The 72,089-nt window shown below is 37.3% G+C and overlaps 3 protein-coding genes across 3 annotated transcripts in view; all 3 read right to left on the bottom strand.

Annotated features, from left to right (window-relative positions):
- The window catches only part of CCT8 (chaperonin containing TCP1 subunit 8), a 26,212-nt gene extending 3,853 nt beyond the window's left edge, over positions 1 to 22,359 (bottom strand). The window contains exons 1-13 of the mRNA XM_089244898.1: positions 22,124 to 22,359; positions 18,590 to 18,680; positions 18,304 to 18,383; positions 12,387 to 12,518; positions 9,832 to 9,901; positions 8,193 to 8,321; positions 8,003 to 8,064; positions 6,160 to 6,297; positions 5,983 to 6,054; positions 5,037 to 5,210; positions 2,820 to 2,907; positions 989 to 1,104; positions 596 to 667 (exon numbers count right to left, since the gene is read on the bottom strand). Of these exons, the coding sequence (XP_089101024.1) occupies positions 596 to 667; positions 989 to 1,104; positions 2,820 to 2,907; positions 5,037 to 5,210; positions 5,983 to 6,054; positions 6,160 to 6,297; positions 8,003 to 8,064; positions 8,193 to 8,321; positions 9,832 to 9,901; positions 12,387 to 12,518; positions 18,304 to 18,383; positions 18,590 to 18,680; positions 22,124 to 22,183 (1,284 nt within the window). The 5' untranslated portion in view covers positions 22,184 to 22,359. The remainder of the gene's footprint in view (positions 1 to 595; positions 668 to 988; positions 1,105 to 2,819; positions 2,908 to 5,036; positions 5,211 to 5,982; positions 6,055 to 6,159; positions 6,298 to 8,002; positions 8,065 to 8,192; positions 8,322 to 9,831; positions 9,902 to 12,386; positions 12,519 to 18,303; positions 18,384 to 18,589; positions 18,681 to 22,123) is intronic.
- Positions 22,360 to 29,030: 6,671 nt separating this feature from the next.
- Positions 29,031 to 55,904, bottom strand: LOC149077165 (uncharacterized). Its single transcript, XM_089244897.1, has 3 exons — positions 55,745 to 55,904; positions 31,080 to 31,172; positions 29,031 to 30,968 (listed from the first exon to the last, which is right to left on the bottom strand). Exons 1-3 carry the CDS (start codon positions 55,772 to 55,774, stop codon positions 29,190 to 29,192), a joined length of 1,902 nt encoding a protein of 633 aa, XP_089101023.1. The 5' UTR covers positions 55,775 to 55,904; the 3' UTR covers positions 29,031 to 29,189.
- A 14,641-nt stretch (positions 55,905 to 70,545) lies between these two features.
- On the bottom strand, positions 70,546 to 71,474 carry LOC149077164 (pantetheinase-like). Its single transcript, XM_089242351.1, has 2 exons — positions 70,819 to 71,474; positions 70,546 to 70,780 (listed from the first exon to the last, which is right to left on the bottom strand). The coding sequence occupies exons 1-2, from the start codon at positions 71,472 to 71,474 to the stop codon at positions 70,546 to 70,548; spliced, it is 891 nt and encodes a 296-aa protein (XP_089098477.1).
- Positions 71,475 to 72,089: the final 615 nt, after the last annotated feature.

Genomic DNA, 72,089 nt, shown 5'->3' with positions numbered 1-72,089 from the left:
TAAAAGTAAGTGTTTTGTTATTTAACATATCTATCAGGTTAAAACCTAGTTGACAACATGACAATATGTTCTTGACTGTTATAATACTGATTTAGTTTCTGAAATCAAAAACCTAACCCTGATTCCCTATCATACACATTTTGAATAAGCAGCTCTATTCCGTTTACCAAATTAAAAACAGGTAATGAGTAGCTTAGATAAATAAACCATAAAATTATATTTTATATGTTCTAAACTCTTATGTTGAAAAATTCAAAATTGCAAATTATAATTAATATTGTTTTAATTATTGTAATAAATTAATGTTTAAAAATAAAACATTGTAATATACAAAAAAAGTATGTATTTCATCATGTTATATACCTATTGTGTTAAAAACATTATCCAAGAGCAATCATTTAGGTTTTCGAATGTGCTGAGTCAATTTAGTGATTTTTGCACTTAAGCAATATACCCCCCCCCCATGAAAAAAATTGTATGCAATTAAAATTTTCTCATTGGAGTATTTACCCATTTCATTGTAAAAAAAAAAAAAAAAATTCAATTTGAAACTATTTTAAATGCTCACATGTCAATGAACAAAAATGTGACATACTTCACCATATTTGGCAACTTGTTTAGCCAATTCTATCTCTGTTGCCCCAGCTCCTGGAACCAAACGTCCATCCTGTGATACAAAAGAAAAATATTATACCATCAATATTATTTCATAAATTTTGTCTATAAAAACTTATATTTATCTTTGATGCAAAGTCATTGATAGATAAAAATAGAAACTTTTGACTTTTCATAAATGTTGTCAATTACATTGAATATAAATATTTTTCTGACATTTGCACTAAATTTTACAACACTATAATGTGAACAATTTCTATACATGAAAGGTTACAAAAACCCAATAATTTCCAGTTATGCAACATCTTGTACAAAAGAAAACAAAAAATTTCTATTAAAATTACACTATGAAACAGAACAAAAAAAAAATTACTTGAGTCAATGCTTTGTAAGTATTAACGCCACCATCAATCGCCCTTGATATATCATCCATGATGTTATCAGTGGAACCCCGAATAACAATAGTAGAAATACGGGATGTTGAATTCGCTATAAAAAAACATGAGAACTGGAAGTGAATGGAACAAATTTGACTAAATTCTTATATTTAGCTGAATATCGTTTAAATGAAAATGACTGGCATTTATCAAACACACAAATATTTAGATTTTAAACAAGCCATGCCTAACTTCTAGCATTTATAAGCAATGTTCCTAGCAAGCTGATAGTTTGCGCAACTGCCTACAAAGAAAGTGCTTAAATGCTATGCCAAAAATCACTAACCATACCATTGGTATAGATGTGCATGCTGGTCTACTGGTACACAGAAAACATGGGTAATAAAACCATAATAAGTGACAAATTTTAAAAAAAAGGAAAACATTCATAAGCCACCAAGCTGTTTCAATGAAACATGCTTTAATATTTATTGAAGAAGAAAGCAAATTACACTAAAAAATGTGTAACACTTGCTCAACAAATATTTTTTTTTGTCCTCAAGCAAATTTTAACAATTTTAGGGGGATATTGGGGCTGCTGATTTTGAAATTGGCATTGGTTTTTCCGGATTGACTCTAGTTTTTGAGATAATACATACTCACAACATTTTCAATATAGTCTGCAGCCACTAATTTTCGCAACAAATTTTTACTTTTAATTTTTTATTAATCTTTGTATACAAACATATTACATTTATATCATGATCAGAGATCAGTGATCTTTATTTATTGACATTAAGTTTGTTAATGATTTACATTCTGCACACTTTGAATGTGATTTGTATGTCACTTATATATTATTGAAATTTAATTTTCACTATCTCAAAAACTAGAGCCAATGTGACAAAACTAACTAAATTCGAAATCAACACCCCAAAATCTCTGAATGAATGAATGCCAGGACTCTGCCGCCAGACTTATATTGTTGCAGAGATCTCTTCCAGCAAAGATTTGTGCAGAGTCTGAAACAAAGTGTGTGTACCAAACAGTCCGAGTGAATTTTTAGTGTTGCTAGCGCTACTACTACTTAACCGAATATGTACCTTGTCCACATTCCTTTTCAGAATTTCTAACAAATCAGCACATGCCGGAATGTGTGTTCTGAGTGTATGCTTAACGTATTTATGTTGTTGAGTTGCGCTTGTTTCGTGTTCATGCTGCCATCTGGCTTCCATTTTCTGAAGTAAGGATGGAAATGCTTGAATTTTCATTTTTTTTGAGTATTGTGTTGTAGGCCTGCCTGCTCTCTGCAGAGAGACTTTTTCAAATGGGAGATCGGCTCACATTCGTGTCTTGAAGCTGGAAAACCGCAGAAAACCAACTTCAGCCACTGTGCTGTTAACAGGGTTCGAACCTGGATCCTTGGAACGAGAGTCCAGCACGATGCCCAGATTTTTCAGTGCTGTCATCTATATTTCAAATTGTGAATGAAGTGTAATGATTGAATATTTGTATCGTTGTAGGCCTGCTGCTCTCTGTGGCGAGACTCTTTAATAGGGAGATCGGCTTGCATTTGAAAACCCTAAAATATCTTTGCCAATGATTTACTTTATTTATTTATAATGCACACTTCGAATGTGAATTGTATGCTGCTTATAAAAAACCACTGAAATCCAACTTTCACTCTATCTCAAAAATTAGAACCAATCTGGCAGATCAAATGCATATTCAGAATCAGTCCCTCGAAATCACCGAAAAATCTTTGAGAACAAAATCAGTGTCAAGCAGTCCAATTAATAAAAAGGAAAACAAAAGCATGAGACCTACTTTGTTTGAAAACAACGACAGGTGTTTCTCCAATCTCATCAATATAAACGCTGTCACAAAAACCTAGCTCTTCTTTGGATGGAGCAGTCTGTGAAGAATATCAGTACCATTAAATTTTATTCAAAAACATAAATGTAAAATGTAAAAATGACTGAAGTTATTTAGTTAAATAATTTTTTTTTTTAGATTCAACTTGAATATCAAATCTACTTTTACTTCTGGCAAAATAGGCAATTCGTTTTTAACCTGCAACCCAATTTTTTTTATATTTTTTTACCATAATGCATTCCACTAATTGTAAAACATTTATCAATTTAATAAGTTTATCTAAACTTGTCTATGTATATTCGTAATCATCTCAACCCAATTTAACAAACTGTTTGTTCCAGGGTTAACTGTACATACAACAGCTTTCGAAATCATGGTGGTCGCTGGTCCGAGATCACTGATTAAACGATCGGACCACTGAGGAAAAAAAAGTAGTCAATCGGTGAGACCATTAGCTGCAAATCTTCCCCCCCCCCCCGTGATACATCGATCATGGGAAAATCCCTATTCCTTAGTCGTTTTATGGTATCTCAGCCATTTAAATGGTAATAGTTTATTTGCTGTAAAAAATACTTAGAAAACTGTCTGCCGAAATTCAAAAACTTATGAGCGAAACAGATTTTTTTATGCTGCATGTATAGACACATCTGGTACCTCAATCCTTTTGCATCAATTTGATTAATGAATATTTTTATGGCATTTGCATGCCATCCTAATCTTTTATGCTCTCATAAATTAAATTGAAATTTTATTGAATAATTTGTGTCCAAAAAATAGTATTGTACTAGAATATCACTCGGAGTTACGAATATCAGCTGATTCTCAATCCTTTAGGGTCCATCTAATAAACTTTTTTTTTGTGTAACAAAAATGTGGATGGCTCCTTTCCCCTTTATTCCTTAGGGCACATAGACAGCACATTCCAGAGTGCTTTTTTGTCTGTCTTGGCAGCCCTGACACATGAAAATGTCCAATTTTTTGCTGAACATATTAAAAAAAAAATGTACATTTAGTATAATATTTTATTTTAACCATTTCTTGGTTAATAATGGCTTTGAATTTTAGCACAAATCATTTAGTATATATCTTCTTAGAAGAGAACATCTTTTGCAGAATGTTTTCTGAAAATGTAATTTAAAAAAAAGCCTCTTTAAACTTCTTTCACACATATATTTCGATAAAGTCACAACACAAAATCCACAGTCATGGTTTATCGGACCACTAAGTTTTCGTATTCACTGGTCTATGGGACCAGTGACTTTAATTTCTTAATTTGTACAGGGTACAACATTAACTGAGTTTCAAAGCCCACCATTACAATGTTCACTGAAAGCGCTGTTATTCAAAATGAAAGTTGAGTAAAAAAAAAAAAGTGTCCTGTTATTGCTGCCAAAACTTTAATCGAAGGATGTCACTCTCTGCTGTCCATACAAAGGTTTCTAACAGCTGGCTGATGCAAAGATATACTTAAAAAAGAGAAAATTTAGCTGCACTTGCTTTGTGAGCATCCCAGACTACAAAGACAATGAATACCCCAATCTTTCCTTAGAGCTCCTGTGCACTGAGCAGGACTGTGCATGGACGGTCGAACCTAATTCAGGCCAAAGCTCACAACTGCTGACCCTACCACCACATGGCGACTTATACATGGATGACGTCATGCGCTGCTATCCATATAAAGGTTTTTAACAGCTGGCTGATGCAAAGATATATTTAGGAAAAGAAAATTCAGCTACCCTTGCGGAGTGGATTCGGTTGGTCGGTCAGCCCTGAAGTGAACATTTTTTTCCGCTGCACAAGTGAGAGTTGAGATTTAGCATCCAATCCAAGTGGGACTCTTGGTCAGTGTGATACAGCATGGCTGTGTTAACCACTTATATCCCTCTTTGGGACAGAGTGGGAGCCATGTTCTGGTTTGGTGGGCAACGTCATGTGGTAAAATATTTTTTCCTCTGAAAACACACATTGTTTGTCGAAATGCATTAGGAGTTCGTATATTTTTGTAGTATGTAGCTGCTTTATTCATTGGTGACTTCTTAATAAAATTTGTTAGCATTACAAGAAATAAAAACAATATTACAACGACTAAAATTACTGATTTAATTGTTTAATATAGGCTCTCATATTTCATGGAAAAAGTTTTTTTATGGTTAAAAAAAAAAACCTCACCATTTTGGGTAAGGGAGATGCTTTGATAGTCCTGCTTAACCTACGAACATCAAATTTGGAATTCAACCTAACAGCCATTATACCATATTTGTTGAGGTAATGGAGTGCCATATCACCAAACTTCCCACCAGCAACTACAACATTTGCTCCACTGTCAACAATGGCTTTGATTTGCTAGAATTTAGAGGGAAAAAACTTCAGTAAAACTGAGAAATGAAAATAAAGCATAAAAATCCAATCTATCACATTATAAATAAGAATTTTCAACTTATGACCAGACATGAACTGGGTGACTATAAAAAATATTGCTGGAAAAGAGGCTAGCTTTAGATATTGAATTCTGAAATTTCCTTTTCTGTGATGCACAGAAAAAAATGTACAACAATAATAGTAAAAATTGTTATAAACAGGCATTACGCTTATTTCAAATCGTTTATACACATACACTGCTCTCATAATCACCTATACACTGTACAGATTTGGGGAGAAGGGGGAAAAAACCAAGCATGAGAAGCACATGCAAGGGGCCTGTGCCCCTCCCCCCAGCCAACCAAAAATTCAATATTTTGATGAACAAAATTGAAATATTAAAACAAAATACCCTTTATATGCTATATTAACCAATTTCTGTTAACTGAAATACTTTTTCAAGGTCTGTAACTGAAAATCTCTCACAAATAAAATGAGAAATATATACAAAGCTAACAAAATACTAATATTTGACAAAATACTAATACTTTGCAAACAGAAAAGTCAAAGGAAATATTGCTAGGAAAATTGACACAAAAAACCTAAAACTAATATACAAAAAAAAAAAAAAAAAAATATTAAAAAAAAAAAAAATATATATATATATATATATATATATATACACTCATAAGGGTACAAAAAAGACACACACACAAGTACACATATTTCAAAACGCCACCAGGCTTAAATAACAAACCTGTTCAAGTAATCCTTCTTCACCCCGGCTGAAGCTCATTAGCTCTTCTGCATTTTTGATAAGTACAGTTCCCTGAAAATACATGAATATGCATCAAATTTATTGCTACAAGCAAGGAAGAACACTTTTACTAAAAATTATTAAACCTGACGATGGAATAAAGTTACTATACTGTACCTTGGTCTCTGTTTGCATCGCATCAAATGGGCATGAGAAAAGAGCTATCTTTGCATTATCGACCTTAGTTATATCCCCTTCAACCACCCTTTTGAAAACCATTCCATTAACTACACTGCAGCTGTCAACACCAGAACCCTAAAATAAATCCAAAGTATTTTTAAAACCTGGGAATGAAACTTAAAACTCATTTGATTAATTAATAAAAATAAAATATATACAAAATAAACTATGTTTCATTTTCAGCAGAGTACACCAATTTAAATCAAGTAAAAGTAACCTGGTATGGTATGCATATTAATGATGTAATGTGGTAAAGTTTGTGATTAAAAGAAGTATAGAAGGTCTTTGTGGTAAATATAGACTAGAACTTAATCCCTAATACAGTGCAAAAAGAAAACTGCTCTATTTCTAGATTTTGTGCATAGAAAAAATTACAGAAAAATATAGGGAGTCGAACTTGGCACTTGGCTTAACTGCACTAAATATTTTCAATACATTACAAAGTGGTACTAGGGTTCCCCTGATTAAAAAAAAAAGAAAAAAAAGCAGAGGAATTATTTTTTGTATAAATTGTTGTAGACACATATAGTTGAGTTGCATGAATGAATGGCAGAACTTTGCCACTGACTTATCCCATTGCAGAGATCTCTTCCAGCCCAGCTTCGTGGCAGAGTTCGGAACACTTTATTTTGAGTCAAAAAAAGAAAAAAAAAACATACACAACTTTTACAACATATTTTCCTTGGACAACTGGGTACTGTCAGGATTAACAAATTTTGAGGTGATTACAGACGAGATGGGGTTGGGAGTTGGAGAAAAGTTCCAGGGTTTCGTTAAGAAGGATCAATGTACATAAATTAGAATGAAGGTACATTTTAGAAGCAATTAGAGGGAGCTAATGCTCTCATCTGTTATCTTATACTTGTCATATTATATACATAAGATACAACAAACATGAAAATCTTATCGTATAATATAAAATATTCATCGGAGCGAGCTATCCCACTTAACACCTTGTTGGTGAGCAAATGGGTTTGATAACTTGTGAACAAGTATCAATTTTATTGAGTTGAGTTCACTCGCTCCGGTGGATAAGATGAAAATATACAAAACAAAAATATTGTGTGGGGGAATTTATATACAATTAGGGAATCACCCATGCCATCTCACTTAGCACCTTATTCAATGAGCAACATGAATATAGCAGTATGAGTATGCACATGTGTTGTGGAAATGAAATGCATGAACTTAAATAGAAGAGAAATACACACACATTGTTACAGAGAAATAGCTCATAATCGTTTTCCATGTTTTCACCGATGTTTTACCTAAGAAACTGAGCAGAATGCTCATTAAATACAAAATACTCCATATGCTTTACTCATTATGGAAGCTTTTATGCCCTTCACAACTCCATTCATGAGCATGACAAGTCCAGGCAAGCTTTTCATATGCTTACCCTAAGTAGTAGCAAAATAAATAAAAAAAGAAAGAAATAAAGCATGCAGTCACACATTCAGGGGGTTATTATCACATCAACAATGTTTAACTGACAGCCTTGGATTGACATATGAAAAGGGGGTTGGGGTTCTAATCCCCCCCTTGAGCCAAGATTACGGTGTTATTTTGCAGGAAAAAATTTAAACCTCCCCCCTCAGAAAAGAAGAAAATCTAAACCCCCCCCCTCGAGAAAATTCTGCATATGCCTATGCAGCCTTGTATTATATTTAATGATTATTCATAGAACAAAAATATAATTTCATGAAAATAATTTTATTTTAAAACTCTGATAAAGTTCATAAATATCACAACTAATTAGATAAATAAAATGAATACTTACAAGTATAGAAACCGTTCTCACATTATCAACATTAAAAGCCATCTTGTTGTTCATGATCGACACTGAAAGAGTAAAACAAAATATTAGAACTTCTTGAAACTTATTTAAAAAGAACTCCATAGAACTGTATGTATGACCATTCTACAGCCTCTGCCATGACAACTAGATTTGACAATGATATCAAACTTACTGCACGCTTTTGCAACAAGACGAGAGAGAATATCTTCATAACCATATGCTTTACTCATTATGGAAGCTTTTATGCCCTTCACAATTTCATCTTCATTCATGCAGTCTTTTACTTCAGTGCACATAAGATCTAAAAATAAAGGATTACCAATTATTTTCTGAATGCCAATAGGGAACCTACAATTACTAAAGTATGCATTTCTTTAGTAATTTCACCTTCCTTAACTTTTTGTATATAACCCCCAAAGCAGAATGCTTTGTGTTCTGCAACAAGCCCTCAGCTGACTAGAAATGTTCTGCGGTAAAAATCCCAATGATATAATAATATTTTCTGCACTTTTCTTAAAATTTTTCCAGATTGTTCCGCAATAGCACTGAATTCTGCAACATATGTCACAGATTTTGATATATTCTGCTTTGGGGGCATACAACCTGCATATGAAAATGCATATCCCCTTATTTTTACACAGTCACACAATCAATTGTCTTACAGTTTTGATAACAGAATTTTTTTTTTTTTTAATTATTCTGCAAAGAGTCTCCTGCCAGCTTTACAGCCTCTCCGAATTACAAGCCATAATTTTAAAGTGTTCCACAGTAGTGAGATGCTAAGCTTTTTCTAGGTTCATAAAGGTTACAAAAAGTACATCTTTTGGTCCCACAATGCAGTTGTAACAATCTTTGAGATTAGGTTGATTTACATATTTTTTTCAAGAAATTGGATTTCCAACTTCCAAATTAAAAGGAATATTTATACATCTCTGCGCTATATTACACAATAATTAATAATGTGGTACTCTGATAATTAGAATTACAACTACTACTTGCACCTTGTACACATTCCTATGCAGAATGTTTAAGAAATCAGTATGTACCAGAATGTGTCCTTAATGCATTTATGTTTGTTTTGTTTTATAGTCGTGTTGACATTTGTTGACCATAAAAATGGCTGATGCCTTAATTTTGATGTAATTTAAGTATCGTGTTGAAGGTCTGTCTGCTCTCTGCGGAGAGACTTTTTTAAATGAGAGACAGCTCACAATCACCCCCGTACAACTAATTAACAATATTTATAGGCCAAAAGATTGTCAAGTTACTATTCATGCATGACTTGAGCAAATTCAAAACTTGTTTTTTATAGCCAAACAGCTCTTACTTTTGAAACAATCCGCAGATAATAAATACAAAAATTATAATATGAATGTAGCTATATATATATGCAGGCCTACCTCGTTACTCACAATTCAGAACTTAAAACTAAGAAAGGATACACATATCTGTATGCCGGAAGTAAACACTGACCACGTCACAAAAGGAATATTTTACAGACAGAAGAGCTATTTACAGATTTTTTATATGGAGCTCACTTGTTTTATAAATTGAATATCTGTTATTTATTAGTGACTTATGTATTATGTGTGCAGTGTAATGAAGGTACTGCAAATTATAGCATTATCCTATTATTGACGAAAATCGACATAATGCCCTTTACCTGAAGCATACTGATTTATAATTACAACCAAAATGCATTTTAAAAAATTACTCGAACTGTTTCGAGAGAAATTAAGATTTTTCTATGCAATGAGAAACTTGTAGAATAAAATCTTTATCATTAAAAATGCGATAGAGAATCAACGTACTTGGGAGAATCTCCAAGGCTTTTGTTGCAGCCAGTTCATAACCTTCTATTATTTCTGATGGTGCCAAACCCTGAAAATAAAATAAATAGTAAACTTTAGCAAGAATGTACATATAAAACAAATTCAAATTATTAATTCAAGAGATGACACGAATAAATATAGTGCATATCAAACAAAAAATAACTCTTTGTCTGTATTTAGGTCACTTCAGACAGCTAAAAAAAAGAACGAGAAATAAATCTAGCACATATTAAAAAGTCCCAACCTTTTTTAGGCCATGCCCCTCAAAACATTTCTAAAATCTGGTTGCCCCCCCATGAAAATCCAGTTTCTTCTTTTATTTTATGTAAAAACAATTCTTTTTCGCTTTGCACCCTTAAATTTTACACCCCCACCCTAGTTCTGTCTCTTTTCCCCGTTACGTGTAGTTATTAAAAAATATATCCTCATCCATGTTGAGAGCCAAAAAAAGTAATTTAGTTAGTCAAAAGCAGTGGCTCTTAATCAGGGTTGTTCGAGAGACTTTCGAGGCTCTGAGCTAGAATGAGAAAACAATTAGCTCATTTTTTTTATATTGCTATATACAAAATATTATTTTATGAAGGGGTTTGTGGCCTTCATTTTTCTGCATTTTATAGGCACAGGGGATCCATGGACTTCATCTTTGCTGGCACAAATTGCCTGTGGAACACAAAAAATTAAAGCCCCTTCCACAGAAAACACTGAAATAGAAAAATAAAAGACAGACGTCATCAAGAAATCGTTTAAAAAGTATAAATTTGAACTGATATAAAAATAGTGGGAGTTCTGAAAAATTCTGAGCACCTTATAGAAAAACTCGATCTCAAATTGGTCTCCTTAAAAATCAAATTGACCCCTTGTGGGGCATGGGTCCATGTTGGGAATCACCAATTTACATGGATTGAATATCTACAATCGAATAACTAAATGTCAAAAGTTGTATAAGGGAATCGCATTCTCATGCAATTTGACTAAATTGTGTCCCCAGCAGTTTACATTAAATAAATTACATAGAACTTTTTTTTAATCATCACTTTCAATTTATATTCTTGTTTATAACAAGTCAGCATTCTATTTATAATTTCTGCATCAATAAATCAATTCAAAATTTGCTTGGACAAATTTTCACTTCTTATGAAAATGTCCTTCTCCTGGCTGTCCCCAGCCCAATTTTCGAATTTTAAAATAACTTTCTATCTTAAAACAAAAATGTTTTATTTTCCACAATATATATTTAGGATTGAACATACTTTACTTCCCTTACTTCATCTTTTTTTTGTAATTTTAAATATTTTTTATCAACAGTATGAAGCCAAATGAAAATTTTCCCCAGCTTTTTTTTCTCCAGTTGGAAAATGAGTTGGTTTGACAAATCCTACAGCACCAGTTGCCATCTATCCAATTGTGCATTAAGAAAAATGTATAGGGGCATCAGTTGAACATTTTAAATCAATTAGAATTGTAAATTCCCAAATTATATTTATTCAGGAAAAAGAGGCAAGTGTTTTTACTAAATGTCCTTCTAGCTGTTTTTTTTGTGAGAAATATATAACTGAAAACTATTTTCACTTTGCCACACACTCTTCAGTTCAGACACATCTATTATTTCTGAAAAGCACGTGTTTTTATAGCCTGCTTAGTTTTTGATCAGTGTTGCAAAACATGCAAAAAATTTTCTCTTGGTATTAGGTAACCAGAAGGGTAGTTTAATCATAAGTTAAGGAGCATGAAAATAAAAAAATCCAAATCTCTTGGTTGCAACATCAACTTGCAGTAACGTTTCATCTGAAGACTTAGCTTTGAGAGTGCCTTTCATCCTCTCGTAAAACAAAGACAAATTATAAATCTGTTTTTCCCCATGAAATTGATGAAAAAGAAACAAGAAACACAAATAAAGAAATAAAAATCCAATTGAAAAAAAAAAGAAAAAAAAACACCTATCGGTGCTTTTCCAAAATGAATACGAGTGAACAAAGTAGATGGAACGTGTAGTAAGTGTCAAGCATAAATATCAAATTAGTAGTGAAATAGACAAAATACCATCAGATTTGTCTATTTTTTAACATCGTTAAACTTAAATAAAATTTTTTCACTATGAATTTTGAATAAACTTTGCTGCTGACTATATTTCATTTATCAGCAGGTATAAAAGTGTCCATAAGATATTTATTTATTTATTTATTTTGGATACTTTTTTATTTTTTGTGAATTTTGTGAAAATGACCAATAAACAGGACTTGACAAATCGAGAAATAATCTAAACAACAATTAAATATTTTGGGAACCAAGCCCATTTCTTATGCCTGAGCTAGTAATCACACATAGAAAATTTAAGGCATGAATATCAATTTTTTAATTATTGTGGCAACCTGACTCCTGGGATTTGTCAAGCCTTATCATATGACAAAAATATTTATCATTTAACAAAGAATAACCTTCTATATATAATGTGGAGCAACAAAAACAAAGAAAAACAATTTGTAAGTCAAGAAAAAAATAATTATGAAATAACTAATAAACACAAGTGACCTTACCATTCTGATTAGCTCCTCAGCTTGCTCAAGCAAGGCTCCAGCAAAAACAATGACAAAGTTGGTGCCATCTCCGATCTCCCGTTCTTGATTTTCTGAGGCATATACCAACATTTTAGCAGCAGGATGTTGAATCTGAAATCAATAAATGATTATAAATAGAAAACAGACCCATAACCAGGGTTAGTAAGAACACTTAAAAAAAAGCGGAGTTATTTTTCTAAAAAACAAACTTTCTGAAAAATCCTTCAAACTTCTAATAATTAATTAAAATAACATATGTAACAGGAAAGCTGTTGAAAAGGACATTCAGTAGTACTTTTATTCACGAGACACGTGAGCTTTAAGTTGTATCGAGAGACGAAGACATTCTTGAGTTTGATTTTAACTTTTATGCCAAAGGGTTGTCAGTATCGCATGTTAACATAGAGTTGCTCTGTATTAATGTAGAATAAAGGAATTTTCCATGTTCGTCGCTCCGCATACACCTCACCGACCATCACATTGGCGCCCAATGTTTTAAAATAGAAGAGTGTGGTTTTTAGCTAAGCGGACATTCTAAATAGGTAATTAAGTGAGTGGGAAATTGTCGATTTGGCAAAATATCGAAAAGACGAACTCTAACGCCTTGCAAAGAGATGGGTGAACCTAACGAAACCGAGATGAAAGTGATAGAAATGAAGAAACTTATTATGTCCAGTGAAGAATATGACAAGGTCTTCGCAAAAGGACTACTACAGACCCTCGCAGAAATCATGTCATATTGAAAACTTCTCGAGAATGTCTTTGTCTTGATACAACTTAAACCTCACATGTGTTGTGAATAAAAGTACTACTGAATGTCCTTGCCAATAGCTTGCCTATTACACATGTTTATTAATGTAATTAATCCTATTGTCATAAATCTACAAATATTTTTACATTTTAACAAACCAAATTTTACATTTCAATTATTTTTTTACTTAACAATTATTTTGTATTTGAATATTATTAATGTTATATCAACCATATTATAAAGATGATTTCTCCAGTTACTTTCAGTATGCTTAATTAGGAAGCTATTTTGCAAAAAACTGAGATAAAAATTAGGTAAATAAAGTGTTTAATGAAGCATAATCAATGCTGATTAATTAGCATTGATCTACGATATGCTGGGTGATTATGATTAAGTTCCTACTGCAAAACCCTGTAAATTAAGAACCACTGGTCAGAATGACTTGAAAATTTGCATGAATATTCCTGAAATTATAATAGTTTTGTATGGCTAAGGGGGAGGGATATTTAAAAATTAAAGCATAGGAAATTTGCTCGCAGAATGGAAACAATAGTTAGGAAGGGCAAAATGATAATTTAATTAGCATTGCATGATTTCATAACTCATGGAAACATAACAAAAATAAAGTCATTAAACAAATAGCTACAACTTACACAAGAAATGTTATACATGTATATCTTGTCTACTGCGTTCTGACTATGAAGCAGGAGCGCAAAAATGCATGTTCAATAACAGATCAGAATATGACATGGTAATGATGTGGACGTACTTTCAATTCACCACAGTTTGTAATCTGACCACTATACATTATATATAAGATAACATCCAAAGTCAAAAGTTGCAAGAAGTTACGGTAGGCAGGCGTCGTGTCATCCTGTTATTGTCAAAATGGTTCTTCAGCAGCTGATTTGCTAGTGTTGCTATGTGCATCTTGATAAAAGTTGTGCTATCCACACACTGATGCTGTTGCAGCGCCAAAATGATGTGGTTGCACAAAATATACAGCATCATCTACTTCATTTTTAACTCAGGAGAACTCGCTAGGTTCACTAGTGCATAAGGACTTGCGTGTGAGATCCTTAACGTCACTTAAAGCGCACTGATTAACAAAATGGCGATGCTGTTTCCCCATCAGCTAGACAAGAGTGGAAACTCTGACCTTGAGCAGGAAGCGAAATATGCAGCGAGTCCTCAAGGTTAAGTATTTTTCCCCCCTTTCCCGAAGAAAATTCCATTGCTTTAGGACAGGGGTCGGTAACCTTTTGAGTCGGAAGAGTCAAAATTACAATTTACAAAATTTCAAAGTTTTTAAAGAGCCACATACGAGAAGCTGGGCATACTTAAATATAATTTATCAAAAAACATTTTACAACGATATTTCCCAATTAAAAATACTTACCTAAATAAAATAAATAATTCTCTAATAATTTAATTATTACAATAAATAATTTAGACACGAAACACTGTTTGTCTCACTCTCTCACGTACTGATTGACTATAAGTACATTTTTCGTCGCATCTGTGGTCGCCTCCTGTGCGCGGTGATCGCTGACTGGCACGAACAGACTTGTCAGAACGTGTTCATCACGGCGCAGTTTGCACATTTTTTTTTTTTTAATTTTGGCAAATATTAGATACTTAGTTTACGAGTAAAGGTGTTATGCCCAGCAATGCCGAAATCAATGAAAATTGCCAAACATATAAACAATCTAAAACTGCAAATACCTACCTACTTTGATCCTCAGAGTTCGAAAATAGGTTTATTAAATAACAATTTATAGGTACTTACACTTATAATTATTATTTTAACGCTAATTTTTAAATAATAAAAGCTATAAAATAGATAAATAAGAAAATAGGTAATTTATTAAATATATATTTTAATAAAAACACTTTCGCGGTAATATCCAACAGTAGTACTTTGTTTCTTTTTTGACAATTCTTATTGACTTCAAAAAAGTAGTTATCTTATTTGGAAAAAAATATGTATATGTATTTTAAAAATATAATACTTATTATGTTACCTACCTTTACTTCGGTTTTATTATTATTATTATTATTTTATATATATATATGTACATACATAACTTTGAGAAGATAATTCGCTTTTAACTCTTTTACTTGGAACAACAAACTATACGTCACAGCCAAAGCACTGGTGAAGGCGCCAAATTGTCTTGCATCGAAAGCGAATTAAAACCTACATAGAAACATCCGACGACGGCATCATTCGAGAGCTTCCGATGGACTGATGACAGTGACGACGCGTGTCACAGGGGAGGGGTGTGGTGAAAAGCGAGTACAAGTGGCTGAGAGATAGAATCGGTGCCTAATCCTCGTTAATCGATACAAGACATGCAACTTCTTATGGAAAGAAAATGAAAATGTGTATATAAGATAATCTAACTACTAGTGCACTTGTACTTTAGGAGTCAGCTGGTGTCTATTGGACGACCTGTCCCTAGCATAGCATGATGCTTCTTCATTATAGTGAAGTCACTACTGTTGCTGTTTCTTTGTGAAGGGCCCCAAAACAATGTTTTTCATTGTTCTGCAACGAGCCCTCAGCTGACTGGAAATGTTCTGCAGTAAAAATCCCCATAACAGTGTTCTCTGCCGTTTTTCTTTCAGATTGTTCTGCAGTAGCACTAATTGTTCTGCCACGCACAGCGCAGATTTTGGCACATTCTGCTTCGGGGGTGAAGGGAACAAAAAACAAAAGCTTGTGAGATAATATACCACTACATTTAGATGTGATACAATTCCCATTCACGGATTTGTTACAGATAGAGCATCTGAATGCAGACGTGTCAACTTTTGAAATCCAGAAATTCTCCTGAGGGGGGTACCCCCCCCCTTCCCGACACTCATAACTTAATCAAAAAAAAAATTCATAAAATTTTTTTTCGATCTATCAAAAAAAAGAGAAAAAGTTACACCCCCCCCCCCCAAGGCAGGTTCAGCATTGCCCCTGAGAAGAATATAATTCCATGCCAGTCTTTCCATGCAGAATAAAGAAATCACATCTACGTACTGTTCATAAAACAAGTTTTCCTTCGTGGATGCTATCAGTGATTGATAATCTTGGAACTGTATGAATTCTTAAAAGCTTTATATTTAGCTGTATATAGCTTAAAATTTTATATTTTCTTTCTGAAGATGTTTAATCGGAAGGAACGATTTAAAAAATTCAAATTACAAAGCTGCAGATAAAAAAACGTGTTTACAGCGCGGCTGTTAATGGAATACAATAACGATTATACAGGAATTTCGGCAACGAAGGATGATTGCCGATAAATGCTACGAAAACAAAGTCGCGCCTTTGCCAGTTGGTTAAATACGGTCATGGATGGAGACTTTTTTTTTACGGCTGCTCGATGAAAATGACTACGGCTGTCGTCTACGGGCGTTTTCCCTAACGACGACAGTAATTATTGACGCCACGACAACATGAAAGCTCGCGTAAAATCTAATTTTCTGCCAAAATCCGGAGAGCGGGAGGGAGGATGAAAAATCAGGAGTCTCCCGCCTAAATCGGGAGAGTTGGCAGGTCTGTGAATGTAATCCAAGGTTAGAAAATGTGGTAAGAATGAGAAATTTTATACACAATACTGTATATAGTTTTAAATAACTTAGATATATGTTATATGTAATATATGTATATAGGCGACTTTTTTTATGAGATTTTTGAAAAAAAACACCATCTAAAAATGTACTATCAGAATGCACCCCAAGAATAAAAAATGTGGCAAGAATGAAAAATTTTGGCTAATAATGAACCAATACAATAATTTTTCAAGAAAAAAAAAATTTCTGCCACTTGTAGAAAAAAAAATTATAGTTCGGTTAGGGTAAACAAAACAACCCTGCCCATAACACACAAGTAACAGTGTGCAACTGATTAAAAATCATAAAAATGGGAATATCAATTTAGAGGAAAGTTAATATTTAAACTATATCAAATGGAAGTGATTTTTAGGTTATGTGTAATATTTTGGATCCCACTTGAAACAGTGGTAAAGACCATACAATACAAACTTATTAAGTGGGAAGTATCATAAGTAGAAAATGTTTCAATATTAGAAAGAAATCTGGACTATGGAAACTAGACTTTGTTAACCCCTAGAACTGAAATGACAAGCTTGTCATGAATTTTCTTGAGCAAACTGACAATGACGAGCTGCACTCACCAGGAATTATTTTAGTGACTGTTGAAACTTTTTATGAGAGAAATATATGTAAGTCAAAGAGAGTCTATTGCTTTGGTACATTTGTGCATGCTTCTAGTAGCAGTTTGCATAAAAGATTCCAAGTAACACAGCATCTTCTGAAGCATTTTGAGAAGTATCATACACTTGAAGTTTATTAGTATTTTAAAATAAACCTGAATATAGGTGAGGATAAATGTATACATTTACATTGAATTTGTTACAAATACATTAGCATTATGTTGAAACACATACTTTTTTTCTTTAAAAGACTAGAACTGTTATATACATTTGTTAACCATTATTGAAGAATATTTCAACACTAATTATGTTTTATTAAATATATATATAACAAACATTCATATAAATGTATGATAAATGTTTATTCGGTGTATAGCAGAAGCAGATCTTATTAATATTATAGTGATTTCACTTTCATTTGACATGCCAGCTCATGTAGCAAGTGCATTATGACCCCTTGCCCCTGAATACATTTAAAAATTAATCAGTTGTCATGAAGGCTCACAACCCTCTAGGAATGACTGGATGCTTACTACCAGCTTTGAGTATAATGAAAAAACAAAAAATAAGTTGGTTATCACCCAGAAAATTGAAGATGTAAGTAAAATAGAGGAAAAGAGATTATGAGTGAGGGGGATCTGAACCATAGATCTTCATACTGCCACTACCATGCTCTATTAAGTGAGCTACCAGGCGATCCTAGCCAGAGTCCTAATTTTGAACAAAATTCAATTAAATTTTTTAACATTCACTTGTCACTAATGTGCATGTACTCTTAGAATGGACACACAGAAGTGATGTCGTTTCTTGTTCTGCTGTATACCAAATGAATGTCCGGCTCCATATTATGTATCTAAAGCTCGAGAAAAAATCATCAAAAACAAGATGAAGCTATGAAATTTAATATAATACCTACCTCCAGCTCTTTCAAAATGACAGCAGCATCACTTGTCACAAAAAGCTTTTCTAAATGATTGACTATGAGTTTGTTCATACCTAAGTAGAAAAGAAAAGTTTAACTAATGGGGGGTAAAAAAAAAACCAAATTGACAGCACTTTGCTAAGATAAAATATGACGCACAAAACATAAAATCAAATAAAACTTTATTCTATCATAAAAGAAAGCAAAAGAGAAATGCGTTTGCAAAACACAAAATTACGTCATTTATAATTAGTTACTACATGCCAGTGAATATCGTTACCATGAGGTCCATATGCCGTCTTCATAGTAGCAGCTAACTGATTGCATGCTTCGATATTCCTGCATATCGCTTCTTCAAGACCAGCAAAATGCTAAGGTAAAAAAACATATATACATTAAGTTAAATTAGAACTCTTTTTTTAATATTAACTTTGGTAATTTATTTCAATAAATATCAAGACATGGAGAAAAACCTGCTACACCAGAAATCTAGAGCAGTGCTGGACAGCAGCAGGTTTTCATGGCGACTAAAAAATTTGTATTGGTGCCTAAAATTTTCTTTATGCAGTAACTAAATTGTAGGCTAATAGCATATCTGCCATCATGAAAGGGGCCACTATGCCCTGAAAAAGTCAAAGAAAGCTTTATTTCGGACCTTTCCCCCCCCTTTTTTTGTTGCCTAGATATTTGTGATTTGTCCATTCCTAATCTTAGCGTATTTTAAAAAAAATTGTTTGGCAAAATAATGCAGGGCTTTATATATTTCAGGCACCAAGTCACCACGGCAACCAGAAAATAAGTATTGGCACCTTCATTTTTCTGTGTGAGCTTGCACGAATGAATGCCGCGACTCTGCTACCAGACATATCCCATTTTGTCAAGATCTTTTCCAGCACAGCTTGGTGGCAGAGTCTGGTATAGTGTGTGTACCCAACAATCTGAATGCATATCTAGTTGTGTTTGATTTTCAATGCCGCAATCTATATTTCAAATTCTAGGTCTGTTGCTTTCTGTGGTAAGACTTGATGGGAAAAAAACTGCTCATATTTGCTTCTTGAAGTTCAGAACCACTGAAAACGAACTTCAGATGACCACCATTGTGGCACCATTAGGATTTGACCTCTGCGCGTGCTTGCAAAAAAAAAAAAAAAAAAAGAGCTTAAGGATATAAGATCATAAAATTTTCTGACTTCATAATAATGTATCTTTCAACAATGAAAAAGGGGAGGTAGGGGTTCGTTAAAGCCCCCGAGAAGTCAACAAAACAAAAGCTTTTGTTGTCTCAATTTCTTCAGCCCTGTGTTTTGCTGTGAAAAATATTGGGAAGCGCCTCGCGCCATTTATGTCCAATGGGGAATCTATTGTTGGGCTGGAGGAGTGCCAGGTCACCAATGCAACTAGAAAATCAGTGTTGGTGACTAAAATTTCCTAAATATAATTACCACAATTGGAGTCTACAGCAAAGATTTTCTGATTTCAATATGCTACTTTTTTTAACATGCGAAAAGTAAAACAAAGCATAATTAAGGACAGTTTTTCTTGAGCAAAATACCATGCTTAGCTCCTAAAAAATTGGGATGGTGCCTAAATACCTTTTTTTTCAGCCGATTCATTGATCCATATAAGCAAAATGAACTTACAAAAATGAAAATTACAAATCTATTTTGCACAATTTTTACCAAGGCTCGACACATAAAAAAAAAATTTAGAGGCCAGCAGAATTTAAGGATTCCCCCACAAAATCTGTCCAAAATAGTGACTTCTTTCACTTGCTACAGACCCATGATAGCAGATATGTTGACACAATTTCCGATCAGCTTCGATACACGGTTCACGCCAAGTTCACAATTTTTTTTTACGATAATTCGCCAAGGCCATCGTAACGATGCTGGGTGCCATATTTTTTCTAGAACTTGCCTTTTCAGAATTCCAGGTGACGCTCTAGTTGTTTCTTCTTTTTTTGTCTTCTTTCTTTCTTTTTTACATTGTTCTCTGTCCCTTTTTTTTAAATGACGTCGCCTTAATTAATTATTGGATATCTCTCAGGTTACACCTTTAATATTTTCCAATATTTACCCCTTCTCTGCATACAGGATGCCCCGTATCCTTTTTATTTATTTAAAAATCCGGGTTTTAATTTATAATACATAGAATATATTTATTTATACAACATGCAGGGTCGTTGTTTATTTAGGAGTGGATACCTTATGTGGTTTTGATGTTGTCTTAGATAGTGATTTTTTTATTATTATAATTATGCTTGTTGGTTTTAGCATTTCTATGCTTGCCTGAGAGTCAATTAAGCTTTTATATTGTTTTCCATGCTGTGGCGCCGAAAAGAAAAGTCGCCAAAACGTCGCAAAGGTGGACCGTATATCGAAGCTGTTCCCCTATATGCATTTTTGCGAAAGTGGCTACTACGTTTGGAGCAGATGCAGTATGGTCCGCCACGAGTTTGGCGACTTTTTCCTCACGATAAGTCGCCAAGACCCGTCATAATGGGGCTCTGGGTTGCTGTATTTTATAACATCTTTTCAGTTTTCGCTGGGTGATACCAGATGGCACTGGCGTCTTCAAACAGGAATTTTTTTCTTTTGTTCACCGCGTTTTTTCAAAAATTCTAAGCAGCCGTTGTTCCATTTCCAGCGCATCTCTCTCTCTCTGATTATTATTCCTCCCTTCTGTAGCTTACGTCATTTGGATTATTATCTACTGCTCAGGTTATATCATACCGTTTTATTATTTCGTTGTATTTATTAGTTATTCATCCATTGCCATGCCTTCTGTTTTATCGGTTTATTATTTAAAATGAACCTACAGAATTTTTCATGCCCGGATCTGTTTATTAAAAAAAGGGTCCGGGTTTTAGTTTTAATGCATAGAATATTTATGCCCGGAATTCCTTATGCCCCGATCTTCTTATTATTAAAAAGATGGGCCAGGTGTAATTTTTTTTAACTGATACTTTTTTCTATTTTTATGCTTGGTGGTTTCTATTATGTTTTGCACGCTGATGTTTTTTTTTTCGGTGTCCGTAGTGTCTGACGGCCTTGGCGACTCTTCGTCAGGCCATCAGACATGTGTGGCGCCAAAAGGCGGACCATATGACAGCTGTTTCTACGAACATTCTGGAACAACGACAACCCAGAAGAACAACAACAAACCAGAGCACGCCAACAATGGAAACTTATCGCCGGTAAAAAGTCGCCAATTTGGCGTGTCCCTTATACCAAAGCTGTTCCGCTGTTTTGTGGCATTCTAAGATTTTCTTTCGGACTTTGGGAAAAATGCGACCATAGCTTAAACCCTGCTGGACACACCCGCCCACCCTCCCTCCAAGAACGCTCCAATAGCTCACCAATATGTGAAGTGGGGGGTGTCTGGTTGCCGAGGCGACTTAGGAGGCTTGGGATTCATTAACTGGATTTTTACAGAGCCTGCCCATCCGATGGGTAGGCCGTAAAGGCTCTAACCTAGAGGGCAAGAGATCAATCGTACATTTCATTGAAATATAATTTGCTGGAACTATATAAATATATATTACGGGTCCCACTCAAGTACGTAGGGGGGATGTTTATGGATATCACCTATAAATGTGAATGTTCATGAGAAAATAGCAATACAGAAGAGTAGGCCGAATCTACTTAGCTTGTGGTCAGCCCCTCCTCTAGTTGTGGGCGGTGGTCGAAATTTGTGATATTACTTACGAATCATGAGATCACTCATTTTATTGCCATTTAACATGAACATTCGTCCTTTTAACATACATAAACAGGAATGACAAGTATTTGGTATTAATGAATGCAATACTTGCCTTGGTGCCTTCCTTGAACATCTGCGATATGCCGGGCGCTCTAGGTACGTGAAGGGCCATCTTTAGATTCAGCCTTTATTGAATTTTACACAGAGATGAGATTGATAAACTGATCGTCTGCAACACCGATTTCTAATACTTTGGACAATTAAAGATAATCTGACAAACAATAAAACGCCTAATGAGCACGCTGCCGAAGAAATCGGGCACTGATGTAGCTGATGCTGATGATGATTGACAGAGAGGTTTTCTCATAAAAAAAAGGAGTTTTGGAAACCTAACACACAACAGAGATGAAAAAACGTGATGACCATATAGTCCATATTGCTCGGGACATTACTGTATTTTCACGTAATTTTGGCCATCCCGAATTTTTTTGTAAAAGTGTCCCGCTACTTTCCATATTTTGTGATTTTCAGCAATTATGCTAGTAGTTGGAAACTTTGCCTGCTTTTTTTTTTTCGATTTCTGCATATCTGGGATCCAAATGTCCCGTTTATTTGGTTGGGCAAATATGGTCAACTCAGCCATGGCGTTGGTACTCAGGAGCAGAGCTCTCTCTATGGTGTGAGGGAACACAAAAAGAAAATAAAAATAAACAAAAAAGGAAAAAAACTGACAAGTTCCTGGGTCTGGAACCAGTGTTCGCCAATACGCATCAAAATTCTATTTTACTCCCCCAGTGGAAATACTCCCTCAAATTTTAGATTTTTCTGTAGTAGTTATTTCTCTGATTTTCTCCAACCCTCTCAGCAACAATCCCGAGATATCTCGTCAAATTTGATCTGCTTTATCTCTGTCACCCCGAGATATTTCGCACATCTAAAAACGCAATGAAGCTGTTTTTAAAATAAAACATATTTTCCATCCCCCTCCAAATAATCAACTGTCAGTGGGCGGGGTCAGCTCTCGCTCAAAATTAGATAAGAAGGAGCGATAAAAATAGAGAAAGAAATATACGCTCAGATTCCCCCCCCCCCCCACAAATTTTTTATTTCTCTTCTTAGAAAGCCTCACATTTTATGGCCGGTGTTTTTGTATCATAGTGAGAAAAATAAAAGCGATGGGCGAACTAAATTTTCTTGTTGGGGAGGGAGGGAGGGAGGGGGGGGGGGAAACAGAGTTATCTGCTCGCAATCGGAATACAAATCGTAAAAAAACGTGGCAATTTCGGAAGGTTTCGCAATTTCAAATGTGGCAGTTATATAATGCGGATCAGGAAAGTTTTAAAAATCACTTAGAGGGTAAAAAATGCCCTTCTTTTTTTAGAAAACTACCGCCAAAAATTTTAGAAAGGAGTTAAATTAGTCCTTCAAAATTATTTTATCGGGCAACACTACAGTACAGTACTGTGAAATATTATTGAACGGGAGCTCCTTCTGCCACCTATCGTATAAAAAAACAGAACTATTATAATTCTTTGATTAAAATTGGTGACAGGTCTTGGATTTACGTGCCGCACGAAAAAAATATGGTGTGATATTATTAAATATTTTATGAGAAATAATATTAGTTTAGTTATCATGTTTGCTTCGAAATTTTAACAATTATTGTTGTTTGTATGTTATAAAATAACGTTAGTAAAGCAAAATGTAGCAATCTTTCGCTTTTTTGAAATTGTAATCGAAATAATATAGAGAATAAACAGATCGATTCTGGTTTTTCTTTTTGATTACAATATCAAAAATCGTAGGAGGGTTACATTTTTCTTTACTACACACAAACAACTGTTAAAATTTCGAAGCAAACTTTATAACTAAACTAATATACATACACATATATATATATATTATTGCTTATCAAATATTTAATAACACTACACCATATTTTTTTGTGCAACACATCAATCAGTAACCGGTCACCAATTTTAATCGAAGAATTATAACAGTTGTGGTTTTTTATATGATAGGTGATAGCAAGAGCTGCATTTCAATGATGTTTCTTACGTTTACTGTAGCGATGCAGTATTATTCGATAAAATAACTTTGAAGAGTAATTTCACACGTCTCTAAAATTTTAAGAGGCGGTTTTGTAAAAAGAAGGACTTTTTTTTAAAGGAAAACAGAAAAATAACTCTATCAAAAGAAAAATCCAAAATTTGTAGGGGTCACTCTTTAATGAAATTTGGAGGAGTAAAATCGAATTTTGATGTTTTATTATTTTCAATGTTTTCAAGAAGACATATTTTTGCTGATATAAAATTTTATTTTTACCCGTTTATTGGTTATGGTTAAAAGTAACTCTTCCAACAAATCTTTGCGGTTTGAAATTTGATAAATTATATTTTTGATTGAAAACGTTGGCAGAAAGTTAAAGCAATATTCTATTGACCTCGGTTGCCTATTCGTGAAACATCTGGAGTGTCCATGTTCGAATCGTGATGGGGACAACGCTCAAATTGGTCTGAAGTCTACGGTATCCTGGCATGAATGAATGAACGCCAGAACGTTGCCACTGGACTTATCCCGTTGCCGAGATGTCTTCCAGCCCATCTTCGTGACAGAGTCTGGAACATTTTATTTTGTGTAAAAAAAAAATAATAATTTACAACATATTTTCCCCGGACAATTGGGTACAGACGGTATTCTGGCAGTGTGATGATATAACATGTGCTTTGGAAGGCTTTTTCGATCACTCTTTTTGTTACTGTGTGGGCATTGCGATAGTTTCACGTCTTGAAAGCCCCTATCCGCCTTTCGCAGGCGCATTTGCCCTAGTTTTGCCGTCCACTCTTTCCCCTGGGTGAAGTTAACTGCTAAGCCGCTCCATACGGGCGTCAGTTAGATAAACGTTATTACATATGTTATTTATTTCTATTTATTTGAATTTGTATTAATACTAATAATTATAGAGACATGAATTTGGCAAAAAAACTTCCAAATCGAAAAATTTCGCATTTATTCGCAAAATTAAAAAAAATAAAAATATTGAATTAAAAATAATTTTGCATCCATTTAAAAAAAAAACTGAACAAAAATTTTCCGTTCATCCGTAAAAAAAATGCATTCACTCTCGCAAAAAAAATTTCAAATCAAAAAATTTGTATTCATCCTGAAAAATATTTCAAATGAAAAATTTTGCATTACCACATCCACAAAAATATTTTTCAAAGATAGAATTTTGCATTCATCCGCAAAAATATTTTTAAAATGAAAAATTTCACATTCATTCGCAAAAATGAACTAAACTAACGACAATTATTTTTAATAGTTTAATAGCGAGGCAAAGTATTAAAGTACTGTACTTATAGTTGAAAGTTCTAAAATTCAAGCGCTCAGTAAAATTACTAAACATTTTAACTTAAAAAGTGTAAATTATCACGATTTCACGGAGAAGTAATAAAAATCGAACTTTCGAATTCATTAATCAAAAAGAGCAAATTTCGCATTGTCTTGAAGCTGCGGTTCTTGCAATAATTTTATCTGTAACTGGAAGCGGATTAAAACCCTGTCGCTAACGTCTTAAACGAGAAAGAAATTAATTTATCCGGCAGGTGTAGGAGATGATATCAAAGCAAGAAAGATCGAAATCGTATCGTTTTACCCCATTAAGAAGTTTCCATAATGCTTTAGCGAGGTCATCACGAGTGTAATAAGCACCTGTTATGGAGGAAATAAAGAGCGCGCTATTATCTTATCCCCAATTACCATAAACTTGGTAGGATTACATGTAACGCGAATAACGAGATGTTGGTCTGGAAAAAATTATGATGTTTTCAAAGAGTAATTAGTATATTATGTGCTGTTATATGGAAAGATATCGAATCCGCATGGTTGGTAATAACCTCATTATTTGACTCATTTAAGGAAATATAGCGTGGTAAGCGTACAAACAAATACTCGTTTATGTTTTATACTTAAACGAGCATTCAACGGCCATGTATGGACATGGCCGTATTTACACATCTGCATGGCTAGTTTCTCCGATTTGAAGACAATCATCAATTCATCGAGAGGTTGGGGCGCTAACCCCTCGATGTGGGACTCCCTGCGGTGGCAATCTTTTCTGTGGTCATTCCACCGTTTCTGCTGTACCTTTGTGTCAGGAAAGTTTTCTGACAAAGACGAACCAGGTATCGAACTCGCGACACTTCTAAACATTCTTTGGTACTTCAGGCGTATATCTTATCGACCTAGGCTACCGCGCCCTCCTTTTTAGTGATCTCCCCCCCCCCCCCCCCGCATATAATGTATCTTTCTACTACAGGGTGGGCAAAAAATCCGTAGAAACTTTAAAAATTCATAAAAACCGGAAGAATAACCGAAATAAAAAACGGTTTGAAGGGTTAGCATCGCTAGATCACGGGAATTTTTTTAAGACAGAGGGAAAACTCGAAAAACATGATAGGTGGCGCTGACATACGCAAGTCAAAGAAAAGTGTATCGATCCGGTCCATCCAATCTGTCTGAACTGAAAGATACGATTCTCCGAGAGGTGTCATGCCGGACCTATTCCGGACCTATCGCACTCTGCCGTTGCTGGATTTGTGAGTCGCCTGGATATGTGTTATCCCCTATGGTGGTGGTTTTTGGAACATATACTGCTGTAATAAACGATTTGGAGGCATTCTGTTTGTTATTTGTGTATCTTTTCTTTGACTTGTGTACGTCAGCGCCACTTATCGGCTATCTTTTTAGTTATTTAGTTCCTGTCTTAAAAAAATTCCCGTGACCTAGCGATGGAAACCCTGCAAACCGTTTTTTATTTCGTTTATTTTTCCGGTTTTTATGAATTTTTAAAGTTCTTACGGACTTTTTGACCACCCTGTACATACACCGTATGTATAAGAGACAGAGAAAGAGAGAGGGAACACACATAGGGAGGGAGAGAAAGAGAGATTGAGGACGACAAAGAAGTCTCTATTGAATCAATCTTCTCCCACCCCCCCTTCTACTTCTAACATACGAACAAGGAAACCATTTTTTTAGATTTATCACTGATATTTCAAATTCAAATCATCCGAATTTGTTGCCAAAAGCCTGTACGTGAAGTGGGTTAAAGAGGGACTCGTAATAATCCTAATATTTTAGATCATAGTTTTCCCAAACTTTTTGTTAAATCGTCCACTTTTTCAATTTCCCCCCCCCCCCTACATTCAAGAAAACTCATAGGATCTTATATTATGCCCATAGCTTCTACCACCTAACGCCATATTGCTCATTGCGAGAGAAACACAGCTTTATATCATATTTCTCTGATTGGAAGTGGTACCAGGGTCTGAAATTCACTGGAGGCTTAAGGTACAATATGAGGATAATGCTCCGCCACGTAGAGCTGTACATGAATGGAGCGAGAAGTTTAAAAGTGGTCGGACATGCCTGGTGCACGAAGAGACGGATGCACCCGTCAACTACTATCACTGATTTAAAGATCCAGCACTGAGCATTGAAGGAGCGAAAAGCTTGCTCTCAGAGGAAAACGGAATGTCTGATCATGAAATGGGAGAAGAATTAAAAGATTCACGATTGTTGGTTTCAGTTCCTGAAATGGGTCCGAGAATTACGGACTGAATGATTGAACCTGAAGGCTTCTTTCTTCTATCATTCGTTAAAAAAAAAAGACGATTGTTCATAGTTTTTACGAGCAAAAAAAATTCTCTATGTAATTCGGAAGAAATACAACTTGCCTTGCACATGTCGAACAGTGCACAATGTGATAAAAAAAAATTTCAAATGTCTGGTATGCAAAAGCGAAAGACAACCTCTTAGAAAACGGCGCAGAGAAAAGCGATGCAAATTAGCCAAACAGCATGTATGCTTTTTCGTTGGCAAGTGGGATGAGGATGATGATTCTCTTTCATGAGAAGAAATTTAGATTGACTCGATAGTATTAAATATCACTGACCTATGCAATGACAAAGCCGTATTTTGGAAATATATGCATATCAAGACAGTGTTTCAGCAAAATTTCTATTCTCTGAGGCATCTCTCATAACTTTTAGACATTTTTTTGTTCCAACAGGAAAATGCTCCTGCGCATGTTTCAAAGTCTAAAAGGTGTTGGTTTGAAACCAGTTCAGGGGGTGGGACCTCTCGAGTGGCCATTGAGGTCTTTTTCTTAATTCCGTAGACAGAGCACTCGTGTTGCATTTCGACTCATGAAGAGTATAGACAGGGTAAACGCTGCACGAAAACAAACATGATCTTATTGCAGTCATCAAACAAGCTTGAAAGACAGTTGGCCAACTGCTAGTTATTTATGGCTTATCTCTATCAATGGCAACCCAAATTATAAGGATTATAAAGAGAAGAAAAAAAAAACCGTGTCTTACTCGATTAAAACAAAAATTTTGCGCATAATTTTCAATTGCCCTTATATTCTTTTCCAGGTTCCGGCCTTTACCATAATTTGAAATTTTTTTTTCTGGAGCTGTGCAGCACCCATCAAAACTATTTTCATTGAAAAACGTTAGTTTCATTTGTAACCATCCCTCTACAATTTTCATATGTTTACATCCATAGGTTTTCGGGTGTTATTTCGGTTGTCCTTAAACTTTTTACGATCATCTTATACACACCCACTCAATGTGTCTAAATAAATTGGAAAACGTGAAGCGCAAATAAATTTCGACTTTCCCTGATACGTAAATCGATTTCAAATTATGAACAAAAAAACTGTAGGTTGGCAACACATCCCGCTTTTGATTCTGAACAGTGACTATTTCCCTCACACGATTTTGTTTTAATGATAATGACTGAAAGTAATTTTACCCTTGTTGCGACCTAGTTAGCAATGATTGTCTAGGCGTCCTGCTTTCACCTCAAATTGATATGTTCAAACATGTGTATTCCGTATTACATGAATTCAAAATATAGCATCCCTGATAATTAGCTTGAATTTTTAGAAAACTCTTGAAGGGCGGAAAACCCTTTGGTGTATTATCAACTGAAACAACAAATGAACGATTGGAGAGAAAAAAAGAAACGTTTATTTCGTAGGTGATTCTACATAAAAATGATGATGAAACGAGACATTTTAAGCTCATGTGTGTGTGTGGGATGAGTTAACTAATTGTTCATATATGTTACAAACAAAGTACGATCGCTACTTCGCTACGCTTTACCCGTCATGTAGTAGGTGTGGATGCCCGTAAATCGTCATTTTCACGTTCTTCGGCAGGACCTCTGTTCCCGTTTTCATCTGAGTCCTCGGCACTTCGATATCCTCGACTGTTGATCGGTGGGCCCAACACATCCGGATCATATCTAGTACCCTTGGCAGTTCTGGGAAGTTGACCAGCGGAGCTGAACCTACCCGGCAAGGGAAAATCGTCGTCGAAATTCGTGCGGCTTCCTTCGAAGCCGTCGGCACCGGGCCTTGGGCCTAAAAATACTGGTCTCCTTCGTATAGTTCCCGGCAGCGGACGATCTCTATTAACGTCGTTTATATCGAAATTCGCTCTGGTGGTACCTTCGATGCTACCAGGCTCTCTGTCGAACGGTCTGAACGGCCTGCGAGACGCAGGACCGTCGAAATTCTCGAACTTGAATTCATAGTTCCTGTCTCTGTCAAGAATCGCTCTCTGTTCGCCATTCATGGGATCATAAAGTGGCACCAGGGGCACATTCTGAGGATGACCTGTTAAGGGATCTATTGGAACTACCTGGATGCCATTCTGTGCCGTGATAACTTTGAATACTAAGTGGGGATATCCTGGAACTCTCTGACCGTCTAGTGCCATCAACTCTCGTAGAACCAATTCTGGTGGGGCTAGGCCGATAATAGGATCTCTTACTATTCCGGGAGGGGGAGGGGGCGGTGGCAGTAACGGGAACATGTTACCCAATCCACCATGGATGTTGAACAACGACACGGCCGGATAAACCCCATCATCGGTTCTAGATCCACGTGGGAAATGATATACTCTGGGGATAGAGCTGTCGGTGCTGACGGAAAAAGGATTTCTGTTCTCGAAACCACCGTACGGGGGTGTCGAAGGCTGAGGCGTGAATATCGGCAATGGCCTGGCTATCGAAGTTGCTCTTGAGGTCACTAAAGGCCGTCTGGCACTAAAGGGGTTTAGAGGAGGCCGATACACTGGAGGAAGACCATCGCCTATCAGGGTATCTTCTACTTCAACTTTGGGTCCAAAAACGTCAGAATTTCGAGTCTGTGACGTTCGGCGTCGATTTGAGATGAATGGGCTATTGTAAGGAGCATCTTCATTTCTTGATCTGTCGTCGTTGCTACGCGAAGAACTAATCGGTAGTCTACGCCTATATTGCTCCTCTTCGAATGGCCTAGCGTACACAACTTTAGATGTCGTCTCCTTGATACGTTGCCCATAGTTAGATAATCTGCTGGATGATGGATCGCTTGCGGCGTATTCGAGAGGGGCGTTTCTTGTGTCCGAGGAAGAGTCGGAAGAGTCAGCGGCAGAGTACTTCAAGTGTGTAATCCGTCTTTCGACCCCTGGGTCACTGACAGCTCGGTTGTATTGACTGTTCTCATCTATAGGACTTTGGTTAACGGCAGCATATTTCAAGTGCGTCACCCTTCTTTCTAGTCCAGGGTCACTTACAGCAGTGTTCGATCGTACAACACTGCCTCCTGAAGGACCTTGATCACTTGCAGCGAAGTCTAGAGGGCCAGTAGCAACGGGAGAATCAGATTTTTCTACGCTTACAGCAGCGGACTGGCCACCCGCTAATCCCGGTTCATTGGACCGAATTCGAGCTCTGAATCCAGCGTGATCGGCAACGTAGTCGACGACCCTCTGTCTTCCGTCGGATTCCGTTAGACCGTACGAACCAACGATACGGCCTTCGGCGTCTTTATCGGACCTATGGAAATGTTCCCCGTCAATGCTGGACACGGTGTAGCCGAACTTGTAATTTCCCAGCTCCTGCAATGGTACGATTAAATACGCATATGAGACGCAAGCACAACAGTATTGGATTCAGCAACGTCGAAAAAGGGAGAGAGGATGAAAAAAAAAGTCTTTCGAGATACTTACATCTTGGAAGTGCGTCACTTGACTCACTCCATCAGGATGTACTACACTCAGCACTACATGTGCACAAGTTAGAAATATTGTATACAGTAGCATCTAGAAAAATAAGAAAATTTATAGGATTATATATATACTTCAGATACATATAAAAATCACTATACTAAACTATTATAATTTTTTGTAATTCGATTCCTAAAATATCAATAGGAGTATTATTATTGTATTAAAGAAACGCTTATCTGCCTTCGTCTTAAACCATTTAAGTCATGGCCACACTCGTGTCAAGGCTGGCCCAATACGTTACATGGGCAAGTAATGTGTCCGCTCCATCATTGGCAATGAGCATCAAATTCAGGAGGGTATTGGAAGGCTGGTCGAACATAACGACCAGTACCTTCCAGCCTGCAACCTAAGTCAAAGAATCCGCCTTTCTTCCCCATCTTCTGATCCGTCTGGCTACACATTGGTCGACTCCACCTTTGACGCTTGTGGGGGAGGGGGGGAAACAATGCCCCGCCTATGGCCAGCGTATAGCCAACATATGCCACTGCTGCTTGGGGGAAAGAAAATATTGGAAGCAAATATTTGCGAATTACTTTCGTATGGTTTCCAACTTCGAGGCGCAAATGCGAGCCGATCTCCCCTTTAAAAAGTCTCGCCACAGAGAGCAACAGACCTACCAGAGGTATAAATATTAAATCATTACACTTTACTCACTTCACTTCTGAAAAATAGATGGCGGCACTGAAAAATCAGACACAACACTAGATACGCACTCAGACTGTTAGGTACACACTTCCGGCACAACTCATTCGGTAGTAAATTTTCCATGGCGATAGACCGGAGTTGTGCTCGGTTTGAAAGAAAGAAAAAGAAAGAAAGAATTACCACATCTGGTCAGCCCTGACACGAGTGTGGCACTGGCTTTAAACTTAGAAATTCACTGAAAACTCTGCCAATGATGACATACTACCGCCGTCACTTATTGTGACTATAGTCATTAGATATATTCCAGTCGCCTTAATTAAGAGTAATCATGGGATACCGAATTTCCTTTTCACTCGTATCAATGTAAAGACTGCAAATATTCAACCCGGATGTAATTTAGATGATTCTGCAGCGACAAAAAGATTGGAAAACGATGCTCTATATACAGGGTGGAAACAAATCCGTTTCAGCTCAAATAACTCGTGAACCGTTAGTTTCTGATATACATACTTTCAATTACAAAAAATATTCAATTAACGTGCTCATCTTACGTAAATATGTAATTTATTTTTACTAGGGACCGTGCACAGATACAAACTTTAATTTCTTATTCGGTCCCCCTTCGGTATAACATTTGACTTAAAAATGCCCTGCCTCTCCAGAGCACAATATAAACTGAAGAGCCAAAAGAACTGGTACAGGCATGCGTATGCAAATAAAGAGATATGGAACCAATCAGAGTACGGCGCTGCGGTCGGCAACGCCTATATAACACAACAAGTATCTGGCATAGTTGTTAGATCGGTTACTGCTGCTACAATGGAAGGTTATCGAAATTTAAGTGAGTTTGAACGTGGTGTTATAGTCAGCACACGTTAGATGGGACATAGCATCTCCGAGGTAGCGATGAAATTTGGATTTTCACGTACGACCATTTCACGAGTGTACCGTGAATATCGGGAATCCGGTAAAAATTTAAATCTACGACATCGCTGCGGCCGGAAAAAGATCATGCAAGAACGGGACCAACGACGACTGACGAGAATCATTAAACGTGACAGACGTGCAACCCTTCCGCAAATTGCTGCATATTTCAATGATGGGCCATCAACAAGTGTCAGCGTGCGAACCATTCAACGAAACATCATCGATATGGGATTTCGGAGCCGAAGGCCCACTCGTGTACCCTTGATGACTGCACGACACAAAGCTTTACGCCTCGCCTGGGCCCGACAACACTGACATTGGACTGTTGAGGACTGGAAACACGTTGCCTGGTCTGACGAGTCTCGGTTCCAATTGCTTCGAGCTGATGGACGTGTACGGGTATGGAGACAACCTCATGAATCTATGGACCCTACATGTCAACAGGGGACTGTTCAAGCTGGTGGAGGCTCTGTGATGGTATGGGGCGTGTGCAGTTGGCGTGATATGGGACCCCTGATACGTCTAGATACGACTCTGACAGGTGACAGGTACGTAAGCAACCTGTCTGATCACCTGCACCCATTCATGTCCATTGTGCATTCCGACGGACTTGGACAATTTCAGCAAGACAATGCGACACCCCACACGTCCAGAATTGCTACAAAGTAGCTCCAGGAACACTCTTCTGACTTTAGACACTTCCGCTGGCCACCTAAATCCCCAGACATGAACATTATTGAACATATCTGGGATGCCTTGCAACGTGCTGTTCAGAAGAGATCTCCACCCCTTCTTCCTCCTACGGATTTATGGACAGCCCTGCAGGATTCATGGTGTCAATTACCTCCAGCACTACTTCAGACATTACTCGAGTCCATGCCACGGCGTGTTGCGGCACTTCTGCGTGATCGCGGGGGCCCTACACGATATTAGGCAGGTGTACCAGTTTTTTTGGCTCTTCAGTGTATATATATTCATGTTTCCAAGTGCTTTTTAGTTTAGTTTCCAATTAGTTTAGCTGCTGAAGTGTTTGAATTGAAAAACCGCTGAGAGAGAGAGAGAGAGAGAAAGAAAATATGCCGTTCTTTTCTCACTTTGAGAAATTTTTGTGAATTGCAATATCTCGGCTAATATTAAACTTAGAAACACCAGAATTTTTTTTTTTCTACTGCTCAGCAAGACCGGGAAACAACTTTTTAATCAAAAGTTATAGCAAACGGGGGAATTGAATAAGGAAACTAAGTCCCTAGTAAAATAAATGATATCTAAAATGGACACGTTATGTAAATATTTTTTGTAATTAAAAATGTGTTTCTATATTCGTTTCAGACCCGAGCATTTGTTTTTTGGAATTTTCAAAATGTTTTTTCACTTCTGATACTCAAAAAATGCATTAAAAACATAAATGTTAGCAAATCTTTATTTTTTTTTTTTGTTTTCTTCATATTTTCAATTTTTTTTTTCTGTGAGGAATTAATTCACTTTGTTGAAATTTTTTCCAGCCAAGATGATGGAGGGTATTTTCATCTTCATATACAATTTTTTTTAAAGAATTTTATTGCTAAATTTTATGCAGTAACTCACACTTTTCCCCGGAGGTACTTTCCATTTGGAAGCCATCTTAAAAACCCTCTGGAAGTTCAACCCTCCGATCAAAGCTCTCCAAAGTTTATATTCACCGTGTTTCTAACTCAAAACTTACGCAATCCTTCAAGTTAGAACTTAACTCCCTGAGGTCAAAAGAGGGTCTCTGGTGTATTAGGTCTCTGGTGGTTAGCGCACTTGCCCGGTATGCAAAGGGACCCGTGTTCAATTCCCAGAGGAGATAAATCACTTGGTTCTGGTGCAATCAATAGAGCGTAGGACTCGCCATCCAGAGATTACGGGTTTGATTCCAGATCGTCATATCTGTTCCAATTTACGTTAGGTCTTTTCCAACGGCCCGCTGATAAGACCGGTAGAACGGCCGTAAAACAGTGCCGCGGAACCGGCGTAAAATGCACCATTCAGCTCAGCTGAGGTTAAGAGAAAAAATTCTACAGTGAGAAAAATCCTCCCACACATTTGTGACACCAGGGTCTGAAAGGGTTATAAGCAACGATCCACGAGTTGAGCCACCCGGTAGATACTGTGTGAAAAATTGAGGACAGCGAATGCTGTATCGAAATTTCATTCCGGCTGATAAATACAAGTACTACTTGAATAATATTTTATTTAACTTCCGCAGTTTTAAACTAGAAATTAGAAAAATACAATATTCCATTAACAATTTAAATAATTATAAGTTATATTTTATTATTCTTTCTTATAACAACCATTGTGAAACACAGTATTTATATATCATTTTTAAATGAGGCGTAAAATAGTTTCGTATATTTTTTATCAGAGACTACAGGAGACTTTCCTATGATAATATCTGCCTCAAATCATAACTGCGACTTTTACAAAAATTATGTTCGTGTAATGATGAGATATTTTTAATACTGAATATATATTCATTTCGGAAAAAAGGGGCATTTCGCGGCTGCAAGTCACGAAGGCAACGATTTTCACATGAAGACCCCGATTCAAATCACGGCCGATCCTCAAATTCTTATTAAGGTGTGGCTCCTATAAGGTTACTCGAAAGAAAACGCGTATCTCAGCATGTCATATACATCCTTATTTACGTATTATTACTTATTGCCTAAGAAAGTACCGGTAATTTCTTTCTTTATTATTATTATTTTCTTTTTTATCTATTACTAGTATTCAATGCGGCAAGTGTTGTGGTGGGAGACATCTGATTAAAGAATAAAAAGAAAATTAAAAAAAAGTAACAAAGACCATATTTCCGGGATGTCAAGGCCGTCCTTTCTGAGCAATTCCTTATGTGTTGATAAACACACACAATTCGTCAACAGTAATCCTCGACAATATTCTTTTTGCTTTATTTTAATTCTTGCATTGTTGTCACTAATTCGTGTTTTGTTTTCACTTTTCCGCGGAAATAACAATAATGAATTGGAAAATAAACAAAAACAAAAATTGTCTTCATATGAATGAGATTAGATCTTGAAAAAGCAGCTTCTGCCAATTATTATTTATTTCGTAACCTTGGTCGAAAGTGAAAGGAGATAGCAAAACCAAAAAAAAAAAAAAAATGAAAATGCGTTGGAATTGGAAAAATTATACACAAAAAAAACCGTGTTAAGCCACGCCTAACAAACTTCTCGATACGCCCGCGTGTTTTCAAGGCAGCTTGTCTCTCTCTCCCTCTCTCTATATATTCTTATAAGAGAGAGAAATTTCCATATAATTTTTTTTCTAATCCCTTCCTTTGTATTATATATATTTTTTCATTTCGCCATACACGTCCTGATAAATAATAAACTGTTGATTTGTTAAGACGGCAAGAAAACAAAGCTAGGATTTTGTATAGAAATTCCCTAAAAGTCTCTAAAAATTAAGAGTCGAACAAAGAGCTATTGAGCAATGTTTGTTTAGTAATAGATTTCAGAGATTAGGGAATTGATTTTGAAAAGCGTATTAAGTGTGTAGACAAATATGTGTACTGTATATATCTCTGTACATTTGATGACTTTCTTATTGTTCAAGTCGGGGGTCCAGCATTTTCGCGAAGTGACCAGCAACTTCACACATTGCCAAAAGACCAGGGGTTTACAACGTTTTAGTTCACTCGGAACCCTTGATGGTTATGAAAAATGTTCCACGGAAACCAAACAAACATGAATATTTCTCGAATATAGATATTGTAACATGAATGAAAACTTTTACAGCTTTTGAAACCGAAGAACCCCTGAAAATTTCTTATTGAACCACCCAGGGTTTTACGGAACACCATTTAGAAACATATATCCTATATTCAGGCACAGGCCACAAAGAGACGCTAGAATTCAGTCAATGATAACTTCTCAAAGACGCTAGGATTCAGACACTTATTATTTCGTAAAGACGCTAGATTTCAGGTACGTTTCACTTCGCAAAGACCCTAGAGAGAGAGAGAACTTCGACATTAATTATTTTGCAAAGACACTAGATTTCAGACACCCGTCACGTCTTAGAGCCGTTATATTTCAAACATAGGTCATTACGCTAGACTAGTCATTGATCATTTTTGTCGCACCACGGTTATTTTCTGCACACGAGGGCTAATTATACCGGGACTTACAATTTATTGCTGATTCCGAACGGCAGCATTTTTTAATATACTCACCGAGAGGTTGGTGCGCTAACCCCTCTATGTGGGACTCTCTGCGGTAGCAATCTTTTTCTGTGGTCATGCCACCGTTCTGTTGTACCTCTGCATCAGGAAAGTTTCTGACTACAGTCATTAGTTACTTTGCAAAGACGTTAGATCCCGAATACCGATCACTTCGCACAGACGCTATTCTATCGACACGTATCCCAACGTCCGTAACAAATGTACAGGGCATGGAAACCAATGTCTCACACATGGTTATTATTATTATTTTGACAACTATTTTCGTTCATCCAATGTCCACTTGGATTCATGACCATTATTCATCAACTACGGCCAGAATTATTCAGTTGTGAAGGGTGCATCCCCTTCAGTCTGTAAAACGGATTGAAATACGTATATCCCGTATTTTCACTTGCCTTTCCCTCATTTATGCTGTCCTTTTAAAGCCCTTGCTCGAAATTCTATTAGTTTGAACGCATTGTATGGAAAATTACACATGGACAGATAGATAAGGCTCTCCAGAGAGAACTTTCGGTGGGCCCCTCTAAATAGATTTTCTTATAAAACCTTAAAGCAAAATGTTAAGAAATGTTTACGGTTGACTTCTCGTCTTGTGAGCTTCTTCTTAAAAGAACCGCGCGAGTCAATCACCTCGTCAAAAAGTCTCACCGCAGAGAGCAGGGGGCCAACAAACGGTTCTATTATTCAATCATTACACGTCACCCGTAGTTAGAAAAATTGATGCCAGGTGGCAGCACTATAACAAGCATTACACAGAAACAAAAAATATACTTCACGTTAGGTTCACAACACAATATACGCACAGCTTCCAGCATGGCCCAGGTCTTCTTCGACCACCTGCTTACATATGTCTTCACTGAGACAGAGCGGTTGACCATGATCTGGATAGAAATATTGTAGAGGGCCACAAAATGACTACACTTTCCCTGGCAATTCCATTTCACGTCATTAACCCCTTCACGATCACGGACGAAATATTTCGTCCAAACGCCAGAGGAATAAATTCAATCCAGTTCCCTGTTTTCTTTCCTCTCTCTTGCCACAATCACCAAGCTTAATTGAAACCCTATGAACCCCGAAGTTGTCCCCACCCCCCGTTTTTCCTATACTCCTGTTAGTGATTCTTCCCTCACATATAATGTAGCTTTCCACTATATACATATGTAAGGGCGAAAGAGAAAACGTAGGGTGAGGATCAAAAGAGAACTATACTACATACTCTCTTACCCGTTTTTTCTATACTCCTATATATACACGCATATCTAGTGTACTATTTTTCCTTTCAATTTGTTTGTTTTTTTCTTCTCTATTTTTTTCTTTGCCCCTCCTTCCTTTTTCTAACGTCCGGTTAGGCTGGGACAAGGTTACCAGATCTATAGCCGATTTGCCAAATGTAGAGATCATCGAAACTTGTTGTCAAAAGCTTGTATGTGAAGGGGCTAAACGCACGAGGCCCTGCTTGTGATCAAAACCCAGCAGGTTTGCTAAATACTTGACTTCGTATTTCCACCGATAGATGGCAGCAAAACTTTCGTAATGTGTGGGAAAAATTTATTCAAAAGGAAAATTTTTTCGAGGGAAATTTCGCTTTTGGCGGGGTTATCATCACTGTCTCAGTAGCTTGAAGAATGAGAATTACTACCGAGATTTGTCAGCAAGCATTTACATTAATTTCTCTCTCTCTCTCTCTCAGTAATGACTATGAATATTCAAAACTTATAATACTCTACTACGAAATCATATATAGTCTTATGAGGTAGCAATTGTCTTCCATAATAATCATCAGTCAACACGAGAATGATTTTCAGATAATTATTTCTTTTGATTCTCCGAAAAATACGTAATTTGGAGATCAGTATATCGTTAGCGCGTTCTAATAATACGTTACGCCATAGAGAAATATGTCTCTCGAAACCTTTTTTTTTCTCCTAATTTTTCAATGGGCTGTTTTATTACATTGGGGAAAGGAAGAAAAAATGTCTAACCCAATAATTGAACATGACAGACGTGCGCGGAGGATGCATCTGAGAAAAAGCTTTCTCTCAAAAAAGAAAAACCTTCCAAAAAGAAGATGCGCTGAAGTAAGTATTATGTTGCTGTCAATGGCATTGAAGCCCGGCACGTGAGCAGTCTTTATGCTGTATTGTAATATTACGGATTCAATGGCTATTCTCATCTTATCGACTTTGATGAGATCAAGGCCATTTTTCTACCTCCCTTTTGTTGATTACAGTGTCCATGGTTCTTGGAGAAAAAAAAACCAATATAATTTGTTGGCGCATTAAATGGTTATTGTGTTGATGAGAGAACAAAGAAAGAGATGTCTCCGGCCAATTAACAGGCATTCCTTGTAGAGGCATCTTTTACTGAAAGAATTTTTTATATACGTACGCGAATATAACTATGGGGATGTTATAATAATTTTCATGTGACTCGTCATGAAATCATTAAGATGTTTTTCAGATCCGGATCCGTCCCTTATGATACAATGCCTTTTACTGTACTGCAATTTTCATAGGTACAGTGAAACCTCGTTAGAACGACATTCGCTCGATATAATGGTAAATCCCTCTCCAACGATATTTTTTGAGGGGATTTTGAAACTGCTACAACGATATTTTTCATTTTTCACTCGAAATCCCCCTTCAGTATATTTGCAAATTCTTCACCAGTTTTTGTTCTTTCAAGGATGTTTAACAACGTCGGTATTTATTATACTATATTTTGCACATTCAAGTTGACGTGAAACTAATTGTTGTGTAGTACACAAAAGTGCTATGAAGAAAACTACTTTACAAGGGGAAACAACTAACTAAATTTTATTCATCAACTATTCAATAGATTTGTTTGGTCGAGAATAAATACTTTAAAGGCATTTTATGGTATACAATGCCAGTTCAGAAGAAATGCCAGTAACAACATAAATTTGGCGATTTACTTTCAAGCAAAAAAAATTCCAATTACGAATGAATGTCTGAATATGTCCAGCCTGCCAAAATTTTTTCTTTTTCTTTTTTTGGTCCTCTCGTAAAAAATTTTTCCCATCACTGGTTTAGAATATCTGCTAGATTTCACGTGACTCGTTTTAGTTAGGATGTCATCATCCGCAGCAATTCTCATTTCTTGGATTGAAAAATTTTCGGATCAAAACCATCGAAAGCATCCTCAACATTCAATTATTGCTTTCTGATACTTATGAAGTTTGAACAGCATTAACTTCATTTTTGCAAAATATTGTATCATCAAGGCCCTACCTAAAACGAAACTCTACATCAGTTATATTATTAAACACACAATTATAAATATACCTGTGGCCGCTGTGGTGGTCGAGTGGTTATAGTGACGGACTCGCGATGCGAGGATCCGGGTTCGAACCCCACAGTGGTGGTCGGCTGAAGTTGGTTTTCTGTGGTTCCCAACTTCAAGGCGCAAATGCGAGCCGATCTCCCCGTTAAAAAGTCTCGCCACAGAGAGCAACAGTCCTACAACGATAAATCATTCAATCATAACACTTCACTCATAGTTAGAAAAACTGGGGCAGATGGCAGCACTACACATAACAAGCATTACAGAGAAACAAGAAACTTCACGTCAGGTTTCACTACACGCACATTCCCGCATGTACCGATTCGTTGGGGGGAGGGGGGTGTGGCGCGGGAAGGGGGTGTTGTGTAGTAGTAGTAGGTAGGGCCTCCAAAAAATGGCTCGGGGATCCATGATGTTCTTAAGTCGGCCACCTCGTTGGGCAATTTGCCTGTTGTGGCGTTGTATTTGTATTAATAACTGAGGCCAAACATAAACGTTTGTATTAATACGGAATACACCGATTGCGATAGAAGCAAGTTTGGAAATCTCGGTGTAGACTCGATTTCCCCCATATCGCCTCAAAATTTTCATTTTAACATGATAAAAAAACACACAGCAGTGGCTTGTGAACACATACGCCTATAAAACACGCCCAGAACTTTCATCCAATACTACAATAGGCTTAAAAAATGATTACGCTAGTTTATGGTTAGAATAGTGCATTGTTAGAGAAGTCATTGCAGTAAGGAACGAATATCGAAAAAGTACCACACATTAATTCTGATTTAGAGGAAATAGGAAAATATCGGTAGATCTCAAGCCACACCATAGCTTTCAATTACACATCTTTTGAGATATAAAAACATCCTCTTTATAATAGATTTTAATTTTATTTTCCTGCATAATTTCCTCAATATTCGATAGATGCATTGATTACTGCGTATCGAAATTCCCAAAGCATCATTCTTTCATAATTCTTATACATACATAGTGTTAACTGTAATTCTAAGACTAAAGCGTTACATTAATCCGAGAGTGTCTCGACTTGTGAATAATCCGAGAACCGAGCGAAAAATATATTATTGCTAAAAATCCTCATCCGAGCAAAAAATTCGATCAATGAGCATTTGCATTGTCATTTAAAAATCAGAAATAAAGCATACACACACAAATGCAAATGAAAATATCATATGTTAGCATGTTTTTTAGCCATGCTCATTTATCTCACTTCTAATTAGTTATAATTAGCAAGACACTGCTAGATCAAAAGGTCATTTTTTGAAGATATAATGTTCTGACCAAACACCATAGAATTACCCTGTACCCAGTTTTAAGAGTTAAAATACAGCGTGTAACAAAATAAAAAAAATCTAAACTTTTATACGGTCCCCCTGTCCTCCGACTTCTAATTAGAAAGTTGTTCCTTTTCTGTCCTGAGAGAGAGAGAGAGAGAGACAGAGAGAGTCCACCCAAAGAAAATTCCATGTTTTTAAGTGTAATATTCACTGAGATATTTGAATCCAAAAATCGGAGAACAATTGCGAAAGGACAGCATAAATGAGGGGAAACGTAGCATTCTCCGTTAGTTTTGGCTGTTGTCTCGTAACTTTTCTCCAATTTTTGAATTCAAATGTCTCAGCAAATATTGCACGTAGAAACATGGCATTTTTTCTGTTGGTCTCAAGAGGTAAAGGGCAATAACGTAAGGGAAAATTTGAAGGCAGGGAAATCGTATAAAAATTTAGATTTTTTTTTATTTTGTTACACACTATTTTCACTCTCAAAACTGGTACAGGGTAATTTTTGAGCGCCTTTTGAGCATTTTTTAAATTGAAACCATACCTATAAGACGAACGGTTGATGAGATAAAAGTTGCATTAGGACTTACACTGCGTATGTATAAACATAGGCTTACTGGTTTACTTATCTTTTGATGTAGGCCTATATATCAGTCTATGTGCCAGGAAATCTATCTGCTAATGTGCTGGGGGGGGGGGGGCAAGAAGGCAATGAGGGTGTGTGTATGGAATAATCTTGCTTTGGACAGGGTTGGCAATATCACACCAGTGTCGCCCCTAAAAGAAACGATAAAATAATTTTGCCATGGCAGTTAAATGTCGCCGCTGAACAATGATAAACAACAATTAAATCCGCATTCATCTTGACATTAATTTTATGTCACCAAGCAATTTCTCAACTTGTTTTTTCAGCCAAGTTTTCATTAATTTTTCACCAAAATCCTTGGTGAATAAAGAAAGAGTCAAACCCTTATTTCTCAGGTTTTTCTATAATAAGTTAAGCTCCTCTATAATAAGTTTCGATAAGCTGTTAATGGGGTTTATGAGAGGACTTGCGGAAGAAAATCCAAGTCTGACGAACGATAACTCTTTCAACCACCTTTTCACAGTTTGAGATATATGTATATATTTTGACATGGTCATTCTAGGACATGCCATCATCGTCAGAGAATAAAATATTCAATGAAAGAGCAATTATATATGGTCATTAAACGTGTAAAAATACTTAACAGGTTTCATTTCATCGCAGAACGTAGTCCAGAACAGCAGAAACGATCCCAGATTGCAACACTTTTTTTCCTAAGCTTACACAGTAGGTGCGATAAAATAGGTTTATTATAAATACGATTTTTTTTTTCGATCAGAGGCGATCATGAACTGTACAATCTCATTAGTTACGAGCCAAACATATTCATTAAAAATTAATGTCATCTCTATTTTGAATGGAGAAAGTTTCCAATCAAGTCTCACTACGAATTCAAGCCAGTGAATTAACCCTTTATGTTCCGGTATGTATTTGAATATGCAGGGTGGGCAAGGCAAAAAGTCCGTAGAAGCTTTAAAAATGAATAAAAACAGGAAAAATAACCGAAATAAAAAAACGGTTTGCAGGGTTAACATCGCTAGGTCACGGGAATTTTTTGACAGGGGAAAAAACTCAAAAAACAGCCGATAGGTGGCACTGGTACGAGCGACTTCGGTGAAAATATGCAAATGAGATGGTTATAAGAACTTATGCCTCTAATCCATAACCAGTTCACCGTTGTAAACCGTGTATGTGTGGAGCTGCTGTATTCTGCCGTTGCTGGATTTGTGACTCGCCTACAATGTGTTATCCCCTTGTGGTGGTGGTGGTCATGTGGAACACATACTGCTGTAATAAATTAAAATAATAATAAAGAATGTCTGTTCGTTATTTAAGTATATTTTCTTTGGCTTGTGAACGTTAGCGCCACCTATCAGCTGTTTTTGAGTTTTTTTCCTGTCTTAAAAAAATTCCCGTGACCTAACGATGCTAACCCTGCAAACCGTTGCTGATTTCGGTTAGTTTTCCGGTTTTTATTAATTTTTAAAATTTCTACGGACTTTTTGCCCACCCTGTTTTCTACATGGTAAATACTTAATAAAAAAAACCCAATTACACCAATTTCCTTTCTCAATTTTTTTTACTTTGGTATTTTAAAAAAGGTACACCTTTCTCATTTTCATTTCAGTACAAAATACGGCTGTATAAGGACAACGTCTTTTTTTTCTAGAAAGCGGCGATTTCTTGCCGACGTCATCTTTTGAGAGCTACTGAAATTTCACGTGTTCGGAGATTTGACAAAAATTGCACTGAATTGGCGGAAATGGAAATAAAAGTCCACGTAAAATTACTATATTCAGCAATGGCATAGTTCCCAATTTTTAGTTCCATACATCGCCCCCTTCTTCAGAAATTTCTTTCTCTTATCGCTTCCATCTCAAGAGAACCCATAGGGTCTCATGTTATACCCATAGCTCTTATTTCCCCCCCCCCCTCCTGGCACGTTTCATCAACCCCCGGGGGGGGGCAATATTTTCCACTTTGGGAAATACTAAGCTATGCTAAACAAGATTTTACCAGATTTTAAGACAACAGTAGAATAAAGCGGAATGTATATTTCATCCTTAATTGGCCATTGTGACTAACTGAAAAATCCGTTCGACATCTTCAGCTGTAAATGAAGTGGAGGCGGGCATATTCAGCTTCGAATTGAGCGGAGGCAAGCAGCTTCATCAGATGCGAATGAAGCCGGCCGAGGCAGTCATCTGCAGTAGCGGATGGAGCTGAGGTCGGCGAAACGACTTATTTATTTTGTAGATGAATCGGATCATCCCGTATTTTACGGGACAGGCAAATTTCCCCCACATTATTCGGCTCTTGGGAGGAGCGATCACTCCCCCCCCCCCCCATTGCCCCCTCTGGATCCGCGCTCGATTGTGTCTGTGTGGTATTACGGTCTATGCGCTTGCCCGGTTTGAGAGAGGTACTGGATTCGATTCCCGGTGGCGACAACAAACGTTTCGTTCCCAAGTTCATCTACGCGTAATACCCAGAAAATCACTTGATTTTATGTACGTTGCTGAAAAAAAAAAAATCCGTCCAAACACTTTCCATATCGCACCAAGTTCAAAACTTTACGTTGATTCTTACACCCGAGACGCAACGGGGAACTTTGGATTCGAGGCAAATTTTCAAGGGCGACAAAATCGGATACTTGAACCCTTCACCTTCATTACCTGTGAATCATACGTGTGTGTGCCTTACTACATTTTCCTCAATTGAAAGATAACGTGAGATATATTTTGTGGTTTTTTACGGCCAAGGAAACAGGAGAGAAAAAAGAAAAGAAATGTCGATGGACGGGACACAATGCGTTCCAACGCGTGCGTCATATCTTTCCCGGAAAAGTGTTTCGTGACAAAAGAGAAAGACATCGTGTCCGCGTGTTTTGTTCTCTTTTAATGAGATCCCGTCTAAATGCAATCATTGACTTGTACCTCGAAACCTTGTACATAATGTTTCTATTTCTTGATTTCGGCTGAGGTTAACCGTTATCGTCGTCTTCGTTTCGCGTGCGAAATTTCTATTGTGAAAACCATTATTCATCGGGGAAAAATATGAAATCCAATGAGGATATCCTGCGGCTAAATTAACCGCATAACACGCTGATTTTAATTATTAGCCCCATCATTTTAGTATGAAATTTCCTGTCCCACTCACCAGTAAATCTAAAATTTCCACGTTTGTGCCATTAGATTGGGAATATCATTTCTCGTGTAATCAACCCGGTAACTCTCATTCATCATAACTTTCCTGATGAAACCACTAACGGTCATATAACCAAGTGGTTCTCAACTTTTTAATGCCTGTGGTCCTGTCGATTGCTTTTTTGTGAGTTGAAGGCCCGGTCATAACACTCGATTAATGAGGAAAATGGAACGGAATCACTCACGAGACGGTTTGACTGATGGATTGGCTGATGTCTGGGCCCAGTACAGGACCCAAACATCAGCCAATCCATTGTTTCTCAACCTGGAAGCATATGGTCCCTTTGCAGTACTGGGATAATCTAAGGGGGACCCAAACACACGGATGGGAAATAAGATGGAAGGAGAGCCATAACAAGTGGTGAAGGGGGCTACAAAGAACTGTGGAGAAGTAAACTTTCAAGTGAAAAAAAAATTGGAGAAAAATGTTACTATCTTCAGAATCCAGCAGAGCTTCCATAGATACAGGGCCATCTTTACGCATGGGCACATTTGGTTTTCGCCAGGGGTTCCATATCCATAGTGGGGCCGGTATGATTAGATCTGGTGCAATGATTTTTGTGTGTGGGTGTATAAGCTGTTACTTCCAGCTAAGTATGGGGCCTCAGAACATCACTTTGTCTGGATACCCATGATGTTGAGACAGCCATGCATAAAACCCTTAGTGCGGACTCGGGGTGATCATGGTTAGGTTCGTTGAATCCAGCTCTTGAGAAAGGAATGATCACCCACCTTCTGGATCCGCTCCTGGGGCCCACTGTTCTAGAGATCGATCTTATTTCTAAAATTTTTGTTCATTATAAATTTAGTTTTGATTAAATTCAATCCCATAAGTATAAATTAAATTAGTAGAAAAGATCTCACTCTCTCGGATGTTGGTGAGGTCCCTGGATAAGACGGGGGTGTGCAGGAGAATAAAATATGGTTCATAGGGGGCCATGGGCTGCAAAAAAGGATAAGAAACACTGAGCCAATCGTTATACCGTTTTGTTTTCACAATTCCGAAATATAATTTTGCCCCCTCCCTCCAGCGAAAGAAATTTTTGACTACGGCCCTGCTTTGAATTCTAAAATAGTTAGATTTTGTGAAGAAAGCATTAGACTAAAATCTGTCAAAAAACACAAAATATAGACAGTAGAAATTTTTATTGCATCGAAATCTTCAACATCTCAATGATTCACATCCTTGAGAACCTTACAGTGACTCGGTCTATTGTGCTATTGTCTGTGTTATGTCAACTTATAGATGATTCGAAAGTAAAAGCAGAACATTCGTGATCTCGCAGGACATTTACGAAACTTTTCTCTCACAGCCTTACCTTGAGGATGTTTGCTATTTCTTGAGTCAGTCCTTCAGTCAGATAATCCTGCTGTTTTTTTCTTATTAACGAGTCGGCATTTGTGGGCTAACATTCTCCCCCTCTCCTACTCTCTTTTGTAAATTTACGATTATTGAAATATTGTACATAAGAGCTCGGCTTTGTGTAAAATGGTATTTTACTCCTCATTGTAAAAATATAGAAAATTATGCGGTTTCTTCTTCCATTTTCCGCAATGAACACCTTTTTAACACCGCGCATGGGACTTTTACACACAGTAAAATCCTCCCGTTGCGTTGTAAGGTCAAGAGGTGCAAGAAAAAAAAAGGGTTTATTGCGCAAAAAAAATAATAATAATAATAATGAACACGAAAGGACGTCACTTGTTTGCGTTGCAAATGCGTCCATCGCTTCAAACCTTGTATCACTAAGCTAGTTTTTAAGTAAGAGAACAAGGAACCACAACTACGTTGTGACACTATAGATATCTGTGTATATGACCTTTAAAAAAAAAATACGACAGTGAAATCAGCAGGACCTTTTGTAGAAAAAAGCTGACTGTATACACTTGTATATAAATATATATTTTACGAACAAAAACACTAACGACATCCATGTAGAAATTTCAATAAGACTTATTTTTACACGCAGTTTTTTTCAGGTGAAAACAAAAGGTCATCACACACACACACACACACACACACGTTCAGTTTTGGAAATATTAACTTTTCCTGTTTTGGAAAATTTAAGGCAACTGATTACTTGCTGGTCACATTGTTTGAAAACACTGATTTGATTTTCATAATACAAGTGGAGTTTGAATCAAAATACTGTATGAAATAAGGGAATCCAGTGAAATTTCTGAAATATCTCTATATAAAACTTTTTAAGATATTCTAAATTATGTTCTCAAAATTGGGTCATTTTCAGTACTTACGCCACACATTGTACACTGATAACCACACCATTTATTTGAATAGTTTGATACCGTATGTTTTTATGACTGTTATCTGTGCAGTGAACTAAAAGTTTTAAGATACATGAAATATTCTCTAAGATTTGACAGTTTCCGTGAAACAATAAGTGAATTTTCATTAAAAAAAATTAGAATTTTTTCATTCAAACAGCTGTAAAATATTAAATTCTAAACATATGGCCAAGATTGATTAGACAGCTAACGTTATCTGGAGCACTGCTGAATATAATTTCGTGAGAATATCTTGCATAGTTTTTGAAAAAAATTGGTTTCGCGGAGAATAAAGTAACGAAAAAAATGAATCTTCAAAAAAGAGTGCGTTTGAAAATTGTTTATTGCCTTCGAAACCAATGTTCCTGGATGATTTAAATCAGTCATAACTTTGTTGTCACTTATTGTATGTACAAGAATAAAATAGTTTTTGATACTGTATAAAACATTCTTCCAATGGAATTGATAAAACCATTTCCCACAATTCTCGAAAAAATCGTCATTTTAACGTAGTCAGTCAGTTATAGGAATGATTTTACTTTTCAAGGAAACTTGTAAAGGGATTAATCCATAAGTTAATTTCCTCGTTTTCTCATCTGGACCGTGCAACCTGACTATAAATTTCACTGAGGAAACCTCAGATATTTGCATCTGCTCAAATAATAAGCACCAATGAGACCAACCATGCCATTCCATGTATACAACGTGTCCAGAAAGTCCTTATTCATGCCATTTTTTTTCAACCGTTGTGGTATATAACACATACTTTTTAATTATAAAAAAGCATCCAAATGATATGCGTATTTTAAATACAGTATGTCATTAATTTTACCGGGAGCTGTACATGTACTATGATACTGAATATAATGTTTCAAACGGAAGCCAAACCTCGTATATACGGTCTTTAGCCGAAATCCAGTATCCTTGTCCCCTAACTTCCAATTTGAAAGTTGTTACCCTGTCTCTCCTGGGAGGGGGAATTTCTACATTTAGTGCATACAATATTCGCTGAAATGTTGCGAATACCTCAGAATTTAAAAAAGTTTTAATAAAATACGACGCGGCAAAAGAATGTTTCAAATTTTTTCTCAGTTTTGTTCCATAATACTGTACTATATTGTTCTTTCCCTTCATTTTCAGTGATTTTTGAATTCAAATATCGACGAATATTGCACCCTAGAGAAACAGACACGTACCTTTAATTCATGGTTTCCTAAACTTTTTGTTCCATCTCCTCCTACATCAGAAATGATTTTCTCTCATCGCCCCCAACTCAAGTGATCCCATAGGATCCTACGTTAAATCTGTAGCTTCTATCGCCCCCCCCCGGACCATTCCATCGCCCATCAGGGGGCGATATTGATGTATTTTGGAAAACACTTCTTTAATTAGATAAATACACTCCACGCCACTTAATGTGATCACATCGGGACTCGGGGTTTTTAATAAAAATAACCGAATGACAACTATATCCGAAGAAAAAAAAAGTTTCATTTGCAAGGTCCGTTGACCATACATCCCGTTTGGTCGAACGGGAATTGGTAAAACTGGGCAACTCTGTTTTTCTTTCCCAGATAATTGGTTGCAAATTATATGGGATAATTATTTAAAATCATTCCATTTTTTTCCCATTCTTTTCTAAAGAATGGGAAAACGGACTTTTCTAAAACGGAACTTTTTTTTTTCCTTTGAGCTAAAATTCTGAATTTTTGTTTCTCAGCTATTGTGAAAACCCTTTTTTAGAGAGTCTTTACATCATATCTGAAATGGAACTATTGACCAAATTTGGTAGCTTAAGCGGTTTCGGATCAGAATAATTGCTCTATGTAATCTATGAACCCCCTTATGATCCCCCCTTAGGTGTCGAATTTCTAAAAAAACATTTTTAATGATTCTTTATGTCATGAAATATAACTACTTATAGCATCGGCGGTTTCGGCTCGGCGATGATGAATTAGTTTAGGACATGTTATTTTATATGTATAGATAAACTATTTAATGATGATTATGTGGCTATAAATATGCATTTTACATATTTTTAAGGTGACTGGGTATGTAAATTTTTTGAGATTTGTCCAGCTCTGTCGACATAGTCATTTGAATATGGTTTTTTTATTCGTGAATTGTATTTTTTTTACTGCGATTAGCAGCAGCCTTTCATTTCCCCTACACCCTTCAGCAATTTTATCAAATTTGTCCTTAAATGGATTTGTTGGCTGCAATTAGAGATATCTCGTATTTAGGATCCCAATTTCTAGCATTTCCCACGATGAGATATAATGGAGACATGTATGAAGACACACACACATACATGTATGAAGACATCTTCTGCATTTGAACCCATGTGGATACAGTCAAACCTCATTAATGAGTCACTCTCGGGAGAGCAAAAATATGACTTGGTAAGCGGAGTGACTCGTTAAACGGAGTAAGTCATAGCTCTGCTAGTTCCTGCCTGAGGACAATCGGGACCAGGTGACGCACTAATGACATTTTACTGTATTATTAATATTCATTTCACACTAATTGAATAATTTTCCATTCAGTTAGAATTGAATTATCAAGTGTACTTGCAGGACACCTACGCCATTGTCGTGGACCAGAAGTGGTCGCTGCGGACCATATATTGAGAAACGATGGTTTATATACATAATGAATTACGATATTTTTTTAATGCACAATACGTTTCATAGATCCCTTGAAGAAGTGTCCAGGAAAAAGAAATTTGAATCTAGTCACCTGAAAGAAACAGATCAAGAACTGAATAGATACGACTTTTTTTTTTTGTAATGCATTTGCTTTCACTATAGGGATGCTACTGCAAAGGGAGCTCTACACGCACATGGATCACAGCGAATACTACGGACTGATTACGACATTGAATACGGAAATGTTTGTCAACAAGGGGGGGGGGGTAAGAGAACATCTTATAACAATAGCTTTCTCATTAAAAATGAAAGAACTACAGAGGATCTTATGAAAAATTAAATTTTGTACCTCAGCACATATGCGGCCTCTAGTAAAATGAATGACATATTAAAAGTCTTGGTGTGTTGCTTCTCGAACCTGATTGCAATATGAATCAACCCGTAATTTACAGTAAATAAGCTGCTGGAATGTATGAGAAACATCCAGAAAAATGACCGGACCAAGAGGGAACTTAGAGAGATGACGTGACTTTCTCTGCACGATATACATTGGGTAAGAGATTTTTCTGGTTGTTATGCCGATAAGAAGAAAAGTTGGCGGTTTCTCTGGGAATCGGGGATTATTCTGCATAAGAGCACTCGCCAGGTGTGCAGGAAGACCTGGGTTCGATTCCCTGAGGAGACAGATTACTTTTCTTCCTAAGGTTCGTAATTGGCATAACAACCAGAAAAATATCTTTTCCAGCGAAAGAGAACTTGTTAATCAGGTCACAGATACCAAGACCAAAATCCTTTCGGTATTTGGGAATTGTCAAGTTCACGGGGATCCTGTGTCAGAGAGATGATCAGTTTTCAATAACGTAGAAGTTACTCTTTTTTCTTAGAAAACGGCGCCTGTTGTGCACCGAAATGTAGGTTAGAGTTTTTAAATTCTTATTTGCTCTGTCTGTTAAATTCATTATTAAGACAGGGCTTCTTAACCCATGGATTGCGATCCAAAGTTGATTCGCAGGGGCTTCCGATATGGGTCGTGCAAGACCATTAACAGCCAGAGATTCTTGAGCTATGTCACTACTGAATTTTGCGAGATGGATCGTACGGATCCAGCTACAGACAGGAACTCTTAAGCTATTTGTCACGACCCTTGATTCGCTGGGTCTTGTCTTCCGGACCACACAAGATCGTACAAATCCACTTACAGCCAGGGACTTTTGAGATATGGGTCTCGACCCAAACTTGATTAACACGGATGTGGGATGGGGATGCTCCTAGATGAGTAGTATGAATCCTCTTACAGTCTGTTATAAATGCATTTATATTAGTCACTGGTTTCACCGATTTCGAACAACAAATAGTTCCGTGGGTCGCAAATCTGATTTTGCTGTCGATTTTGGGTCGCGGCTGAAGAAGGTTAAGAACCCCTGATTTAACAACTTCGACGAAGCAAAGCCTGGCATATCTTGTGCAGTACCCGCGAGGTACAGTACATATACCGTGCGAGGCCCTCATCAAAGGTTTTAACGATCGCTTTTCAACACTTCTCTGCGGCCAGGTGGCCTCACACAAGGCTCTTTTTTCTTGGAATAAGAGCCGCATATATCTGCCAAAAAACAATTAATAAAGTTTATAACAAATATTTTTGAAATTGCTACGTTCCCCCCCCCTTTTTTGCGGACGAATTGTTTTTGTCCCACCGGTGTCCGCAAAAGAGAGGCTCTACTGTGTATTAATAAGAACATGCCGCTATATCAGCGCCAAAGGCAGATAGAATATATAGTTAAAACATTGCTATTTTCTTGAATGGCATGACGAAATTTGTCTCTCTGTCACGTTACATGTTTTCTCTTATTCCGCAAAAAAAAAAAAAAAAAAAAAAAAATATATATATATATATATATATATATATATATATATATATATATATATATATATATATATATATATATATATATATATATATATATATATATATATATTATTGGAAAGAACTAGAGCCAGAGTTATATCCAAATATAGTGTGCCGTGATATCAGTTGAAAATGCCATCTTAGGTGGCAAAATTATGTTGATCATATAGGCGCCGAAACCAATGGACTCGGGCCATTTGAGTCCCCACCAAAAGAAAAAGTTCATGAATAGACAGTGGAGAGCAAAATTCTCCCTTCTGCGCATGGGCTTGAGTGCCGTATATAAGGGACGCGAATGGCGATTTTCAGCTCCACCCACTCAATGTTTTCCTCATGTCGGTGTCTCTGATCGTACTAATTGGGCTGCAATTCCCAAGTAAATGTGCCACGGTATTTCAGGTATCGGCAAAGTGCAGTCGGTCCCGCTCTCTCTTTCCTCTATTCAAGTTCTTTATGCATTTCATGTCCACAACACACGTGCGTACTCATATTGTCGAAATTCATGTTGCTCACCGAATAAGGCGCTAAGTGAGATGGCACGGGGGAATTCTCTAATTGTATATATTCCCCCACACAATATTTTGTATATTTTCGTTAAATCCATCGGAGCGAGTGAACTCAACCCAATAAAACTGATGCTGGCTTCTAGTCCGCAAGTTATCAAACCCATTTGCTCACCAATAAGGTGTTAAACGAGATGGCTCGCTCCGATGGATATTTTATTTCACAATAAGATTCTCATTTCTTTTTCTTTTGTTATCCTGTGTATATAATATGGCAAGTGTAAGATAACAGATGAGATGCCATGGTGGGGGGGGGGGGGGGCTCAATTGCTTTTTAAACATATATCCATCCTAATATGCGTACATTCATTCGTCTTAACTAAACACCGAAACTTTTTTCCAACTCCCAATCCCAAATCCCATCTCGTCTGTAATCACCACAAAATTTGTTAATCGCGACAGAACCCAATTGTCCGGGAAAGATATGCTGTACATTTTTTTTTTTTTTTGACGCATAATAAAGTGTTCCAGACTCTGCCACGAAGCTGGGCTAGAAGAGATCTCGGCAACGGGATAAGTCCAGTGGCAAAGTTTTGCCGTTCATTCATTCAGTCGGCCCCGCTTAAACGGATATCATCGATTCCGGCACACATATTATCCGATTAAGCGGGGAACAATTAGATTGCAGTTTCATACCGCAGTATAGATTTTATATTGAAAAAATATTATATATATATAATTGGCAATTATTAGAGCAAAAAATATATATCAGAACAGACTGAATTAAATATTAGATTTTAAGTTTAATGCAGTAAAATCTCTCTTGACGGGCACGCATGTGTATATATTGTTTACAATTTTTGTTAATTGCATTTTTAATTGGGTTGCTGTATTATTTTTATGGGCATCTTGTTCTCAACCACCTCGTTGGGCATTTTGCCTGTTGTGGCGTTGTATTTGTATACACCTTAGCAGCGGTCTTCTCAGTTCAACTTCTTAGCCTCTCTTTACGGCCAAATAATAATTTCCCCGTATATAATAAAACTATGCTTTTCAAACCCCTTGATTAACGGTCACCCCGATTTTCTGCGGACGAATTTTTTTCCCACCGGTGAGGCTCTACTGTGTATTCATAAGGACATTCACGGCTATATCAGCGCCAAAGGCAGATAGAATATATAGTGTGAAGTATACAGGGTGCATAGCAAACAGGGGGTATGGCCTTTTACTGGCGAACCGTTGATCCTAGAGGTATGCTTCCAATTAGACAAAGTTTCCAAATAACGTGTAGTGCTCAGATATTCATGTTTCAAGGAGTTGTATAGTTATTAAAATAAAGAAGAAATTAACTTCTTATACGGTCCCCGTGCGCCCCAAAACCCAATTACAAAGTTGTTGCCCTGTCTCTCCTGGTGAAATCCATGTTTCCAAGTGCAATATTCCCTGAGACTTTCCTCCGTTTTTCGAACTCGAATATCTCAGTGAATATTGCGCTTAGAGACGTGGAATTTTTTTTGTTGGCATCAGAAAAGACAGGGCAAAAACTTTGTTTCTGAGGTCCGTATAAAATACTTACATTTTCATCTTAATAACTACACAACCCTTGAAACATGAATGACATATCTAAGTAAAAGTTATTTGGACACTTTTTCTAATTTGAAGTATATCTTTAGGATAAACGGTTCGCCAGTGAAATGCCATACCCCCCTGTTTGCTATGCACCCTGTATAGGACGAAATGAATTCAGAAAGCAAATCAGCCCAATGCTGAGAGAGAAACTCAACAGGAAATGAAATTTCAAATTTAAATTATAATTATCATATTATAGGCCTATGTTTTTATACTTGCACAGTTTTCGAAATCTTTGGCGATTTGCTCCGTTTTTTGCCTAATCATGGCAACGCATTGTTGACTTTTCAGCATAAAACCATTGTTATAGTAAATTGGTCAACACCGTCGAAATTATATTTTTGCTTCCGTTTATACTGATCAAACTTCAGTTCTTTCGCAAATCTTTGTCAATTTTATACACATTTTTTGTGACGCTTCATACCCGTTCTTGAAAAATTCCGTGTTTTTTGGCAGTTTCAGTTTGACTTTATTATTATTATTATTGCATTCAAAACTTTTCGCGTAATTTTTCCTAATTTTAATCTCCCGAGTCAGTGTTAGCCGATACGCATCTAGATGCGTGATTCACGAATCGAATTCTTAATTTTACTCCTCCAAATTTCATTGAGGAGTGAAAATATTCCTTCAAATTTTAGCTAATGTTTTCATTGCAGTTACTTCTCTTTGATGGGAAGAAATTATTCCTCTCTTAGAGAAAATACCCCTCAAAATTTTGGAGAGGAGTGAAATTGCTCCTCAAATTTGAATTTTTCGGATAACACTGCCCTGAGTGGCCAACGTAGCACGCTTCTAAATAATTTAGCGTATTTCCTCGCATTAGCCGGCATGCCGTGAAACTCGAGGATTGCCAGCTTTTTTAAGGTTAGAGTCTGGTTGGTTCCCGGCATGCCGGGAAAATCGAGGATTAATAAGGATCGCAATATGCATTTAGCCAATTCAATGGATTTTTAGAATAAAGTTATTCAACGATTTTCCAAAATATGTGACTCAAATTTCCTGGCATGCGGGTCTCTCGCTGTTTCCCGGCATGGCGGCTAATGCGGGGTAGGATGGAGAGTCGCCCACGCTCTCCAAAAAAGATTAAACACTCCCCTTTCTTTCATCGATATCACTTATCTCAGTGTTTCTCAAAGTGTGCGCCGAGGCTTCTAGGGTTGTCGCCAAACTTTGTTAAGGGCGTCGCATTGAAGTAGTTCTTTTTTATACTTTTCAGGGGAACCGCTTTGTCAGGGCAAGAGGAACGATGGCAGCAAAAGTTTGAGAACCTGAATATAATTATGACAAAAAACTGACAATATATTTACAAAACGGATTTACATATCTCACGTAAAAAAAAAACATAATTTTCCGGGGAATAAATTACATTTCATTAATTCATCGTATTTAGAATTAAGTAACAATTGAAGGATACATATTGAATGATAATAATTTACTCACGTTTGTAGGCATGAATTCCATCGTGACCATCACTACTTTTTTCTCTTGACGGACTGCGTTGTTCCGTTTGTATATTTGTAAGAGTGCTTTGTTTTTTCTTTTTGCTCACATAACCGATCTCGAACGGCTTTTATTTATTTACTGTTTTTTTAAATGGGGTGCTGGTCACCTTATTTATATAAGTGAAATCTTACGTTTTTTCTTCTCTTTCCGTCTTATTGTCCTTCCAAAATTTGCCGCCAGGTGAGGGAGGAGATGACGATTCCGTGACGTCACGGCATCATGACCTTCATCCAGTGTTTTAAAATGATGTTGATCATGATCTTACACTAGATGGAAAAAGAAAAGAAAAAAAATCCTTTCTCTTTCGCTTTCACTTTTTTTCCCCTTTTACTTGTTATTAAAAGAATTTTCTAACATATTCCAGACTTTTTCCCCTCTTTCTTTCCCATTTATAAGAGTTAATATTGCTAAGAAATGAGTTAATACTATAATTGTTTTTGTTATTTTTTTTGGTCACCACATGCTCTTGAGTTACGAGCTACTAATTCTTCGAAGACATTTAAGTGTAATAATAATTTTCTTTATGTGCTGTATTCATGTTTCCCGTTGCTACTTATGCATATTCTTTAAATGAATATGAATTAGATTTTATTTAAGCTACTTGAAAAGTTTGCGTTTTCTGGTTCCCCACCATGAATTTATGATATTGTTCTGAATGTCTCTGAATGTATTTGAATCTATTTTGATTTAGAAATCGTCCCTGCAAGATAGTCAGTTTCCCAGAATGAATAAAAACTCGAAAAAGTAATTGATCGTATATTAGGTGATTACAGAAAACTTTTTAAAGGGTTATGTCCACAAGCACACGTTCATTCATTCAAAAGATTTGCATAAATAATGAGATATTACATCTTTACTTTCGTTATTCTAATATTCCGAGAGATCTGAACATTTTTCTTGTAAGTTATCGGGCAAAATAAAATAATTAAATTTTATCTCTGTTATACTTGAAGCAAGCCCATTTTGTTTTCCCTCGCAACTTTAACCCCTTCGCTTACAAGATTTTGGCAAGAAATTCGGATGACATTTGGCGAATGGGTGATAAATACGATAACCTAACGGTTAGGTCCTAACCTAGCTGCACGTTGAAAAAGGGAAAGAAGGTGAAGGGGAAAAAGTTGGAAAAAAGAAGAAAAAAAAAACAAATGAAAAGAAAATAGTATATCTATTATACTGTGTGTATGTACACACACACACACACACGGTATAATAGATATACTGTTTTACTTTCATTTCTTTTTTTTCTTCTTCTTTATATATATAGATATACGAAGTACATTTATCTATTTTTATGTATATAGTAGAAGGATACATCATACGTGGGGGAAAAAATCACTAATAATGGTATAGAAATAAAAGGAAGGTAAAAAGAAAAACTTCTCGTAGGGCTACAACAAACCCTCGCGATGATGAGGAGAAAGGAAAGAAAACAAAGAGAGCTTGTTAGAATTTATTCCACAGGCGTTTGGACGCAATATTATGCCCTTGATCGTAAAGTGTAAGCTAAATATTTCATATACTTTAGAAAATTCCATTACAAATTAATTCAGCTACACTGCAATTTATTGCCGTTAATGAGTTGTGTTGGAAATGAAGTCGCCATATCTCTCAGTGGTCGCCTCAAGCTCGTTAGGGGAAAATACGTTGGTATATATCTATATTCTTCCCTCAATTCCATTCGAACATGGCACCTAACTGCAACCTTCACTTCACGGTGGTAGATAACGCCACTCGGGCAAAATTAATCCAGCTGGTTTTTTTTGTCTAAAAAAATATCCATATAATATTTTTATATAATAATAATGTTTTTATGTAATCGGTGTATGATTTTCTATTTTAAGAATTTCGAAGCAAACGAAAGTAAGACGGTGCAGTGTCTGGTGAGTGAGTGAATTCCGTAGAAGAGAATGTGCACGAGGCGCATGAATGAATCCTTTTTGATTGTTTCAGGAAAATGCCAATGAAAAAAAATATCACAGTTTTTCCTCCAATTTTACTAATTATGAGATGACTCTTAAGGGATCTCTGAAAACCCTTAAGTGGTCTCAAGAGGGGTTTTCTTAAATTTCCATCTTCAACACACATCCATTCAGAAAATATTGAAAGAAATAATTCGAGAATTAATGAAAGAATTGAATTAATGAAGGACATAGTTAGAGAATAATTGAAATTAAAGAAATTAATAATTCCGAAATTGATTATTAAAAATTAAGAATTAAAGCAAAAATTAATTAAAGAATTGGTAGAAGCCTCCTAGTAATTTATCGTTGAGGGCGGGGCCTCAGAATGCACGGGGCCCGGTGCGGCAGCACCTGTCGCACACCCCTAAGGGCGGCTCTGCGGCTAACGAAAATGATTCGTTCCGGAATCACGTCCGTTAGCCGAAATCTTCGATAGCGGGAAACGTGATTCCCTATAGGTTTCTACAGAAAATAGTTTGATTCGCTGCAGGTTGTGCCAAAAACTTAAACACAAGTTGTTTTTTTTTTGAAACACCAAGGAATGTTATAAATAAACAAAAAGCTGATTGGAGGCTTAACTGAAGCTGGTTTTCTATGGTTCCCAACTTCGAGGTGCGAATGAAAGCCGATCTCTCCATTAAAAAGTCTCGGCGCCGAGAGCAACAGGCCTACAACTGCAAAATCTTCAAACATTACACTGTACTCATAGTTCGAAAAATACATGGTAGATGGCAGTACTATACAGCAAGCATTACCCAGAAACAAGCTTCAAGTTAGGTTCACGACTCGGACACGCACATTCCAACATGTACCAATTCGTTAGAAGTTCCGCAAAGGAATATGGACAAGGTACATGTGTGGGTTAGTATAGTAGCAGTATTCAAATTTCCGGAGGGGGTGTCACGCGAACGCAAAAAGTTTGGAAATCCCTCAATTTTAAAATCGAGAAAACCGATTTCCAAATCATGTTATCCGTGATGGAGAATTCGGGTGAATCTATGATCTATTCCAGAGACTCTCAAGTCCTTGAGCAGTTCCCTCACCGAACATTAATCATGACTCAGACTCATTTCTTTATATGTGGTATGACATAATCTGGTTGTGTATCATTGCACGTGGAACTTCCCTAGAAAGAGTATAGTACTAGAAAAACAAGATTATGTGATTAGAATAATAACCACAAACTTCCTTTTGCATGAGACGTTTCTTTATTAACGTTGTCCGAACATGATTTTCAAACACGATATTTTTTGACTACATTATACCGAGAATTTTTCTGAATTATCAGTTGATATGTCTCATTGATGCAGAGGAATATTATAATCAAGTTTTTGAATTTTTCGGGCATTGGATCAACAAATCCTCGATTAAGCATTCTTAATTAAACCGATTTTTCAAATCATTTTATCCGTGACGTAATTCGTATAAATCTATGATCTATCTCTGGGATAGATCATGGAAGTGAATATACAGGGTGTCCCATAATTTCGTAAATAATTTAAAAATTCATATAAATTGAAAGAATTGGTATGGTTTCTTTTTTAAATTAAATTTAATTTAATGTGATCATCACGTATGCATTCCCAAGGGATCAGCAAGATCCGTCCAGTTTGAATGAGGTTTCCGAAAAAGTTATTTTCACGAAGGAGGATTTTTTTTCCCCATACAGAAGAAAAATTTAGTTCAATTTTTTGTCGATAGAGGGACCTGAAGTTTTCTTCAATCTCTTTTGTGTCCGAAACATTCGTAAAGCCTCTGCCGGCGATTCGTGGCTGAGGAGAAACAGCTTCACCAATAGCGCTTCATCCACAAATGTCAACATCGCAATCTTAAGTAAGCGCCAGTAGCAGAAAAATTCAGAAATGAGCTGTTAATTGCACACCCTGCATTTTATAGAACTATGATTTGGGCATATTTCCAGTCATTTGTTTTCATGCTGCGTTCTCTATCGACAAAAATTTGAACTAAATATTTCTTTCTGTACCAAAAAAAAAACAAATTCCCTCCGTGAGAATTTTTCTCAAGTCGAAAGTTTAGTGCACAAATGTGATAAGATTTTTTTGTGGTAAGATAAGTGTATGAATTGGAAGCCACAGTTCCAGGTATTGTGATGAACAGATGTGGTATGTGATAAGTAGACAGGAAAGCTGAGTTTCAGCATTCACTGATGTGCTATGTGAACGTAAAAATCTTGTAATAAATCTACATAGAAGTCATGGCTTAAATAGCATATTAAATGGTGCTGTAGATGGTGATTTGTGATGCCTGTGAAAGCTGGATAGGGAGGGTACCTGTATGTAATGCGAAAACGCATTGCGGCACCCCGAGACCAAGGATGGTTCGAAATTCCAGATGTGAGTGTATTTTTATGCAAAACTAAACTTTGACAATGCTCTCAGAACAATCAGCAAAATGTCACTTGCCACACGCGTTCACTAAGCCATCGAATTACTTGAATTTTTATGAATTTTTAAACTATTTACGAATTCATGGGACATTTATGGTACAGTATATATTTCCTATTCAAATTTATTAAAAAATCTCTGTCCGAAGAAGCTTTATCTTTCTTCTTAGCGAATGGCGGTATTTGTTCCACGAATTTTGAGGGATCATTACGAAATTGAACGTACGAGCAGCACCCGCCTGAAACAAAAAAAGGGTCAAACGAAAACTTGAATCTCGCGTACACGTAGTAAGCACGTATGTAGGTGCATGCGTGGCTTAAGACCATGGCGTTGTTTGACACTGCCTTGACACGTCCTTTTGTCCAATTTAATACTGTCCGGCGTCTTCAGTATCTTTCTCTATTTAAAACACATCCGCTGTCCACTCGTTAGTTGCTCGACTGAAACGAATGTTATATGAGAGAAAACGCTTGTGCTTGGAGCGTGAAATATTTTACGGTTAATATTTCCTGCTTTATATTTTTTTTCGTTTCATTTTCCTTCTAAAAATCTCAATTCGATTCACAATGTAGCAACAGGAATACAGCTGTTATAGACATTTTTGTTTTAATGTCAAAAGATGCGAGAACGGTTTTTGCAAAACGTGGTTATTTTAAGGAAAATGAAAAGTACATCACACGTGACGTGCCCGTTATCGGTGTGAAGAGATTTTAACGTTGGGAAAGAAGAAAGCGAATATCTCTCGTTATACAGTCGACGCTACTTGGTAATTATAATGGGTAATTACACACTATGGGTGTTCATATAAAAATTTAGATTTTTTTTTTATTTTGTTACAAACTACGGCTACTAAACCCCACATGCACCTCGTCCATATTCGTTGCAAAGTGCATGCACGTGTTAGGAACCCAACGCGAATTTCGTTACCGTGTAATGCTTGTTATGTGTGGTGCTTTCTTTCTTTTCAAATCGAGCACAGGTCCGGTCTATCGCCATGGACAATTTGCTATGGAGTGAGCTGTGCCGGAAGTGTAAGTGTGCGTGTGTGTACCTAAAGTCTGTGTGAGTATATAGTGTTGTGTCTGATTTTTCAGTGCTGCCATCTGTATTTCAGAATTGAAGTAAGTGGAGTGTAATGATTGAATATTCGTACTATTGTAGGCCTGTTGCTCTCTGTGGCGAGACTTTTCAACAGGGAGATCGGCTCGCATTCGCTCCTTCAAGTTGGGAACCACGGGAAACAAACTTCGGCGAATCACCACTGTAGCAACGGCGGGGTTCGAACCGATACCTGTAGTGCTGCCATCTGCCATCAGGTTTTCTTACTATGAGTGAAGTCAAAGCCTCCTAGATACTACTAGGAGTACTACTAGGTACTTCTAGGAGGCTTTGGTGAAGTGCAGTGATTGAATAATTCTACCGTTGTAGGCCTGTTATTTTGTGGCGAGACCTTTTGAAGGGGAAATTGTCTCGCCACATAGAGCAACAAGCCTACAACGGCACAATTATTCAATCATTCACTTCACTCACAGTTAGAAAATTTGATAGCAGATTGTGCAGCACTACACATAACAAGCATTACACAGAAACAAACATCATTTCAGGTTCACAACACGTACACGCATATTCCAACATGCACCAATTCGTTAGAAATTCCGCAAAGGAATGTTGAACAGGTGTATGTGTGGTTTAGTAGTAGTGCCGCCTATACACAGTTCTGCCCCTCTAAGAAAAAGTGGTCTGAGAACAATCATGAAGTTGGTATGAGATGACCAGTACTTGGACTACAATCCAATTAATATCCGATGGAAATCCAGTGAAAATTCCATGTGTATTCGCAAATCGGGTGTGGCAGCTGAAAAGTTGAATCGAACTACGTTGGTTTCAACTCAGAACATTTACATAATTTAATTGACCGATGTCTGATAAAATTTTCAATGCAATTTATATAAAAATGGGTCGATAATTTCAGCAGAATGTCGTGGTGGAAAAAAAGAAGTCTCTTCTATTGTTGTAAAATATCTACTTTTAAAACGAAATTTCTTTTCCCTACATTCTAGTTGAAATGTCGTACGGTCAACCCTCGTTAAGGTATCCGACTACGTTCGAGAGCACTTTTCTATAAAATGGTACTGGAGTGAATTTTAATAGCATTTTTGTGATGGAAAATGGTGTCTCGAAATGGTGAAAACAGTAACAGATTTTGGTCTACCTACTTCGTTTTCTATGAAAAAAGTCATTTTTATGTCTAATTTTAGGCAAAATTCATGTGACATTCGAAACACGATTGCGAAAAGTTTTGTTAATGAAATGTGTTTGTGATTTTCACAGTATATTTAGCTAGTGATATGTGTTCAGGTTATGAACCAAAAATTTAAAGAACTGCCTAATATGCTCATAAGTCACAACCGAATGCGTTAATGTACGCGTGTAATTTTTTTTAAATTTACTTATATACGCATTCAGAATATTAGGTGCTCACACTTCCGGCGCAATTCAATCGGTAGCAAATTGCTCAGGGCAGTAGACCGGAGTTTGAAAGCTCGATTTGAAAGGAAGAAAGGTGTCACTCTTTTGGTCACTCACATGCTTGCACACCTTTTTGGTCAATCCCTGATCTAATCTCACTCTCAAATCACTCTTTTGAGCAATCTGATCTGTTCCTCCACTCTCAAGATCACTCTTTTGGTTACTCACATGCTTGCCCACTTTCTTGGTCCCTCACTGATCTGTTCTTTCGCTCCCTAGGCAGAGGCGGATTTATGGTTTTGCCGTCTGTAACCTAAAAAGTTTTGCCACCCTTCTCCCATTATAATAATTTTCATGCTCTCTCATCCCTCAAATTGCTCATGCTCTCTCCGCCCCTCCGAGCTTACCGCCCCGGGCTCGCTAAGCCCCCATTCTGTAAATATGCTTCTGGTTGTCATTAATGGAGTGACTATAAGTCCCACATTTTCCGAAACAGTCCCGTTTTTTTTCTCCATCCCGACTTTTTTTGAGGAAATGTTCCGGTTTTTCGCGTTTTTCAGTCGAAATTTTCTCGAATTTGTTAATTAATCAAATCTAGATTATGTAATCAAAAGCTTGATACAGGTAATTTTCAACTGATTGAATAAATCTAATGTGTATATATATATAATGACATGTCCTCTGACTGACTCACTGATTCACCATCGCCGAGCCGAAACCACCAAAGCTATGTTCATGAAATTTGGTCAGTAGTTTCATTTTATGAAGTAAAGACCCACTGAGGAAGGGTTTGTCGAAATTCGACCCCTTCACTGAAAATTTAATCCCCAACGGAGTGCAAATGTTATATGGGGAAATCATTGCAGAGCAATTTTCTGATGACCAAATCCACGTGAGCAAAGCCGCGGGGTTACAGCTGGTATTATCATATACTAGGTATTCAGATCCACGCCTGGCTGTACATGTCAGAATTTTTGAATGGTAGTTAATTCTAAGTATAATTGTATGTTAAAATTTCCTCGACTGTGTTGTGCGTTTCAATCAAAAATACTCAAGAGATGCACTTATACATATTGTTGCGAGATCAATACTTCGAAACGACTGTTGGAACTGCTTCTTAGCATGGAATTCGACAATGTCTTTCTTCAGTCTTCCTAGAGGAGCCCTGTTTACCGGACGCAACCAATCGACGATCAGGGGCGATTCATCCGGAGAAAAGGTCTGTTTTCCATTTCAATTTACCATCACATAAATCAATTTTTAACACTGTCTCTAACCTATCGTTTTGTTCATTCGTTAAAACATAATTCCAACTGTCACTGATAATAAATTATTTAATTCTATAACGGATAATTATTAAATAATTTAGTCTACCGTGAATATGGTCTCATAATTTCAGTATAAATAGTCCGCTGAATAGCATTAGGATTGTCACTAAATTTTTGTATTAGAATAAAATCTAAATAAAAAATAATCAAGCAATTATTATTTCATATAAAAAAAAGTAATAATCTATAGGTCATAATTATCAGGCTAACTTCAAACATTCGGGTGGTTATTGAAAGTTAATTAATTATTTAAAGCAGGTTTATGTTTTTGATACCTGCAGCAGAGTCATAACATTCTGAAGTGGGGGCCCCACTTTAGAAAAGGATTTTTCTTCACGGGCCCATAAAGGCCGGGAATCTCGCTGGCCCTTCTTAGGAAAATATTTTTCACGGTGCCCCATAAAGACTGGGAAATTGGTAGGGCTGTCTTAGGCACAGTGATTTTTCGCGGTCCCATAAAGGCTGAATATTTTCCCCTGGTAGATTTCCGAGTATACCCATAGCGTAACAAAGAGATCGATCTCCGGGTTTCCAGGCTAGAGTCTTATCAACAATAAGCGCCGACATATGAAGGAAGTATTTGGGGGGAGGCTGACAAAAAGTTGCTTCTTCCCGTAAATATATCAAGCGCATACGCAAGAGAAGGGAGGTGAATTGCATTGTGTATTTATTAATTATTTGGGGGGCAGTGCGCCCCCCCCCCTTTAAAGAAATCATTGGGTTGGGGGGGGGGGGTTGCAGACTGAGTCCCGAGGTTCCGGTACCTCATTTCTCGGGAAGGGGGCGGGGGATTGCTATGTCTTAACCATCTATTAACCATCTATAGACTGTAGCGTGACGGAAAATATCGCCAACTTAGCGTTAACCCCCGAGTATGGGCATTATAGTAAAAAAAAATAGAAGCATCTGTACCAGACAAGGTCATGACATAATTACAGTAAGACCTCGGTATAACATCGATCACTTTTAACGCCACTCTGCATATAACGTCGATCACTTTTAACGCCACCCTGCATATAACGTCGATCACTTTTAACGCCACCCTTCAAATAACGTCGATCACTTTTAACGCCACCCTGCATATAACGTCATTTTAAAAAAATTCCCTGTGGAATAATAAATGAATTGGGTTTACGCGTTTATTAAGTAATTTTTTTTTAATCTGTTCCTAGGGTTGATCTGTTCCAATGCCGAGGTCTCAATGTATCCACGGAGTAGAACCTCGCGATAACGGAAACCTTGTCCGCTGTTGGAGGGGTATTTAGTAGGGAGAATGCAGTGATCAGAGGTCTATCCAACGGCCCAAGTCCCTTTGAGTGGACAGAGCGGTGACATGTTCTGGTCTGGTGGTGGTGGACAATTTCGGTCCCATCCCATGGGCGTCCGTTATCGTGAGGTTATGGTGCCTTTTTTTCCTTTACGGCACATCTACACTTATAGTAAGCATCACACAATCACTATCGACACACTGATAACCACTACCAGGACTTTCAGGATAGTTCTGCCCAAGGGGAGTAGCGAACGAAAAAAGGGACAGTGGCAGACTCACTTACTTGGCGTAGCGTGAAATTTCACTACTTATACTTATTAGACCGTTACCTACACTCGGACACACTGGAATATGTCTTGTTAAGCCTTATAAGCCGGGGTCGAGTGAACGTCGCTCGTTGCGTAAATCTTCTCGCAGTTGTCCGCAAAACTCGAAGTAGTCACCATTATGGGTTCGACTATCGCTTGCAGCGGTACCGCTCGGTGGCCATCTCTGTCCTGCACGGGATTTCCTGTACGGGATGTTTATGGGGAGTAGCGGACGAAAGGGGTCAAGTTGCAGACTCACTTACTTGGTGTAGTTTCATGGAAATTGGCAGGGCATTAATTCGCCACTTTATGGTCACACTTGGACAAGTCTTAAGCCTTTTACAAGCCGAGGTCGAGTGAACGTCGACAGTGCGTAAAACTTCCCAGAGTAGTTCGCGAAACCCAGAGTCATCATCACCAACACAACACGCATTTCACGTGGGACATCATTAGGTAAAACCTGTCCAAGTTGGACACCTACGAGGTTCCATTTAAAAATCTATCCAAGAGTTACAGAGGTACCACAATTGTTTTTCAAAGTGGGCAATATCTTCCCCTGGAGAGAGGAGGGTGGTTAATGGAGTTGGTTGAAAAAGTATTTGGTGGCATCTCTGGGTAGATGATCAGTCATCTAGCCCTGACAGTACTTCATTGTGGTGCTCTGAGTACAGATATTGTAAACATGGCTCTCTCACATATCATACAGCAGGGCCCATAGGTTGTTATCATTGGTGAGAGATTGTCCTGGGGGGGGGGGGGGGTCACATTTGATTTTTCACAAGTGGCCCAAAGGCACACTTACAATTTTTCTCGTAGGCCGTGGATACTATCGTCCAAATTTATTGCCGAATGGCATGGCATTTTTTTAATTACCATAGTTTTTGACAGTCGTTCTCGGGTGTTAACGTAAACCTGGCGTTCCCCAGGGTGCCCTTTGACACGGCTGGAAAATCATTATTATGACTGGTTACTTTCAAAACAGACCAGTATAGGAAGGTGTCCAAGTTGACAGGTTTTACTGTGTCACACACGTCAGAAGACATTAGGCGGTTCAAGCGCTTCAATTTCAACTATTTCTGGGTAACTATTTCCTGCGAATAATATCCTTAATATCAAAGGGTTATCTCAATGAGGGAGAGGCAATAGGCTCTTTAAATTTGAGCCTACATAATTCCATTACTGTAAAATCCCTCTTCACGGACACTCCTCAGATGCGGTCACCACTCTTTTAAGGCCAAATAATAATTTCCCCTTATATAATAAAAGTATGCATTTCAAACCCCTGGTTAACGGTCACCCCTCTTTTACGGACGAATTTTTTTGTCCCGTCAGTGACCGCAAAAGAGGGGTTTAACTGTATCTAAAAACTCAAACTACACACATACAAGTAATAATTACTTTAAGATATTTTTTATAATTATGCCTTATTATTATATTTAGAAGATATAATTATAGTCTTAGGAAATACTTACATTAATCAAATGCATTCCAAGTGAGAGAAGTTTTCACTTCCCTAATATTTTCTCTTATTTCTTTTCTCCCTATGTACACGCCTTGAGGATAACTCCGAAGACAATTTGGAAGACCAATCAGATCGGAAAGATGGTGCGAGTACTTTAACTAGAACCCGAGACCTAGAGGTTCCGTTTCCCAGGACTAGAGGCTGGACGATAATCTGTGGTTACAGCGCGTCGGTACAACAGCAGCAGCAGCAGCGACTCTTGAACCTAATCCCCTGCCTGTTTAAAACGGGGTCATATACCGCAGAAAGAACATATATCGTGCATAGCGACAGGACTTACTTATAACAATAAAATTGTGACTTTTTCATGAATCATTTCCGAATGCTTTCATTATTATTACTTTCATTTCGAAAAAAAAATTCATAGTTAATACAATATACAATAATAACTTTATATTATATAATTTCCATGGGAAAACACATGACAATCGGAATAGTTTTCTCAATTCGTAGAAATAATGTGGTATTTGTGTGAGGGGTGGCCGAAGAGGGCAATCGTACACCCCCCCCCCGTTTGAGGATCATGTATCTGCTTATGGTATATACGTATTTGCGGAATAGTACGGAATAACCTTGATTATTTCATGTAGAGATCTTCAAAGATTATGCAGTAATGTGGTACTCTTGGTTAATAATCACCACCCTCACAATTGTGGAGTTGGTGGGACTTCAGTCCAACGAACCTGAACAAAAATATATTTTTTACACTATAAATCTATAGGTGATAAGCTACTATATAAACCATGCACTTACACCTCGTCCATATTCCTGTGCGGAACTTCTAACGAATTGGTGCATGTGCGCGTTGGGAACCTAACGCGAAGTTTTTTTCTGCATTCCATTAAATGCAGGGAAAACGGTTTATTCGCATTTAATGCTGTTTTTCCCAACTGTCGTTTGTTTTCCGAATTCGAATATCTCACTTGGAAACGTAGACATTTTTCTTTTTAAGCCGCTGTGGTCGTCGAGTGGTCATAGTGACGGACTCGCATCGCGAGGACCCGGGCTCGAGCCCCAACGTCACCACAATGGTGGTCGGCAGAAGTTATAATTTTCTGTGATTTCCAACTTAAAGGCGCAAATGTGCGAGCCGATCTCCTGGTTAAAAAGTCTCTCCACAGAGAGCAACAGGCCTACAAACAGTACAAGTATTCAGTCATAACACTTCACTCACTTCACTTCTGAAATATAAATGGCATCATTGAAAAATCAGACGCAACACTAGATATATCAGATTGTCAGGTATACACACTTACACTTCCGGCACAACTCACTAGGTAGTAAATTGCCCATAGATGGCGTTAGACCTGAGTTGTGCTCGGTTTGAAAAAAAAAAAAAAAAGAGAGACATTTTTTTTTAAATTCAGAAAAAACAGGGCTAGACCTTCTTTCGAATTGGATTCTTGAGCACAAGGTGTGTGTGTGTGTGTCAGTATAAAGAAGTAAACATTTTTATTTTAATAACTATACAACCCCTTGTAACATGAATGGCTGACTTGTCTGAGTACTACATGTTATTTAGATACTTTTTCTAATTGGAAGTATGTCTGTAGGATCAACGGTTCGCTAGTAAAATGCCTGGCACCCTGTTAACCTGTGCACCCTGCGTACATGTTACTGCCAGAGTCCGAAGTACGACATATTTACGACGTTGCCGGCCATTTCAAGAAGTGGTCGGAGATCCCTGGCCAAAGCTCGATGTGCTGATGTAAGACGGCCGTGTAGGAGCCAAATACATTTTTTTTTAAATTGCCAACGTGTGATACATATCTATATGTAGAAGCTGTATTGGATTATCTCCACGTGACGAGAGGGGGAAAAAAACTATGAAAACAAGCATGTAGTTTTTTCTGCCGAATTTCGGAAATAAAAAAATGATTACCGCATCGTGACTGCGGTTCGATGGGTTGTCATAACTAGCGTGGACATAGTTGTCACGAAAAAATACGCCAGCTTTACTCCCGAATCGTGTCTTTTGTTATCGGACTTTGGCCAGGACTCACCGGCCACTTCACGAAATTGGCAGGTCAAATTGGCCAATTTGCGAATTGGCCGATTTCGGGCTTTGTCAATGACATATATAATAAGTATATATTAGGGCTGGGAATCGATTAAAATTTTTACTGGTTAATAAAAAATTTTAATCGATTAATCGAATTTCAATCGAATATACATTCATTACAAACGTAGTTTTGGTCATTATGTTTCATTTGACTTATCTATATTACACCCACTCTGAATGGATGTAAAGAAATATAGAAATATATATTAAAAATAAAGGCCGCCCGTTCTTGATGCTGTTTAATATTACTCGCCTGTGCCAGAAACATGAATGTGCAAATTTCTAGAACTTGGAAAATGACTTTTGAATGTACTCTACCCATGTTACTCTATGGAAGTTGTTCTGTTTTGTAAAATTCATTTCAACATCGATATCTTAGGGATCGATACATTACTTCCAAAGCCCGAAGTTGGCCAATTCGGGACGGGGCCAGCCCAGTTGACCCGGCCAATGTCAGATATTCGGGCTTTCACCGGGCTTTAGTCGGCTATATATATATATATCGATCCCTATATATGGATCACTAAGATATCGATATTCAAATTCATTGTTAGTGTTATCATAGCTAACCATAATCATTATGGTTAACTATGGCTAATTATAAAAGGCCATAATTATCACACAAAAAAAGAAAATACGCCAACGTTGCGATGACCCCGAATCATAGGGACCGATATAGGGATATATAAGGATCGATATATAGGGGCCGGTCAAAGCCCGAATTTAGGACATTGGCAGGGGGTCAACTGGTCTGGCCCTATCGCGAAATGGCCAACTTCGGGCTTTGGCAGTAACAAATATATAGAGCTGGCCGATTCCGGGTTTTGACGTTTCTGGTTCATGAGCAGTAGAAATACCGCTTATCTATCACATGAACTGAAAAGGTCGTCCCCCGATATATTAATTTGAAGATAGCACCAAAACGACTCCATTTGTTATTATTTGGATGCTTTTGTGTCAGGTTGTATTTCATGCAATATTTGCTACCGTAACTAGGCAGGTGCAACAGGTGCACCCGCACAGGGCCCTCTTTTCAAGGGGGCTCCAGTATGGAGGGGGCCTAAATTCAAATTCTTGCACAGGGCACAGGAATGGATAGCTACTGCCCTGTTTTGCTACCGAAAATAACAAACCCATATAAAGGAATGATATTTTTTATTAGAAGTTATAATATGGTGTGAATGGAGGGTCCCACTTGTAGTTGCGTCCCATTATGGCAGCTTTCAGCAACGGCTTGTCCAGTTTTCTAGTGTACTTGAGAACGGTCACATTACCCTGTTTTTGGATCGTGAAATCCGCTTTCGGTGCCAGTCGGAGATTATCCAAGATGACGGTCGGGTACGTATACGTTTCGGAACTGAAAGGCTTTGATTTTTGACTCTGGCTTTGATTTCGATGCGGTCGAACACGGTCTTAGCACTTCGATGGTAGGGATATGCAGGGCTTCCCGCCGACGGGGTCACATCTCACCAGGAAGCAGTTTTCTTCGGACCACTTGAACCAGTCCTGGAACGAGTGGGTGCCGTTGAAAACGGCCAGGAAGTAGTCCTCTTCCATGCTGTCGGCCGAATAATTGAGAGAGCAGCACAAGCTGTTCTGACATAACTCGGCGGATCCATTCTTGGTCTGCAGTTTCGTGAGGGCGTATCTGGAGAAATGCGATTCGAAGCATCGGTAGTCAGTGACTTTGGGCTCGTCGCTCGGCAACTGATAACAGTGGTCTGGAAACAAGTGTCCGTCTTCGCCCTTGATCTCTCCGTTATCTCGTAGCGAGTAACGTTTCCGTCGACATTGGAATCGCCGACGGGAACCCGAGCGATCAGGAGTTTCGAGTCGCCATCTTGGGAATAGGTGTACGCTACAGCGCCGTACTTTTCCGAGTAGATTCCACTGCCGATGGTTCCGATGCTTGGAAAATGGCCGTTCGCAGCCAGCAGGTTGACTTTATTCGTGAGCGAGAAAGCTAGCTGACCTTCGACGGCGTTCAGTGGCAAGATGTCGTGCCACTTCGTGATGAAGATCAGAGTCTGGACGCCGTTCTTTTCGATCATGTCGACGACGTCTTTCCAAAGTGAGTCGAAGCACGTGATGACACCGACTTTCCCGATCTCGGTGTCAAGCACGGTCTCGTCGAACGACGTCGGGGTGTTCACGACCTCGAAGTATGGGTGGTTCTTGTGATATCGGGCGATCAAGTTCCCCTTCCTGTCGAATATCACGTTCGTGTTGTACAGCAAATACTGGCTCTTCGGGCGCTCGTTCTGATCTTCACAGTTTTTTTCACAGATGTCTTCTTTATTGACCCACGGCTGACAGTCTATCATATTGGCTGCCACGTACATCTTATTAGTCTGTGCTATGCAGCTCAGCCTCTGTAGTATCGGTCGATTTTTGTACGACTCGGACTGATTGCAGGGGTTTGATTCGATTTTGCGGGGGTTCGGGGCTCTGAAAACTTTCTGAGGGCCGTCCGGTTCATGTTGTGTGCGAACAGACCGTACTCTGGGAACACTATAATATCAGCACCCCAGAAGAAAATGCAAGGCGTAGAGAGAAAGAGCATAGAAATATTAATGACATTCAATAGATAGCACCTTTGTAAGACAAAAATATGCAGCAAATTTACGAATCAATATTCAAATAATGGTACCCTCCAAAGAGGGTGACTTGGTGTCTAGCGGCAGGGCCGCCCTTTCCAGACGCGGGACCTGTTGCGAAAATAATAGCGGCGGCCCCTTATGCCCAATTTTTTTTTTCTGTGAGGGAGGGAAATCAAAAATATTCAGAAAATGAAAACCGTGAAAATTCAGAATATATGCAAGAAATAATTTCAGAATTGTTGAAAATTTTCAGAATAAATGCAAGAAATAATTTCAGAATTGTTGAAAATTTTCAGAATAAATGCAAGAAATAATTTCAGAATTGTTGAAAATTTTCAGAATAAATGTAAGAAATAA

The sequence above is a fragment of the Pholcus phalangioides genome, unplaced genomic scaffold (assembly GCF_987345545.1).
Source record: "Pholcus phalangioides strain wild (caught in Gottingen) unplaced genomic scaffold, Ppha-v1.0 ptg000015l_1, whole genome shotgun sequence".
Lineage (NCBI taxonomy): Eukaryota > Metazoa > Arthropoda > Arachnida > Araneae > Pholcidae > Pholcus > Pholcus phalangioides.
The sequence above is the reverse complement of the archived record's forward strand: the minus strand, read 5'-3'. Positions and strand labels throughout refer to the sequence as shown.

Excerpts from the sequence above, each read along its gene's own strand:
- LOC149077164 (XM_089242351.1), bottom strand. The coding sequence starts at position 71,474 with ATGTACGTGGCAGCCAATATGATAGACTGTCAGCCGTGGGTCAATAAA. Across the intron at positions 70,781-70,818 it reads TGCCGAGCGACGAGCCCAAA|ATACGCCCTCACGAAACTGC; the intron begins GTCACTGACTAC and ends GCATTTCTCCAG.
- LOC149077165 (XM_089244897.1), bottom strand. The coding sequence starts at position 55,774 with ATGGTCACGATGGAATTCATGCCTACAAAC. Across the intron at positions 31,173-55,744 it reads TGGAATTCATGCCTACAAAC|ATGCTACTGTATACAATATT; the intron begins GTGAGTAAATTA and ends TTATTTTTCTAG. Across the intron at positions 30,969-31,079 it reads AAGTGACGCACTTCCAAGAT|GAGCTGGGAAATTACAAGTT; the intron begins GTAAGTATCTCG and ends GTACCATTGCAG.